Source organism: Acomys minous (assembly GCF_964271855.1).
Source record: "Acomys minous genome assembly, chromosome: 4".
Lineage (NCBI taxonomy): Eukaryota > Metazoa > Chordata > Mammalia > Rodentia > Muridae > Acomys > Acomys minous.
Window position 1 is genome coordinate 64,272,570 of NC_140486.1, and position 72,089 is coordinate 64,344,658.

Here is a 72,089-nt window from a genome sequence, read left to right on the forward strand (position 1 = left end):
AGTGCTAGGCTTGTTCTCCACATGGATGAGGTCCAGGCTTCCATCTCAAGCAAATACCTGGGAGGCTGTGGCTAGAACACGTTGCCCTCTGACCTTCAGACTCCCTCCGTCTCAGTTTATTTTGGGCACTACCAGAATCTAAGAGTCCTGATACTCTATCACCCCGAAAACTTTTCCCTGTTAGGGAGTGACTGTCACGTGCACAGGCACACTCGCACCATATTTCAAAGTAAAACACCCTTAAAAACAAATTATTTTTAAGTAAATGCTCTAGGATGACACTAACAAGCTAGCACTGTCCAGAACCAACCAAAAAATATGACTTTCTCTTGTGCTACCTGCCAGATGTTTCCATTTTGTACCCTGGAACTCACAGACTAACAAATATGACACTTAAAAAGAATTCACTCTGTTACTTTTACTTTTGGATAAATGTCTGTCATCCTTCTTGGTTCTCTCTGGTGGTGACTGTTCACTTTCCCACACTCCTGCAATTAGAGTTAATGCCACCTCACATTACCTTTGTCACTGGCCTTGAGCACCGTTGTTCCCTCCTCCTAATCTCATATCGCTCAGCTACACCATCCATCTTAACTTCTCTCAAACATCTATCTATATTGAGGTATTCCTCACTTATTAAATGGTGAATACATATAATGTGTTTGCGACATATACCAGCAGCTATGTTTTTACATGGGCTATCTGTCTGCTTCAATATGTGTCAGATTCCTTCAAAATCTAACTGTCTTTTGGGTAGCTCAATTCCAAAGACCTCTTTGTGTCATCCTTTTTTGATCCATTCTAGGGCTATACTTTTGATGACTTCAGCAAAATTTAAATTTCAAGTATAATTGTAAACACATGCTAAGTCCTCCAGTACCTTACTCCAGTGTTTCCAGCACAATAAAAACCAAACAAAACTAGGAAACAATTCCCAGTGTTTTCTTTATTACTTAGTTCAACTTTGTTCATTTGTTGCATAGTTTCTTGTCCCACACCCCTCAACTTTCCTTATCCTCTCTCTCCCTCTGAATCATTAAACAAAACCTTGTCTTTGGAGAAAACCCACATCATGACTTGTAATTGAATCCTGGAACAAAGACTCCTGGGAATTATAATTCTGTGTGTTTGTTTTGGTTCTTCCAGACAGGGTTTCTCTGTGTAGCCCTGGCTGCTCTGGAACTTTTTCTATATAGGAGGCTGTCCATGAACTCAGAGATCTGCTTGACTCTGCCTCTCTATTGTTGGGATTAAAGGTATGTTCCACCATCGCCCAAAGTTATAATGCTGTGCTTTTATCTGAATTCAATGCTCTTACAAATATTGAAGAACAAAACTTAACTTGAGAGAGGGCACTATCAATTATAAATATTTTTTAAAACGGAGAAAAAAAGTGCGTTATCGAGGTATAATAACCATTATTTATGAAGCCTTTATTGCAGATTATGCACATTAAACGACATACAGCAGTAGGATATTTATTTTCTTATTTATTTATTATTTGTAATACTAAGGATCAAATCCAGTGCCTTGTGCATTGTAGACAAATGTTCAATGGCTGAGTCACATGCCCATCTTTGGAAATTTTGTTTTCAAGTAGCAATTCCAAGACTGATCTTGTCAATCATTTACTTCACATCTAGTCTGTCTTGAAATCTGTATCCCACCTTCTTCAAGTCACATTTAACCTCAATCGTGAACCGGAAGCAGAAGCAACTCCTCCACCATCCCACAGTGGTCTCCGCAGCACCGGCCAGCATCCCTCTATATATGCTGTATAAACGACCTCTCTTTGCATCCTTTCATACAGTGCCTCACTTACTACACTGGCTTCCCATGGCCTTTGCTTCCTCGAGAACTCTGTTCCTCAAACTTCTGCCTCTTATATTGCCATGTATTCACTCTTGCCTGTGTAGTTTCTAACAATAAACAGAAGTGATTAGTTAAAAAGTACACCTCAAGTACAGAGCAGCTAACTTGAATCATATCCTGTTGTAGAAATGTCATGACTGTTAATTCTCTTTGCCTGGATAAGGAATTACTATTGCCATTTTATTTTTTCTGCCAAAACTCTTAGGTGAGATGGAGGTGCATTCTTTCCTATTTGAGCCTCTAGAAGAAACTCAACCTATTCAAAAGCTCAAAAGCATCCCAATGAGATGCTAATGCAGGTGACCTAGTGAATTCAGTCTTCTCACAGGAAACTGTGACTATCAGTGTGTGTCAGTTTAAGCTGTGAGCTTGGAGGTACTTGATACTTATTTTAAGATGATGCCTGTCCGAAGTGCATTCCATCTATTGCTTCAAAGAATTTATTAGTTCTTTTCCTCATTGCTGTGGCCCAATACTTGAGAAAAATCAAGTCAAAGGAGTCAAGATGGTCTTTGTCTCATGATATAGGAGGCTAGTTTATCACAGTAACAAGAGGATGGAGCTGATGGGCACATCTGGGAAGATGAGATAGACCAAGGGAATTTCCAGTGCTCAACTGGCTTTCTCCTTCCTCACTTTATATTCAGCCCAAGACCTCAGTCCTTGAGAAGGCCAACACCTTCAGAGTGTGCCCGTCTTCTTTCACCTAATCCTCTCTGGATACACACCCTTGTAGTCATGCCCAATAGCGTGTCTAATCAATTATCCCTCATTAGGTGTTTTTTTCTTCCAATGAAGCTGAAAATCAAAAGTAAGGGTTGAGGAGTAACCAAAACTGGGGAGGTTAACTCCCCTGCACTGATCACCTCAGGAACACACCCTGTATTAACTAACACCAATGTTTTCTCTTTCGCTCCCTCTGGGTTTACCTCTAGACAGACTAGTTTCTCTCACATCCGCGTTTATCTTTCATTCTTCAGGAGAGCCAATGGGACAAAAGGAGCAGTGACCTGAAAAAAAAAATCAGCTCTGTCTCTACTTCCTCATCGCCTCATTTGGTCTGTCTTTGAGTCACGGCTGTTATGCTTCCACCATCACCAGACCAATGCAGCTGCCTTTCTCATCACCAGGGATTAATCTATGTTCAATCCAACAGTTGATTATTTTATCCCTAATCGTCCTTGACTTCTCAGATGCCATTCCAGTGCTTAGCGCCTTCCTTCTGGTTGACCATCCGTCCTCTCTGGCTTATGGAAGATGCATTCATAGACTGGTCCTCCTAGGGTTTTGTCTAGAAGAAGCCATTGCCTCTTTTTCTCCTGAGTCTGGGAACTGGGTTTTTATCTCTGCTTATATTTTAGAAATTCTTTCTTGGGGGGTCAAAGTTTTTAAAAGACATTTAACTTGTACATACGGCAGACATTTCAAATGCCACAGTCCTATAAGTGTCTTCGATACTTTAGTTCAAACTGCTTTCTCTCCCTGTCCTTACCATTTCTTTATTCAAGCCAAACTCTTGCATAGCCCAAATCCCTGTTAAGCATTCTTGTGACTTCTCTCTCTGTCATGCCCTGTCTCTACTCTGTAAATGAGTATTGTGAGATCTAGCTTCGAGTTATCACAAATCCAAAGTACTGCTTTATTACCTTTCTTCTTGCGGCAATTTTTAATCAAATATTTTAAAAATGCAAATCCAACCATGTTCCTTATTTTCCAGCAAGAGTCGTTCGTCTTCAATAGCTTTTTGTGACTGGAGTTAAAGCCTTCACCCCTTGGGCACAAGTTGTAAGACCATTGGTATATCATCCCTATGTCTTTTAAGTCCTCCAAGTCTTTTACTTCTTGTCACCATTATACGGCGCCTGACAACTCAGTCCTCTCTGTGCCCCGAGCAAGCCAAACTTGTCCTGACTCAGGATTCAACATCCACAGATCTCCCAAACTGAAATGTATTTCTTCACAGTCGCTGGCCACATCTGAAACCTGAGTGATGACTTCAATTTCACATGTCAGTCTTATGGGAGACATCTCTAAAACACATCAACCCTTTCTTTTTAAACTAGTCCGGGTTCAGAGATGCTGAGCCTTCCTAAAAGACACGGCAGAAAGTTGTGGTTTCGAGAATCACGCTGCTATTACTGTCAGAGGTCTGTCACCTGAGAGATCTTACTGTTTTAGTTCAGAGTTAGAGGGAGACATGAAAGGTAGGAAGAACAAGAGGTAAATGAAGAGATTAAGACAAAATTCATGCTCTCTAGGCGGAGATGAAAGCTATTTCAAAGAGAAGCAAGGTTAGCTTTCAGAACTACCGTAAGCCCTTGTTTGGTGAGATATTGTACTTAGGTAGTTAGCAGAAAGGCAGTGGAACCATATGCCTTTGTCCTGTGTTTATTTATCTCCAGATGCTGAAAGCATTCTATGAGCAAGAAGGAACACAATGCTGAAATAATGTGGGAATTTTTTTAATGGCTTCTGACATCAAAGTGAGTTGTAAACATCATGTCTATTGTTAGTGGAGTTGATTTTGAAGGGAATAATATAAAACAGTCAGCCCTGAAAGTTAGAATAGACATTTCTCCCCAAAGATTGAACGACTGGGGACTTTGCAGCGGTAGGTGTTTCTCCAAGGATAGGAAACATTTGGATTTGAATGACTGTGAGATACAGCTGTGTACTAAAGTTTCCTTAAATTAAAAGAGAGATGTTGAAAGTAAGATTAAGAGAATGCAGATAAAGGAAGGGCAGAGATGATAGCATGTTCAGTCTCATCGTCATGATAGGATCTGTTCCTTTGTGAAAAAATACTTAGACTGTCTTATAAAACCACAGAGTAGATGGGTAGTACAGGTTCTGTACAGAGGGCTGAGGCTTGGAGACTCTACTTTGGATTCAAAATAAAACTTATTTTAAAAAAGAGCTTTGGAGAGCTTACCTCCTCCTACTCCATATGGTTCACGAGGGAAGTGAAAGCAGCAGATTCCTCCAATCACTTCCTGAGTTCTGGGTCTCTATTGTTCTAGGTCTAGGTAAGCAACGGGGCGTGTCTTGCTTTCCTATCGAGGTTACTGAGGAAGGGACCATAGTTTGAGGAGTGTGTATCTAAAAGGAGAGGCATACCTTCCATCTGCACAGTAGAGCACCTTGGGAAGCTTTCAAATAGCACAAAACAATTCAAAATTCAAGCCGCTTTTCAAGGTGCTCATGTAATCAGTCTGAGGTGGAGGTTTGAGGTGTGGTTAGGTGTCAGTGTTTATTAACCCCTGCCCCCAGAGACATCTACACTCACTCCGTGCTCAGAACTACCTTTCTTGGTCATGGTACCTATAGCTTCCATTGTAGAAAGAACAGACTGTTGTGCTGGCCCAGCCACAGCCCCAATTCTCACATGTTCAGAACTGAGACCCTTCTGTGTTATACGTTTCATCTAGGTAGGTAAAAGAGTTCTAAATTTTTTATTTGCATTTTTGCTGAATTATTATGAGACATAACTGCTTTTTTCATCCCAGGGCATATCCTTCCTTGGCCCAGTCTCCTCCTCTGGTGCAGGAGCCCCATGCCTCCTCAGGATCATCTCAGCATGATGTCAGTTAACTCACATATGGACTAATCTATCCATGAGCTCTGGAGCCCTGTGACAGGCCATGGGTTCTTTGTTTGCTTTGTTCAATGGCCAGAAAATCTGTGTCAAAACTGTTAAGTTCATGCTGCTCTGCATTTTCCAGTGGACATACCAAGAACTAAGCACTTTTATTTGTCCTACCAACTCTGCTGCCCCATCCCAGTGTGATGTTCGGAATACGTAGCAGCTCTTCCAGGGCAGTGCCAGCACGATCCTCAGTCACTCTTCAGTACTTGGTGGCTTTTGATACATGTGCCCTCAATGGCTTGATCTACTTCACAGGTGTTCTTGAAGTGAACAAGACTTGAATATCTTGACTTTTCATGGCTTTCTGAGAACTCCTGTGTCAAGAGAACAGTGGGCCATCTTCACAGATCAGCTCAGTCTGATCACAGGAAGAAGGATGAGCAGAAGAGGTGTGTGTGTGTGTGTGTGTGTGTGTGTGTGTGTGTGTGTGTGTGTATGTGTGTGTGTGTGTGTGGCTGTGGCTGTGTTTATGTGCATGTATGATGTATGTGTTTGCGTAAGTGGAGGTCACAGGTCAAAATATCTTCCAGCTTTGGTTATTTTTTGTTTTGTCTTGTTTTGTTTGAGCCACGGACTCTAATTTTTATCTGGAACTTACTAATTTATTTATATTGGCTGACTCCTGTGTCCTGGGAACCCAGCTGTCTCCACTTCCTTAGCACTGGAATTATAAACATGTGCCACCAGGCCAACTTTATTAGATGAGTTTGTAGATTGAACTCAGGTCTTGATGCTTTCACAGTAAGACAAATGAGCTATATCCCTAGCCTCTATCCAAAGAGAGACTTCAAAATGGTTTTTTTGTCTCAAAATTCTTTTGCCTTCATCTTCCTACCACAAATTCAACTATAGAGTAACACCAACAACAAAAAGAGCAATTCCTCTAGAAAGGAAGATAAAGAAGTAATTGGGTTAAGTTTACAGCAAATAAAAGAGAACTCTAGTCAAAGTGTACAAAATTTAGTTTTTTAATTAAGTGCTTAAATATTTGATGTCATTATTATGTGTTGTACATGATTATGTGTTAGGTAATATTTACCAAATATTAACATTATAAAACATTAATACACTGAAAAGCAAGCCTATTGAACTTACTACTGATAAACAAGCTCATGAGAAACTGCTCACCAAGGTTAGTCATTATGGCAATGCAAACACAAGCACAAAGAAGAAGACTTCATCAGAAGAATGCAGCTTAAATCACAAGATGCTGGTGGCCAAAACTCTCAGTTCACCAGAACAGCGCTGAGGAAGACAGAGAATAGCTGGGTTCACTGATATTGATGAGGCAGCATTGTTTCTAATGACTTCCAATGTAGTGTCTGCCCTGTGGCTGGGTAATTCCTATAGTAGAAACATAAAAATAAAAAACAAATAAAACTTAACACACAGAGAAAGAAATGTACATAGTGTTCATGGCTTGACACAACACAAAAGGAAATAATTTAACATCTTTTAACAAATTCATAAAATATAACTCTTCGGGATGAGAGGAAGAGGGAGCTGCTGACAATGGGTCTAAAGCATGTTGCCTGAGCAAGAACATCTGACCACTCAGGCCATGTGGTAGGCAGCAAGCCTTTTAGATGATGCTCAGTGGTTTCTTCTCCCTGGGATTCATGGCGTTGTGTGACAATGGAGCTCCCATGCCTTCGTAGATGAAGGCTTGCCTAATGACTTGCTTCTAGTTAATATAAGTCATAAAAATGGCCATCACGTTAGGTGTTGGTGGTGCATGCCTTTAATCCCAGCACTTGGGAGGCAGAGGCAGGTGGATTGCTGTGAGTTCAAGGACAGCTTGGTTTACAAATCAAGTCCAGGACAGCCAAGGCTACACAGAGAAACCTTGTCTTGAAATCTCCCCCCCCTCCCCTCCCCCCCCCACCAAAGATACTGAGTAACTTCTGTTTGAGGTATCTCCTCTGACTTGCTTTTTCCATACGAGCCATGTAGACATACTCTTTGCTGCCTCAGAATGGTTCCTCATAAGTCATACATGGTGATGACACCCTTCATCCCACCACTCAAGAAGCAGAAGCCGGAAGCAAAACAGAAAGATGAGTTTGAGACCAGCTTCAGCTACTTCGGGAGGTCCTGTCTCAAGCAAAGAGACAAACCCCAAGTCTGTCGTGTCTCTCACTGAAGATCATCAGGAATTTGAGGCCCACTGCCTGACACGCTATTGAGCTTCAAGCCAGGATTACATTAAACCTTGAATTAAAAGCATCTCCAGCTAAATACCGTGACTAAATACTGCTGAAAGTCCCCACGTAGAGACAGATTGTTAAGCCACACACTGGTTTCCTAGGATCTATTAGGGGGAGAAGGTGCGATTGAGGCTCTAAACAGTGAGAAGTGATTCCCAGCAGATGAGAAGGGGCGCGTGACTAGATGACAGCTGCAGACTAGGGATCCCTTCATGAGAAACTCGGGAGCGCAGAGCTCCTATAGGCTCGGGAAGAAAAACAAGCAGTGTTACCCCATGCTAGGGTCAGCATTGATGAGAGTGAAGGAAACGTCCTACATGTTGTTGTGAATGGTGACTCAAGTGTCTACAATTGGTCAAAATGGATTGAACCCTACATCAGAGTTTTATTATATTCATTACAACTCCCGAAGAAAAATGAACGGTGAGGCGTGTCCTTCTCTTATCAACTGGCTGAAAAAACTTTGAATCTATTTAAGTGTGTTTATGACAATATGATAGCATTAAATGGCAAAGAAAAGAAGAATCTTTTCCAGAGTCCTTTGCTCTTGTAAGATGAAGCAGTGAGAGTTTTGGGGGGAAAATTGAGCCTAGCTTAAGGCTACTGTGCCAAGTGAGTCAACAGATGATTTAAAACTTCATTAAAGTATTTAAGCAGATGAGACTTGGCAAGCCTCGAAGTCCAGGAGCCAAGGATCTTTAGCATTCGAGAGGCATTTTCATTTTCCAGCACTATGTGCTTTCTAAAACAGTACTTTTAATTTTGTCCCAATGATAATCCAGCATACAAAGGTACTGAGAACTAAAGAACGTTGTTCCCATTTGCTCAACATTAAGAGGTATCCAGGGAGGAATGAGCCAGAATCCTTGGCTCATCTCAGGGAAGAAACCTGCTACCCATCTGGTTAACCGCATTAACATAATGTTTGCTCTCATGAACAGAAGTGTTTGGGAAGTTATCGGTGGGTCAGCCAGAGGGCTGCTCTCATAGGATGGCATTCTAGGAAATTATTTACGTGATAGGAAGGGAATATGCAGGAAAAAGATACCTTTAACTTGTCTGTGTACTAAGGACCACCATGCCCCTACCCTTTATCATCAACCGCTGAGCAATCTCCCACTTTAAATGTTCATATAGGACAACTGAGTTGGATTTATGAGGGAGTGGGACTATGAAGTTGGGAGCAGGATGTAAGGAAGGTTCCTGGAGAGTTAGAGAGGAAGAGTAGGATGCAGTTATGACCTAAACACATTGTATTCATTCTAAAATTGTCAGGCTATATTAAAAAGGCTTTACAATCTCATCCAGGCTCTGTGCTACACACTTGAAATCCCAGTATTTGGGGAGAGCAAGGCAACAGAATCAGTGTGAGTTCAGTCCTGGGATAAGTAGTGAGTTCCAGACCAGCCTGGATTACCTAGAAAGACCCTGCCTCAGAAAGACTCTGCCACGTAAACAAAAATCCCAGAACAAATAGCACAGAAAAAAAAAAAAAGGAATACACACAAAAAAGGCTTTAAAATATCATGGGTTTAAAAATAAACTTATGTACAATTTTTAATAAATGTATACATGATTTATTTTAAAATAAAACTTATGCACAATTGTTACTAAAGCAAAGAATAAAGGAACAGATGATAAATAAGAGCATGTACTTCACATAGGGAACTGGTGGGAATCTCCCTTTGTACTCCTGGCCTAGGTGACAAGCCTCTGAGCTGAGGACTGTGCCACTTCCTAGGCAGATGCTGAGGGATGGTCCTCAGCTTCTGGGAAAAGAGAAGGCTGGTGGGGCAGTGATTCAAGTGTGATGCCAGGACAATGACACATGAGATCTGGAAGTCAGCCCACCCACACCTTAGCTTTCATGCTTGGGCAATGCGCTGTGCACAGACAGAAGCTTCGGGTGAGCAAAATGTCCAGGAAAAACTGTAATCTCAGCCAGTGGGAAGAGATTCTTCCCTCTGAAAGAAACACAGTTGGAGACTTACAGCACATTTCAAGTGGTGTTTTAAATCCATGATGAGAGCTGAAAAGATGGCTCAGCCAGTAAAAGCACTTGCTGTGCAAACACCAGAACCTGAGTTCAAGTCTCCAGAAGTCATATAAAAATCCAGATGTGGTCTCCCACTTGCACCTCTAGCACCTATTGTGTGTGTGTGTGGAGGGGAGGGGTGGTGGGCTGTGACCGGATGATGGCTTTGCTTTAGTGGTCACCAGTCAGGTTCAGTGAGAGATCCTGTCTCTAGGGGATAAGGAAGAGAGTGTGGTAGAGCAGGACATCCGGCATCTATCTACGTCTGATCTTCACCATGCACAGCGGTGTGCACATTTCCAAACAACACACACACACACACACACACACACACACACACACACTCATAAACACACACATTCACACATATACATGACCACACTCACACAGAACACACAACTCACACATATACACATCACACACACACTCACACACATATACACACACCACACACATACACTCATGCACACAGACACACTCACACACATACACGCACATATACTCATACACACACAAACTCACATATACATGCACAGACACTCATACAAACACACCCACACACCACATACACACGCACCACACACATGTACACACACTCACATAAACACACATATATACATGCACACACACTCACGTACACTTACACACCACACATATATACACTCATGTACATACTCATACATATACATGCATACACACACACATTACACACACATACTCAGACACATACGTGTACACATAAGCACCCAGACAAACACACACACACACACACACACACACACACACACACACATACACATACTCACAAGCCATAAGCACTTCCTCTGAATCTGAGCTTTTGTTCGTGACTGTAAGACGTCATGACTGACACAATGGGCTTTTTGTTTGTGTGGAGATGATCATTCTTACCAGAGCAGTGGGAAGCCGCTGGGGCACTACCCTGCCTCCTTAAAAGGACTGTTTGCTGAAGAGGCTACTTGTGAGGATCCTCTAGACTCCAGTGGAAGGAGAGAGAAGAGCCCTTGTAATGTTCTTGACTCACGTATTAGTAAAGGGAGGCTGACAGATGTTCAAGCTTGGCACACCCTGCATGAGTTGGACTTACTGTCGTCATTTCGGAGACTGCACGGTGGTGAATCTGAGCAATGAATAAAGACAGACTTTTGTGTGATGGTCGCTCATACTATAGAATGCCAATACTCAATAGAAGAGTTTTGTGTGGATAACAGTGGACAATGCTACTGTTAATCATCCTGGGGAAAGATGAATTCTAGGATGACAACTGAGACTTGAAGGAACCAATAGCAGAGCTGGATGAAGGAGAAGCATTCTTTTTCTTAGGAGCTACGATCATTTTGCTCTGTCTCTGAGGTTCCCCTGGCTCCCCTGGAACATTTCTGTGGTGTGGCAGAATAAAAAAGCTGGGAAGAGGTTGTTTGGAAAAATATGAAAGAAGTCAGACAGGGACCTGTGCATGGCTCCTGCACTGGGTAGAAGTTCTGGAAAAATGGCTTCATTTATTATCAGCTTCTAGCAGCCTTTTGAGATGATTCCCAAGTCAGGCTTGTTCTTGATTTGGTCTCCTGGGTGATCCGCAGAGAGTCTCTGGTGACCAAATAGCATCGTTATCCCAAATAGCTTCCTGAAAGTCGTTGAAAGGTAAGATCCCACAGTGGGATTCATTTATTTTGTGTCACTGGGATGACTATTCAAGTCTGCTTTTTTTCTTCACCAAAACTGTGTTTCAATTTTGATTGGCAGGCTCGTTTTAGGCATCACGCGGTTCTGGCCCAGTATGACAGAAGTGTTTCAGGTGACCCACACTTGCTCCATCTCCGACCACAGATACAGAGGTGAGTGGGTGTGCTAGACTGGTTGGTTGCACAAGGTAGGCTGGACCAGTGGGTCAGGGGTCGCGTTGCCAGAGGCTGCTCCGGGTTCAGCCATATCACCCTGTCCCTCTGCTTCTTCTCCCTCCTCCTCCTCTTTTTTTTATTTGTGCTTTTATCTTGAGATGATAGGCTTTGGCTAGACAGCAGGAACTCCCTGCACAGCCCATGGCAGCCTCAAAGCCACAGTACTCCTTCCGAGTGCTGAGAATACACACGTAAGCACAGTCCAAAAACTCTCTCCGATTGTAGCAGGTCCGTTTTCTGCTGACTATATTCTAATTCATCTGGATTGCTACAGTTTGCGTGTTCATCTCAACCCTTTTCCCATTTATGATTCTTATTTGTTACTGTTTTACCTTTAAACCTAATACCAGAATGGACATCAGTAATTTATTTTTCCCACCTTGTTCATTATGGTTTTGACAGTGATTTCCCAGTGACTTTCTATTTTGGAGGTTAGAATATTAAGAGACATACTGTAAAAGTCTTTTTTTCTTTTGCACTTTTTGAGACAGGGTTTCTCTGTGTAGCCCTGGCTGTCCTGGGCTTACTTTGTAGAGCAGTCTGGCCTTGAACTCACAGTGATCTGCCTGCCTCTCCCTCCCTGAGCACAGGGATTAAAGGTGTGCACCACTGCCATCTCATGATGATTTAAATCTGATTTTTATTACAGATAACTCCCAACTCTACATTCAAGCCCAAACTCACATTTTAAACAAACTTTGCAAATATGTTTTAAAATGTAACTCATGTAAAGGTCTATGCAATTGAATGTGTCTCCAGCGTGTTCTATGTTGCTCTTCTAAGTGATGGAAGGATGCTTCCCTAAATTACAAATGCACATTGTTTTCTTGGAGGAGTTAGACTGCTGAATGCACAGAATGGAGAACACCAAGCCATTTGCTATTGCTACCTCCAGCCATCTTAATCTACTGAATATTGCACCTACATTTTTATAACGCAAGTTGAGCTATGGCTCACATGATTTCTTAGTGTTTATGGGATAGATTTGAACCAGTGATAATTTTTTAGGAGGAAACTAAAAGCAATTGTCATTTCAGTAAGCTTATCAATACTGCGCATCAGACAGCACAGCCCACGCAACCAATGGGACAGCCTTGCTGAAGTTTTAACTGCTTGGAAGACAGCCTCAAGGTCAGACTCCAGTTAATTTAAAGATCTTGTTAAGGCCATTGAACCTTTAGGATCCTTTAGAATAGAGCAGAATGCATTAAAAACATCTATCTGTCTATCTGTCTATCTATCTATCTATCTATCTATCTATCTATCTGTCTATCTATGTGCATGTATGTATAGAGACACACATATTCCATATTCCATAGTGATCAAGGGACAATCATATGAAAGAATAGTCTCTTGATTAATGGATCTGACAGCTCCTTACAAGCCCTTAGTGATCCCTTTCCTCACTGAAGTTGAATTGGTTGTCATTTCTTCCAGGCCAAGCTCTGGCTCTTGGTCTGGCTTGTCACAAGCCAGTCCTGCTAGCCTGACTCTCAGCCACAGGCATTTGCATCCGGCTGCTCTGACCCAACAGCCCTTTAGGCCCCCACCATGTCAGTGCTGCCCCAAGTCTCTCCAGTGCCTCTCAGGCCTACCTGGCCTGCTGTGCTGCTGTGGCCTTTACTGGAACACCCCTAAGCTTCTTCCTTTCTCTGTTCTTATCTTAAGCATCTTCTCTTCTTGAGAAATGTAACTCTTTAAAGCCTTCACTAGGAGGAGGGATCCTGGATGGGAGAGCTCAGTGCTGGCCTGTCCTTCCTTGTACAGTAGAAAAGACAGCTCCACTCCAGATCCCAAACACTGAGGTTGTGAAAGAAAGCACAGCTTTCCCTGGAGTCAAGGCAAAAGGGGTTGGGAGAACAGGAGGTGTTCTATCTCCCTCCCTCCTTCCCTCCCTCCCTGCCTCTCTCCCTCCCTCCCTCCCTTCTCTCTCTCTTCTCTCTCTCTCTCCCTCCCTCTGTCTCTCTGTCTCTGTCTCTGTCTCTGTCTCTGTCTCTGTCTCTGTCTCTGTCTCTGTCTCTCTGTCTCTCTGTCTCTCTGTCTTTCTGTCTCTCTGTCTCTCTGTCTCTCTGTCTCTCTCTCTTTCTCCCCTTCTTATAGGCCACAAATATTGCCAGTATTGAAAGCACAAAGGCAGTCTTTGGGGATGTGGATAAATGGTCAGGAAAGCACTTCTTTTCTCTGATTTTAATATCTGGCACTGATAATCTAGGACATTCTAGACAATTTTCCTTAGTGGTTATTTTTTTTCATGTTAATGAGGTTTGAAGAGACTACCTGGGTCTTGTTTCAACGTGTGAAGAGATTGCCCAGATTTTGCATGGCAGTGGACTGGATGGGAGGATCCTATGATCCCATCAGGTGTGTGTGTTCCTGGCACCCAGAGTGGAGTCAGAACAGGCAGATCTGGCTTGGTAGTAGGGATGGATGCTCAGAGCAGTGTCAGCGAAGGGGACGCGGTGGGTAAGGTTGGGCGGCAACCCCTTCGGGGCAGATGAGGGGTGTGGGAGAGCTGGCAGAGGATGGGCCCAGACCGCTTTCCTGGGGAGTGAGCTCCCTGGCGGCTGCAGAGAGCTCAGGGCAGGCTCAGGCAGCTCTAAGGCGGCCCGGAGGTGATAAAACTTGAGAAATAACTAGGAGGGGCCACCCAGCGTCTGCTTGGTCCAATCCAGTTTCAGGCGAGAACAGGCTCCTGGGCAAAGACGCTTGAGAGAGACCAGAAGGACTTCTAGACAAGCTGCTGCGGAAAAAATCTCCTGTGCCCTGGCTCCCAGAGTCCCCGCTTGGAGTTCTCCTGAGGCTGCACCGAGCAATGGCGATCCCTGGGCTCCGAAGCCTGCCTTACAGGGCTCCAGGCACACAGCTGCTGCTGACCCTCTGGGTGAGCCACCTGTGGGTGCAATCAGATGGGGACCTAGATGGGGAAGGGAAAAAGGTGGATCCTCTCTGGTCACTGGGGGGCGGCGGGGGTGGGGGGAGCTCAATAGGGAAAAAGTGATGCTTTGATTGTCTCAGTTTATTTCTTAATCTGGTTCAAGTTCTTATCTGGAGGGGTGACAGGCGAAAAGTTATTCGCAGCTCAGATTTGTGTTTTGGGCTGCTGTAGGCGATTTCTGAGTTAGGAGTCGTCCTTTGGCTTTTCCGCTCTTCTGTGTGCTGGTATCTTCGTCAAAGGTGGGCAGCAGATGCGGTTTGCTCCCTGTTGGCAGCTCCCAAGTTGGGGTGATGATTGGGACTAAAAAGAATTGAGTGAAAACGGAGGAGGACAGTGTGTGTGTGTGTGTGTGTGTGTGTGTGTGTGTGTGTGTGTGTGTGTGTGTGTGTGTGTGTGTGTTGGATTTAGGACCCATGACTTAGCAAAAGGCAGATGTGATGACACTCCAGGGACTTCCTTGTCCTGGACATGTACTGAGCCCCAGGTGGGGACTTTAGCGCAGGGCCAAAACTGTCCCTGGATGCTGCCCTGGGGATGTCTCTGAGAAAGGTGTTCTCAGCTCTGCGTCCCAAAGACCGTTCATAGAGCTGGCCCAACCTGTTTCCCTGAAGCCTGCTTGCTCGCCTGAGCCCTGTGTGCTAGAGATCCAGGTGTGGGACGGCTGCTAAAAGGTTGCTCTGGAGGTCCCTGGGAGCAACAATGGCGATTGGTGTCTTTAGGTTGGCTCAGAAGAGTCACTGTTCCTGTGTAGAGCATATACTGGAATCTTCTGTGTCCTCAAGACCCAAGGCTGAGATTGTGGTCTTCCTGGAAAAGAAGTTAACGACAGTTTTCTAAAGCCAGGCAGAATTTGTGGGGAGAATTAGGAATTCTGACCATACGGTAACCTGTAAAACTTCAGGCTTGTCCTAGCTAGCGTTAATGACACACACACAGGAACGGAGGATGTTACTACCACTACTATGTTCTAAAGACAGGCAAGCGGACCCCATCTGAGTAGAGAGCTGGTCCACTGTGCTTTTCAGACCGTGTTTGTTTGTTTGTATGTAGTTAAGGATGGCCTTGGCCTCCTGATCCTCCCACCAACACCTTCACTGTGCTGGCATTACGGACACATACCACCTTATGCGGGTTTTTGCCTAATCCTGGATCCAAGTTGATGGCAGGTGGGCCCAAGTTTATTCCCTCTTTAAATCAAGGAGTTACAGATATCTGACTGGTATTCATGATCTGAAATACATTTATGAGCCAGAAAAAAATTACAAACAAGCCCATCAATTCACCTTGTAACTGTAAGAGTTGGAGTTTTAAGTGACTGTGAACAAGACCGCCCCCACCCTCGACCTTAACATGCTGTGTTATTCTGGGATCGATGTGCTGATGAATTTCCAACATTTCTGTTTAAAAGTGTGACTTCGCTGTTTTACATTTTCACTGAACAAGGAATTAGGAAACAAGAAAGGGCTGCATGTTTTCTGCTCTCAAGATCCAGGCTATTAGCTGGAGGGGAGGGCACAGAAGGGCAAGGCACTATTAGCCAGGGGACTGTGGATCAGAGTGCCGGTGTGTCCAGGCCAGAAGATGCAAGCGAGTCTAAACAGGTGAATCCACTCTGCTCCAGGGCTCACTCCTTCAGGGTCATTTGAAAAAGAATTGCAGTAGGTGTGGGGGCTGTCTTTGACTCTTTTGCCTGCTTTGGGACCCTCCTCTTTCCTCCTACTGATTGCTTGGTTCACTCTTGATATGAAGTACATGTCTAACCTTACTGTAACTTGTTAGGCTGTGTTTACTTGAGATCCTTGGAAGGCTGGCTCTTTTCTGAAGGGAAAGTGAGGAGGAGTGGATCTGGGGGCAGAGGCAAGGTGGGGAGGTGGGGCTAGGAGGAGACGAGGGAGGGGAAATGTGGTTGGGCTAGTAATGTATGAAAGAATAATACATACATGCATACATACATACATATATACATACATTCATACATACAGAAAAAAAGAAATTGCCCTGAGTTTACATTAAACGATGGACTCAGAAACTGTAGCACGCACACAGATTGCTCTTTTGTCTCATCAGTAGCCCCCAGTTTATAAAAATGTTGAATTTCATGACTGAATGCTTTTGTTTGTGTTGTTTCTTGACTCAGTGTCATTTGAGCATAATATAAGTGGGAACATTTGAGAAACACCTTTAATTCCGTAACAATTAATCATAGAACTCTAAAAACACTGGCCTGTCCTAAGGCTGGTTTTCTACACAAGTCTTTAGCCCAAATGAAAGACTCCCAATCAGACCTTTCACCCCACCCCATCACACCTACCACAGCCACCCACCATACCTTCCACCCCACCCCATCACGCCTTCCACACCCACCCTAATCACACCGTCTACCCCATCACACCTTCCACATCTTCCACCCCAGTTAAACCCTGATAGCTCATCACACCTTCCACACCCCATCACACTTTCTATACCCCATCATACCTTCCACCTCATCCTAATCACACCTTCCACACCCACCCCATCACACCTTCCACACCCACCCCATCACACCTTCCACACCTACCTCATCACAGCTTCCACACCCACACCATCACACCTTCCACACTCACCCCATCACACCTTCCACACCCACCTCATCACAGCTTCCACACCCACCCCATCACACCTTCCACACCCACCTCATCACACCTTCAACACCCACCCCATCACAGCTTCCACACCCACCTCATCACAGCTTCCACACCCACACCATCACACCTTCCACACCCACCCCATCACACCTTCCACACCCACCTCATCACAGCTTCCACACCCACCCCATCACACCTTCCACACCCACCTCATCACACCTTCCACACCCACCCCATCACACCTTCCACACCCACCTCATCACAGCTTCCACACCCACCCCATCACACCTTCCACACCAACCCCATCACACCTTCCACACTCACCCATCACTCCTTCCACACTCACCCCATCACACCTTCCACACTCACCCATCACTCCTTCCACACTCACCCATCACTCCTTCCACACTCACCCCATCACACCTTCCACACTCACCCCATCACACCTTCCACATCCCACCCCACCATCACATGTTCCACCCCATCCCACCTCTCCTGCTATTGGCAAGTGAAGGCATCTTTCCAATTGGCAGGTTTCTGCATCTCTTTCCTACCCTTACTCTGATCTGCCATAGAATACAGCTGGGGGAGGAGAAGGCCGACTAGGAAAACAAAACAATACAAAAACAATCAACTCACAATTAATGAAAGTTCTAAAGCATTATTTTAGAGTGTCTTCCCCGTTTAATGTGAGAACAAACTCTCAGGAGTGGGGAAATAATGTCGGGTTGGCTGTTCTCTGCTCTTCCCTGAGAACAGAATCACTAATGTTCATGTTTAGTGCTGTTCACATCAAGTCCCCCCTTGAGGTCTCATTAGCTTTTAGAATTGATAAGTGGGATGCGTTTTCCTAAAAGGGCTCCCTTTTCGATTCTCCCTTCCCCATTCTCTACTCTCCCTCCCTGGAGCATATAAACTCACCTGCAACTGATAAACATGCCTGCCATCTTTTTATGTTGCATATCATTAATTAACGAGGGACCCTTTACCAGGAAGACTTAGCTCTAGAGGACAGGTGAATGTACTTAGAGTAAAAGGAAATACAGAAATTTATATTGACTTTTATTAGTGAAAAAGGGTTGTGGCAAATAAATAAGTGAAGGAGAAGCAGATTTATTTCGAAGCCTCATTATAAGAAAGCCAGAGTTTAAGCCAAGGATAGTGCTGTGTGCCTTTAATCTCAGCACCCCAGAGGCAGAGTCAAGAAGATTGCTAGTCTCCTCAGCCTGGTCTACATAGCAAGCTTTAGGCTGTGAGGCTATGCAGTAGGATCCTACACCCCAATAAAAGAAAGAAAGAAAGTCAGAACTTTAACGTATGTAGGCTTATTCATTATCAGCTTAGCCTGTCCTACTCCCAATTTGGAAATCAGCACTTTTTAACAAGAGGTTTGTGATAGTATATTGAGATAACTAGGCCTCAGAGCAGTTTTTGATTATGGAATAAGTGCAAGGCTAGGTACATTTTTTGACCCTGTTGTAATCCTCATGCCCAGTGCCTTCCATATAAGGCACCTCTGGAGGCCTGTGATTAGTCACACTTCCCTCTGAACCAGAGTTCCATCCTGTAATGAGCTTGGCCAGAAGGATGTTTATTAGAATCATCTAACTGCTGAGACTACAGAGCGGCAGACCTTAACACTTATCCTGGAGGTGGTAAGAATCTGAGTGCTGATGTTTTCATTTTTGCAGAAGGTAAATGTCTACAGGAGAAAGGGAAGGTTTAAATTTTACTGTCAATCACTCTGCTCAGTCAAGGTACCCTTTGTACCTCAGGCAGGGCATCCATGGCATCAACTGTCATGATTCTTCTGTATCTTCTGTATCTCTGGCTGGTGAACCAGCCAGGGTTCAGGGCTGTGTCCATGCTGGGGACATGCTCTGCCACTGAGTCACACTCAACCCATTCTATAGCTACACAGGCTTTTTGGTGGAGAAAGGTGTACTGAGAAAGTCTCTTTTCTGTGTTGACCTCATAAAGTTGAACTGCTTAAAAATAAAACAATTGCAGATAGCATCTTTCATCTCTCACTCTTCATTTGGCGTTAGAGTTTTGAATCAGAACTGAATGGCATTTCTGAGTTTTTAATCACATCACTAGTAAAATTTATATAATGCTGTAAAATAAAACGTATCATATTTTAAAGCTATTTTAACATATTTTCCAAATCAGATATTTGAAGTTACTCTTTGGAGTTCTCCGTTTATAGGTTTTCTTAAAATTCAAATTGTCAATTCATCATTTTTTTTAAAAATAAAGTTTTTGTATGTTGTATCTTAAAATGTATTACATTTATCTATTTATTTGGGCGGAGGGCAACAATGGTACATGTGTGAAGGTCAGAGGGCAATTGAGGAAATAAGTTCTCTTCTTCTATCATATGGGTGCCAGAGTTAGAACCCACACTTGTATGAGGGAGTCTGAGAACAAAATGGAGAATTCAGTTCTGTCCTTCCACCATGTGGGTTCTAGAGATTGAACTCGGGTTGAGCAACTTGAAGGGAAGCCCAAACATTCTGTACTCCTTAAGATTCAGTAGCCCAGTCAAGAGCGAGTTCTCGCAGAACTATACAGAATGGCCACAGATCAGAGTGCTGAGAACAGAAATCAGCGGACTCTGCGTAGCTCACTTTATGAGGACTGAGCAAAGTTAGAAAGGTGTCTACTGTCACTGTGGACACCATATATGGGAAATGATGAGAGACATAGCAGCCAGCAAAACTCATGGCGTATCTAAACGTTAAGTCTTAAGGGTTGCCTCAGGAAAGGGGGAAAATCCGTTACTGGGTTTTAACATGATAATGATATGTTAGCAGAGCAAATCTGTAGTCATTTCAAAATAAGCAGACAATTTACAGGAAGGCGATGTAGGAACTGGGGCCTTCATCACGGGCAATAAGATTTGATACAAAGCTGTATTAAGTGGAACGATAGAACACTAATGTACGTGTACATGGATAGAGCCAGGCGGGAGGTCCAGAAGAGTTTGCACATGGGGCTACTACATATTATACATACTGTGGTGTAAGACCCTGAGCTAGGACAGGGAGGATGCTGTCAGTGTGCAGCAAGAGATAAGGATATACTGGAAATGAACAGAGGCCTAGAGGTTAGAAATGGCTTCACAATTCAAGAAGACAATACTGGATATACGCTTATAATAGGTTAGGGTCATTAACTCATTATAACCAAGCCGGAAGGAAGTATTAATACAATTGATTAAAAATACAAAAGAAATAACAAAGTTGTTTACTTTATAATTGTAACCACTTACAAAAGAATGCCACAAATTGTGCAAAATAGGAATCTTGCAACTAAGAAACCCTGCAATTAACAAAAAGTAAACTAAGCTGAGTATAGTAGAGCATGGCCTCAATTCCAGCATTACCGAGGCAGAGACAGGTGATCTCTGTGAGCTTGATGACAGCCTGGTCCATATGGTGAACTCCACGGCAGCCAGGGCTACACAGTGAACCCTGGTGAAGGAAGATGAGGGGAGGATGAATTGAATGCCCAAACAGAAGGTAAATGGCACGCAAGGTAAAAAAAAATATTTAAAGAAATTTAAAAATGCAAATGAGAGTCAACAGATTAATATTTTAAAAAAGAATCAAAACATTTGTAAGAGAGTATGAGAAATGTACATCTGTGTTCCAGCCACATGAATCATAAGATGTGGTAAACAATTTATTAATAACCAGTGAGGCTTAAGAGTACGGCAGGTATGTATTAAATACTTTAATTTATTGAACCTGCAAGGGATGCTCAGCTTATTATCTTATAATGGAAAAAACAAAAACAATATAAATATCTATTCATATAGAGGAATGATAAGATGATGTTGAGAATTTCAATTAATGTTAGGATATGTCAATGTTAGAGTAAGGCCCTGGATCTGTTATATCTACACGCACTATTAAGATACCACGAGTTAACCTCTTAAATCCTCGTCATGACCAAACATCAGAGCTAACGTCCTTCTTCATGGTTCTCACAGTGTTTTCCTGAGATTGTGTGTCTGAATTTGAAGATCTAAAAGAGACAGAGGTGGATGTCTAAAGGATCATATTCTTGTCAGTTATGTACCTTGTATTAATTTCAAACAGACTTGTTGAGGTCTTGTCTGAGAGCATTGCGTTCTCTGAGGCACACAAGTCAGTGGATTTCAGGAAACTCAGAGTGCACAATGATCGCCAGGGCATAGCTTTGGAGCTCTTCACAGCTTTCCCAAGAAGCCCTGAGCCCATTTCTAGTCACTTCTTTCTTTTCCCCAGTGGAGGCAACCAGCACTGTCTTCTGTCTGTTGGGGGAAACTGCTCAGAATAAAATCACATAGAAACACTGCCTCTATTGTGTCTGATGGTGTAATGTTGAAAGATTTATTAATGTTTTAGTGTGGATCAGTATTCTGAGTTTTTAAATAGCAGAATAGTATCCGATTGAGTGACTAGATCACATTATTTTTATTTATTTATTACAATTTTCATATTATATCCTATTGTTATCCCCTCATTCTTATATTCCTCTTCCCCCCTTCCTTTCCTTTTCCATCCTTTTGTGTTCTCCTAAACCTCTGACATGGGGGCCCTTCTTCCCCACCCTCTGACTACAGTCTATTAAGTCTCATCAGGGTAGCCTGCATCCCCTTCCTCTGTGTGCCTGCAAGATTTCTCTGCCAAGGGGAGGTGATCAGTTAGGGGGCACCAGAGTTCATGTCAGAGGCAGCCCCCACTCTCCTCACAACCATGGGGAATGAGCTGTCCATTGGCTCTATCTGAGCAGAGGGTCTAGGTTGTCTGCATGCATTGTCCTTGGTTGGTTGGTGCAACAGTTTGTGTAGGGCCCCTGGGTGCAGATCCACTAGTCTTGATGGTGTCCTTGTGGGGTTCCTGAACCCTCTGGGTCCTTCTATGGCCCCCATTCTTCTGTACCACTCTCAGCACTCTGCCAAGAGTCCAGCAGCAAGTCCCAGCATCAGTCTTGATCCCCTGCTGGGTGTGGTCCCTCTTTTGTTGAGCTCTTCACTAGCTTGTGGATGTGTTTGCACTTTTTGGTCCTTATCAAGAGTGCTGTGATGACTATACACATAGAAGTTGTTGTGGACACAGCTTTTAAACAGCTAGGTTTGCTGGATTATATCTTTATTTGATGTTTAATTCTCTTAGAAACTGTAACTATGTCTATATCACCTTCTCTTTCCATGGACAATACCAGAGGGTTCTAGTTTTCCCACATTCTCAATAGCAATTGTTATTTTCTTCCGTTTTAATTTTAGCTCTCCTAGCAGGTATTTCATGGTTTGAATGGGCATTTCCTTAGTGCCTCATGCTGTTGGGTAATTTTTTCATCTTCTTAAGCATGAAAACCCTCTATTAAAAAGGTTTTTTTTTTAATACTGATTTTCATTATTTACAGAAGTGAGGATTATTTCTAGGATGACATTTCTATTTCAGTATCTACACATTTATCTATGTTAACAGCACTTGGCTTTGGTGAGTGGAGCTTTGAGCTTCCCCATTCAAAACTGAATACTGTTAGTGATCCAACATCCTTCTTTTTGGAGTGCATCTCTTGCATTTCCTTAAGGATTGATGCACATGCACGTCCCTCCCTCCCTCCTCCCTCCCTCCTTCCTTTCCTCCTTCCCTCCCTCCCTTTGCCAGGCTGGCCTTGCACTCAGAGATCTGCTTGCCTCAGCCTCCTGAGTGCTGGGATTACAGGTGTGGACCACCTCATCTGGCTAAATGGCCAATTTTCTTAAAAATATATAAGATTCAATAGAGTTTGGTGGAGATGACATTTATTTGGGTCTTTTAAAACTTTGCTCACCCTATTTTATTGTTTTCAGTACTTTTCCCCTTCCAGTAAAGGTTTTAATAGTAGGAATCTGGGGGTTGTATGGGCCAAAGCCTCCTTCAACATTACCAACACCATAAAATTAGCAATTGTCAATATGACAGTGAAAGAGCTTGGATAGGTTTCTTCCAACTAGATCAGTGGTCCCCAGCCTTCCTGATGGTGCAACTCTTTAATACAGCTCTTCATGTTATGGTGATCCCCAGGCATAAAATTATTTGTATTGTTTCATAACTGTAGTTTTGTTATTGTTATGAATCATAATGTAAATATCTGTGTTTTCTGATGGTCTTAGGTGACCCCTGTGAAAGGCTTGTTTGACCCTCTAAAGGGGTCTGATTTTGTATGTCTTTGAAAAGTGTATTTCAAAATATTTCATCCTAAATGGAACTGCTTTAGTATCTCCCTTCCTCCCTCCCTCCCTCCTTCCCTCCATCCTTCCTTTCCCCTCCCTCTCTCCTTTCCTCCATCCTTCCTTTCCCCTCCCTTCATTCCATTATTTTCATTAGTTTACAGGAAAACAATCTATCACAATATTTGTGTGTGTGTGTGTGTGTGTGTGTGTGTGTGTGTGTGTGTGTATGTGTGTGTGCGTGGGTGCGTACGCACCCACCATGGTATGTTTGTGAAAGTCAAAGGAAATGATGGTGGGTTTTAGTTCTCTCCTGCCATCATGTGCTGTGGGTTCTGGGTATTGAACTCAGGTCCTCAGCCTTGGAGGCAGGCACTTTTACCCACTGAGTTGCCTCGGTGGCCCAAACAATCCACTTTTTAATGCATATCTTATTTCCTACAATCCTTCTGAACTCATTTATTTGTTTTGTTGCTCCCCCAAACATGGTGGAGTTCTTGTTATATGTATGATCTGAATATAATATTTATGATTAGAGAGTTTTATTTCTTCCTCTCCAATGCATTTGTTGGTTTACCTAGATCAGTTACTTTCTTGTGTAAGTGCCCTGATGAGACTCTCTAATACAATGTCACATAGAAGTGGTGGGAGTAGGAGTCATTGCCTTATTTCCAATAACGGAAGAAAGCATTTAGTCATTCTCACTTTAAGTATGAACTTAGCTGTCAGTTTAACACACACTCTCTTTGTTAAGCAGGTTTTAGTCTGCCACTAGAATGTTGAGGCTGTTATCATAAATGTCAGGTAGAGCTTGTCAATTGCTTGTTCTCCATTGACTGAGACAATCACATGGTTTGTTTCTTATTCTCTGATGAACTAATGTGTCATTTTATGATTTCTAGGTCTTCGGTTTTGTTGGTGAAGCTTGTAAAAAGGTGACGTTTCATGTACCGGTGACACTAGAGGCAGACCAGATAATCGGAAGAGGTGAGGACTTACTGAACAGTCTCTGTGACACTGATGGGTAGTGCCCTTAGTCTGTCAGCAGTATGGGGCGTCTCCTTTGCCCTCAGAGGTGGTCTACATTGACCTAGAAATTGAGACAATTGAACATTATTTCAAATATACATCATTGACCCTTTAGCTGTTGAATTTGGTGGTTAGTTATGGGGCTATTTTCCAATTAATATTTTTGTAATCATTAATCTTTTATCAGTTTAAAATATTACACTTTAAACACTCTGCGGTTTGAGCATTGCAGATGTATAAATAAGCATTGAAGAGGAATATAGCAGTATTCTTTTATTTTAAACTTAAATTTTATTTTATTTATTTTGTGTTTGCGTGTGTTTGTGCTAGTGTGTGTGTGTGTGTGTGTGTGTGTGTGTGTGTGTGTGTGTGTATGTGTGTAGATCAAAGGACAACTTGTGGGATTTTTTTTTCCTTCCATTCTGTGAGCACCATTCAGGGATCAAATTCAGAGTGTCAGGGCTGCCAGCAAACACCTTTTCCCTCTAAACCATCTTGACAGCCTTGGGGCCGTATTATACCTCAATTGAGAAGCATAACAAAATGTCCATTCCCCCTCATAACTGTACACAGTTGTCCTTTACAATGGAGACCCAAGGAGCTGAAGGAAGTTCAGTGTCTCCCAGCAGCTGGGCAGCTCTGCCCAAGTGATGTGTATGTGTGTGTAAAAAAAATCACTGTGATTTTTAAAAGAGAAATACATTTTCAAGAAATATGAAAATTACCTTTTTGACCAAGTGTTCACTTTTGAACTAAATTGTCTCAGCCAGTTTCATCAAATTAATATCCCTTTTCCTATGTGGGAAGAAAAAAGAAAGCTGTAAAGAGGGGTATGGTTTCTGCTGGGAGAATAAACCAGAAGGAATCACTTATCTAAAAATATAAGGATAAGAAGATATATTTTTAGTCCTCAAAACATCTACAACCTTTTGGTGAAACATCCATTCATATCAGGTTTGGGTTAAAGCAAAGATTCACATGAAGCAAAGTGGTCCTTAGGTAGGTAATTGTTTACGCACCATCAGTTTGGCTTCTGTAAAAGCAGATAAAGAATGGGATAGAAACAGTCGGGTTTTAATACTTAGATACCATTACCTATTAGTAGGAGGTAGAGTTCCCCAATAGGGAAGCTGGTGTTCCTATAGAGGGCCACGGAAAGCTGTGTCTGTGGGATGGAAGATTCAAAAAAAATTGCCATGAGCAATTCAAGAACCGGTTGGTTTTGTTTTTTAACTTGACTGTCAAGTTCATGTGTTTCTTATTCTATGTGTATCTGTGTGTATCTTTTGACTAAAGGCAGGTGCATCTTAAGCCACTCTCAGTGTATTGCTGAGGGAAATTTCACTGTGTTTATTCAGGTGTACATGAGGGCGTGTGGCTCGCCATTGTCATGAGAGTCATGTGTTCACCTATTTAGTGGAAGATCAGTTTCATAAGCCTCCTAGAAGCACATTAATGTTTAAAACATCTCATTCAATAGAAAAATATAGTCAGGAACCATCAGTTTTATTTAAAACAAAACTATCATGTGTAAGTATGAAAGAGGACTATTAAGGCTTCTACAAATGCAAACTGCTTGGTTTTCACCACCATGTTCACTACGTTAACATATATTTCCTTCACGCATGCATCTCCTCCTCACAACTGGAAACTTTCTCTTGGCAGTTAATTTGAAAGAGTGCCTCCGCTCTGCTGACAGCGTCAGGCCAAGCGATTCTGACTTCAGAGTTCTAGATGATGGGTCAGTGTATCCAACCAGAGCCGTTGTGCTGTCTGATGAGAAAAGATCATTTACCATTCAGCTTTCTGACTCAAAGACACAAACACAGAAAGAGATCACTGTAATCCTGGAACACAAGAAGAAGGTATGTAATACGCACTGGAAAATTTCAAGCATGGGGCTCTTCTTAATAAAATTCCTTTCTTAAAAATGGCTAAGAGGGCCAGTGGAGAAACACTGTCTTTGCTTTTCCCTCTTGTCCCCTCTGCCTTCTTTCTCTTTCTCCTCTTCTCTCCTGTGTTGCTCCTGATAGTTTCCATCTCTTTTCTCTCCATCCACTTGCTTCATTTTGCCTTTTGTTCCTAAACCTTTCTCCACACCAGTTAAATGCTGGCTTTGAACTTTCTGGTGTTCAGCCCCCTCCGTGAGGCTTTTGTGTATGTCTGATTTCTAGCTAATGACAGTTCTGTTCTAGAATCAGTCTGGTACCTCTTCTATCACAGAGCTTAGAGTTTCTTATTAGCCCAAACACTCATGAGGAGCAGCACTGTGAATGAAGTCAGAAAAAGATGGAAGATTTCAATTGCCCTATACCTAATACATGCCAATGAAGTGGTAATGCTAATTAAATGATTGCTTAGCACTTTATCAAATATTTAATAAGAAATTAATTGTTAATGATGGCCACGAAACCAAGTGTTTCACTTTGTTACAACATAAAATAAAATAGTCATTTCAAAAGCATCCGGTGGAACTTTCTAGAAATGTTCTAGAATGGTCTGTAACCTCTAGTATCTGGTACAGTGATCCAATGTTAATGGTTATTCAGTGCTTAGCGTACATGTGTGTAATGGAAGGATAGAGCTTTCCATTTAAATTAGTATTAGTTAACACAAACTACTATATGTCATGTGGCCAGTCGCTGCATATAGGACAGAGCATGTCAATGGAGCAGTGAAGGACATACATTTTGTTTCCACGGTTCACCTGACTGTGATGTTTCTGATGTCTATTTTCTCCTTTAAATTCAGGCACTGAAGAAGAAGCGACACACTAAGGAAACCTTCCTCAGGAGAGCCAAGAGAAGATGGGCACCCATTCCTTGTTCCATGCAAGAGAACTCATTGGGTCCCTTCCCGTTGTTTCTTCAACAGGTAGGTATTCATTGCTTCTAAGTGGAGAGTCTGCTTTACTCAGATTTAGTAAACATTGGAGCATTTTTAAAAAAGCAAACAAGACTGAAGTTGTTCATGAAATACAAGTGAATACAATAGGAAAATGACTGACGTGCTAATGGTGTAAGCCAACCTATAGCCTTTGCCTGTCTTATTCCTGTCCTCAAACGTGGAAATGCTTGCTTCACCTTCTCAAACACAGCCAGATCTCCAATGATATGCATCATTTTTTTACATAATCTGTTACATCATAATTGTTTTATACTATTATTTGTATTTTATTGTTCATATTATTTTCATGTATATCCCATTGACTTGACCTCATGTAGCCATATCTAACTACAAATGAGATGGGGCTCTACCCTTCTTTCAGTTTCTGTGGGTTCAGCTGTAAAGAAGATGGCAGAACAGGATGTGTAAGATGGCTCAGTAGTAAAGGTGTTGGTTAGCAAGCCTGACACCTGAGTCCTGTCCCTGGGACTCATGTTGTGAAAAGAGAGCATCGACTACTGTATTTTGTCCTCTGACTTCCATATGTGTGCCATGGTCTTGCCCTTACCACTTATAGGTTACATTGTTCTTTTCTACTAAAATGTTGTAAAGATAAAAATATATAACACACATGCATGTACATGCACACGCACGCACACACACACACACACACACACACACACACACACACACACACGGAAAACAAATTAACATTTAAACTTATTGCTAAGTGTGTACCTCTGTGTATTTTTCTTTCAGGTTCAGTCTGATGCAGCTCAGAACTACACCGTTTTATACTCAATAAGCGGACGTGGAGTTGACCAAGAACCACTGAATTTGTTTTTCATAGAGAGAGACACAGGGAATCTGTATTGTACTAAGCCTGTGGATCGAGAAGAATATGATGTTTTTGATGTAGGTGTTTGATTGATAAATGTGGCTCTATATTAATCTGCTGTCTCTCCTCTGAGTCCTTGTCTGCTTTTATTTCTTCCTGAGTTCTGCTCTTAGAGGATGTCTTAAAGTCAAAGAACAATAGCATGTGCTGTGTGTTGGGATGCTTGCTCAAACCTTTATCTCAGTTTTGGTTAGGCAATCCTGAAATGAAGCAAAGAGGTTTAATCATATTTGAGCACTAAACTCGAGTACAGTTTTAGGAGTTTGGCTTTAGCTTGCCAGACAATTTCTCTTGTCACTAGAACAGTTTCAATTCTCCAGGACAGAGCCATAGTCACCCTTTCTGCACTGTTCTGGTTACCTGTTTTTCCTTTCTACCATGTGTTACTTTCTGACCATGTCTGATGATGAGGTAAAAGAATAAATGTGGGAAACCAAGTCTAAACAGGTTAATAGTTCATCTTTCTGACACAACAGATACATGTACAGTCAGTGGGGGACTGACTTAGACAGTTTACAGTACAGAGATTGGTCATGAACCAACCCTGTGGTTCATCAAGAAGGCTCCCCCACTGCAAAGGAGGAGTCTGCTTCTAAAAGATGAGAGACGCTGAGGGACCAATCTGACCGATGTCCTCATGTGGCATTCTTTGCCTTTGGTTAGGAAATGTTCAACTTGATATAATTACACACTGAGGAGAAATACAACCTGTCTGATGTTACATTTCCTTGGACTAATGAGGAACAAGGGGATTAGCAAATGTGTTTTGCAATAAGAATTATTTAAAGGAACAGTCTATGAGGTATGCAGTAAGAGCCCAAGAAGGACAAAATTGGGATATTTTGCTTTATAGATTATGTAGAAGGATTTTCCCCCAATAGCCATGAATCAACCGTTCTCCCAGTGAAACTTACTCATGTCAGAGAGATTAAAGACTGTAATCTGGGTTACAAGTCCACCCAGTGCCTCCAAATAATGCATATGGAGACTCATCTCCAATGTTTCAACATTTTTTAACCCATTCATTATGTCCAGTAGAGCTGTTTCTCTCTGTGCTGAACGCCAGTTGCTTTAAGCATCTCAGTGTGGAGCATGGTACCTGGCAGGGAAGACTGCAGCGCATCTCATGTCTCCTGTGCTGTGCTGTGCTGTGTGGATGCTGATGTTGCCTTTCTCTCCCCCACAGTTGATTGCCTATGCATCCACTGCAGATGGGTATTCAGCAGATTTACCTCTCCCGCTGCCCATCAAAGTGGAGGATGAAAATGACAACTACCCTATTTTTACAGAAACAGTTTATAACTTCGAAGTTCCAGAAAGCAGTAGACTTGGTAAGGCTGGTTCTATGTTAAAAATGTTTGTGTATAGTTTTGAGACACTGGGATTTTTATTTTTTGTTGTTTATTCTCATTTGCATGAATGAGTGTGTTTGTAGAGTACAGCCTCCAATGTAATATTCAAGTCACAATTTACCTTGTGTTTTGAGAGAGTGTTCTCAGTGGCCTGGAGTTTTTCAAGTAGGCTAGCCTGGCTGGCCATTGAGCTCTAGAGATCTGTCTGTCTCTGACCTATCTGGTCTGAGATTCTGAGCACACCATCCTTACCAGTTTCCTTTAAAGTGTGGATTCTGGGGATTAAACTCATGTCCTTGTGTTCCCAAGACACTTTTTCAATACACCTATCTTCCCACAGAGGCACACGCCTGTAATCCCAGCACTCTGGAGGCAGAGGCAGGTGGATCTCTGTGAGTTCTAAGCCAGTCTGGTCTACCAAGTGAGTCTAGGACAGCCAAGGATACACAGAGAGACCCTGTCTCAAAAACCAACCCAACCCAACCCAAACAAAAACAAAAAGAAAATAAAACAAACAAAAAACCAAAAGCCCCTATCTTTCCATTGGGGTTTTTATATTCATAGCCATCAGGAGACAACACAGATGTAGGATCTACTTATCAGAAAACAGTAATCAACTGCCATCAATTCTAATCAACATGCCTCTTACCAGCAACTTAGAGGAATTTCCGCACTGCCAGTGTAGCACTAATTATCAATCATGGGATGTAGCTATAAGTTAGGCTTTGTGTGCTGCCTGTAAAATGAATTTTACTTTATCTCCTCATTGTGTGGTTTTGTCATGCCCTTTTTAAGAGAGGAATCAGAGGGTAGACTGAACAGTAAAAACAAGTGTAGTTTAGACATTTCAATGTGGAGAAGTATTAAATGATGGGGACTGAGGCTACAGATCTTATATTCTTTTTAAATGTCTGTTTCCTTGAACTACTTCACTACATGAAATTTAGAATAAACACTGGAATAATTTGAGGAAAAAAGATCACAGAGACTCCATCCTAAGTACTCACCTTCAGTGTAGAAAGCCAATTGTTTTATTTCTGTATCATTGGCATGCCTTGTTTCTGAGATTTCCCTTCTGAAGAATATATACCACTGTAAAGGTGAGATCAGGCACTATGGCACAATCACTAATATTTTATCCCAGTAGGATTTCTAGTGATTGCTTACATCTTACTGTAGCCTAGCTGCATTTCCTTTAAAGTCACTGAGAGAAGTCATGGCAGTCACTTCGCGTTCTTTAGCTTGTAAATATGCTTGTTCATGTCAGAGGAACTTCTATGTCCTCAGCTTCATGATACCATGGTGCTGCTGCATCTTTCCTGGTTTTCAGGAAGGGTTTTCCTTTGAAACCTTTCCCTGAAAACCAAGAGAAGCCCCTTCAATTTCCACTAGTCTGGGTTACTTGAAGCACAGCTTACCATTAGGTTCATAGCTACTGATGGTGTGAAACTCTTAAAGGAGAGTAGACAAAAGTAAAAGTAAGTGAAATCATAGCAGGCAGAGCAAGAAGATGAGCAAGAAAGGGACACAGGGAAATGTCTTCCAACGAGTAGGAGATGGCAGCAAAGCACGAACTAAACCCTGAAGGTTTATGATTTAGCTCAGCAGGTAAAGGAGCTTGCCACCAGACCTGATGCCCTGAGCTGATCCCCGGGACCCATCTGGTAGAAGAAGAGAACTGATTCCTGCAAATTGTCCTTTAGCCTCTACAAATGTGCTTTGGTGTGTCTCCCAATAAATGAATAAATTAAAATGAAAAAAATCTGACCATTTATATAACTATACTGAGTTTGCATTTAACCATTAATTAAAAGTATAATAAAACACTGAGTTATTTTAGGAGACATGGTTTATGCCTCTCACTGGCTTATTATTGTAATATATGGGAATGCATATTGAAATTCTTTTAGCCTTGTTTGTTTGTTTTTGAGTTAGGTCTTGCTATATAACCCAGGTTGATTCCAAATCCTAATCCTCCTGCCTCAGCGTTTTTAGTGTTGGGAATGCAAGCACTGCCCCATGCTCTGCTCTCAAATTACTTTCGGTTGACAGTTTACTTTTTATAATTTAAGATCAAATATTTTAATCTGTGCCTTTCAATGGCAGAATGTTTGGATTCCGCATTAGAAGTCTTTTTCCTGAGTCCTGTCTAAAAATTGTGACCCATTTGACAAGAATCACATTTTAAAATTAGGTTTCCACTGTCATTGTGACAAGTTGAAAAGTATAGACACCAAACACACTATGCCGTTCTGCAAGTTCACGTTTGCTTTTTAAACACATAGGTACTGTAGTGGGAACGGTCTGTGCCACGGATAGAGATGAACCTGACACGATGCATACACGCCTCAAGTACAGCATCATGGAGCAGAGCCCATCGTCACCTGGGCTCTTTTCTGTGCACCCTGACACTGGCGTCATCACCACTGTCTCTCACTACATGGACAGAGAGGTAGTATTCATACCGTGGAAAGTCTTTTCACTGTGGGTTTAACCCCTTCCAACTTACTAGAGCCCTCGCTATTCTATCTTCTCTTATTTGAGGTATAAGAGAAAGAGAATTCCTGCAACGTTTCCTGGTTTTTAAACATTATTTCTATTTCTGTATGTAAGAGAAATCCTAAGAAACAGAAATGCAGTTTGGTTGGTGTTTATAAGGAGGGGCACAGAGTGTTTCTTAAGAAAACTACTGGGTATTGATTTATCTCCTTTATTCTGTAATGCTAGTTTGTTCCTGAGCAGTGAAGTCTTCAGTAATCATGTAGGACAATAAGGTTTATCCTCTTTGTTGAGTGCAGTTCTATCCCAATCCTGTTTAGTCTAGTTGTGTATAGTTTTTTAAAAAAGTATTCATTGGAATAAAATTAAATTTATAAGTAATAGCATATAGTCATGTATGTGGTAATTGCATTCAACTTTATATAAACAAAACCTAATATTACATTTATTTACTCAATTGATTAGGAAGGTATAATAAATATCCAATCTAAATATGAGAAATATGACGGTTGGAGAAATGGATTGCCCAAGTCAAATTATTTTAAGAAGTCTTTAATCTTTTGTTATTATTTATCTGTTTGTTTGATTAGCCTATTTAACTCAGAGTCAAGCAATATTAACTGAAGAAGATTAATCACGTGTACAGTCTGACTTTATTGGGACACTTCTACTGTCCCCACGATAGCTGGAATAATGTACCTAGAATTATCACTATGACAAGGACAAATGTTATGAAAAAAATCAATGGAGTAAAATGCTAAAAGAAAGAGGAAAGAATGTGCGAACCTACAGAAAGGAATACAAATTATCACAAGGTTTTAGCTACCACCATTTAATTTTTTTGTAGCCTTGGTAAAACATGGAACAATAATAATTGTGCTAGCTGCTTTCCTGTTCTTGCCACAAAATACCTGACAGAAGGAATGAAGGAATGAAGGAATGAAGGGTTTATTTTGGCCTCGAGTTCACGGGTATAGTCCAAGGCAGGGAAGTCATGGTGGCCAAAACTTGAGGTAGCTATCACAATTGTGCTCATAGTGTAGAGAGGAAGACAAATTCTGATGTGTGGTTCATTTTCTCCTTACAATTCAGTCCTGTGGAGGTGTGCTGCCCACATTTAGGCTGCGTTTTCCCATTTGAGTTAATGCACACTAGTAACTCCCTCACAGACAGATGTACCTGGATGTTTGTCTCCATGGTGATTCTAAATCCCATCAGACTATGACATCAATCTTCATCTAAGGCAGACTTTTATAAGAAAAACTTTCAACAAGTAACAAAACCATAACCAGGCAACAGCCAACAAAACCATAACCAGGTAATAACCAGCTAACAAAACCACAAACAGGTAATAACCAGGGATCCAGTTGTAGGAAGCAACATTGCATCATTTTAACTAGCCAGACAAAGTGTTTCTAACTGACCTTTAATTTGGTTGGTTCTGTAGTTGGGGAACTTTACAGAGTATCCAGGTAAGAAAGTACACAAAGCTTGAGAAATGAAACCAAAGAGACATAATCATTGGAAGGCAGAGTCTGAAAACTTAAACTTAATTTCACCTTGTAATAAAACCAATATGGCTTCTGATATGCTAAGAGCAATAACTTGCCTTAGCAGAGGAACCACAGTTATGCTAGGAACTGAAGTAGGTGTCAAGGGAGGGGCTATAGAGTTTAGGCAGATTAAGCAGGTTACAAAAGTATGAAAACAGAAGATGAAGGATGAGAGGAAGACTCCAGAAGTGCCAGAACTCATAGTCCGAATTCTCCTTGCCTCTTCTGTAATGCTGATGCCCTTAGAGAACCATCTCATTCTGGATTTCCCATAATGCTTAGTAGTGGCATTTTTTACCTGCCTATGTAACTTGTCCCTGCATACCTGGCTCAACCATCTCCTTCTTTCTTAAGTGAGGAATTAGTTATCAATTCCTGCTCTACTTTCACTCCCCACTGCATTTCATTTCCCTTCCTTTGCTTCTGTTTCTACTGCCTTAGGTTTGGACCACCTGTCTAGTGTAAGGCTTTCTACCTGTCAACCATGATGCCAGGTTAGCTTACCCTAGACCAGCGGTTCTCAACCTGTGGGTTACAACCTCTTTGACAAACCTCTATCTCCAAAAAGGTTTACCGTATGATTTATAAGAGTAGCAAAGTCACAGTTATGGAGTAGCAATGAAAATACTTTTATGGTTGGGGTCACCACCAGGAAGAACTATATTAAAGGGTCACAGCAATATGAAGGCTGAGAACCACCACTCTAAACAATGCTTACATTTTCTCAAGAGTATTATAGAACCCAAATGTCATTACTCTGGACTCCGTCTCTGACTTTCCTGTTCTCTGTTAGGTCACACCTAAGTTCTCAGTATGTCTTTTTGTAAAGTTCCACATTTTCCAAATTACCTTTCTCTACCAAATGTTAAGGGTATAGCTGAGGATAGCTTGGACTCTGGAGCTTTCTGTGAACTCTGGTGGCCCTTGGTGGAGAGGCCCTGTGGGAACACAGAGGAATGGGGAGCAGGCTATCCAGATGAGACCAGATAGGCTGTGGTTAGACTGTGGGAGAGGAGGACCCCACTGGTCAGAGGTCTAGGGGAGGGGAATAGAGCTGAAGCGGGAGGGTGGGTAGGAACAGGAAGATAAGAACGAGGAGATTACAATTGAGATGTAATGTAAAGAAATTATAATAAAATAAATAAATTAATTAAAAAAGAGCATAGCTAAATGTGGAAATCAAACAAAAACAAGCAAAAGAATGAGCAAAACAGATTTCATTTATTAATCTAAACAAGTGTCTGAGTCGACTAAAAATTGTATTACTTTCAGGTTGTAGACAAATACAAACTGATAATGAAAGTCCAAGACATGAACGGCCAATTTTTTGGATTGATCAGCACATCGACTTGTATCATCACAGTGCAAGACTCCAACGACAACGCACCCACATTCAGACAAAGTGCAGTAAGTTCAGAACACCCGAGTCTATATATGTTTGGGCTATTTATGCTTATTAACTTGGGCTGATAATTTCTGGCATACTTTGAGGCGTGAGGTTACTTATGAGTAAAACTGCAGTTCAAAAATATAATATATGCATCTACCTATGGCCTCTGTTTCCCGATGTTAGTATTTATGTTATCTTCCTCTTGTTAAAGGACAAATTAGTCTACATTTGTAGGAAATACTGTTTATCTTACAATTTCATGAATAAATACTCTCTGTTTTCATGCTTCTAGGTCATCTATGTAAACATTGTGAAGCCTAGTTCTTTTGGAACTTAAGAAACGTTAGTTTTCTATTGCAAGTGAATATTAAAAATGACTTTCTTTTCTTCCAGTATGAAACTTCTGTGGAGGAAAATACATATAATGTTGATATTTTGCGCATACCTGTAGATGATAAGGACTTGAGTAACAGTCCCAACTGGAAGGCAAATTTCACCATCTTAAAAGGAAATGAAAATGGGCACTTCAAAATCACTACAGACCCAGCCACTAACGAGGGTGTCCTCTGTGTTGTGCAGGTAAATGGATCACCAGTAAGACCTTTGTGTTACTTCGTGGTTTCATCTGCTCGACGGTTTAGTCAGAACCCTATGGTAGCCAAGGTGGAAGAGAACTGGTTAGTCCATTCCCACGTGACTTCCATCATTTTTGTCTCCTAGAGTATGCCTGAATACTGCTAACCATACAGATCTCTGTATCTCCAGTGGCATCCCTCCCACACTTAGACACCTCCATTTAAGTTCTTAGTATAATTCCGCACAGGTCACTTTACAGCTTACAAGCCTGGGTCTGGTTTCTGTGTATATGATAAACTTTTTTTTTTTACCTTGTTGTGTTCATTGGAGACTTACCTTCTTGAGTGGATATTGCCAATGTGACTTAGAAGTCCCACAGCCTTCTCATTCTCTTCAGGCAATAAGCATGGCTGTATTTTATCCCTATTAGGCAATACCTACGGGGAATACAGGATTATACAGACAGCACCGAATAGACCTATTTTTTATTGTACACATTGCTGTTTGATTACACTCTATATACTTGCTCTCAAGTCATAAGGGCAGGAAGGCCTTTCTTGACAAGAACATTAGTTTCTCTATTTCTACCCTAGAGTGAAAAGATAACAGTGCCCTGTGGCAGGCATTATGCCTATTCACTGAGTAAGGGCTACTTACCTACTGATGGGGCTATGAGGTAGCCTTGCTGGTTTTACTTGCTTTCCCATGTGAGAGCTCAAAGGGATTTTATATCAACTCTGGGAAGTTCTGTCCAAATGTGAATAGTCAGATATGCAATCTCAGTATTAGATGTCTAGTCCAGCACATTCCTGCATTGTCCTTGGCTCATTTTTGCTGAATTTAAGATATACAGACTAGAAAGTTTTCTCCTCAGCAAACCTTGAAATGTACTTATTTCCATTATTTATAACATGACCATTAGCTAATATTTATCATTATGTATGCAAATTCATAGTTTTATACTTAACATAATGTATATTCCTACATATAGTGAACTCATTTAATATTTAAACATGAACAGTAGTTATGAACTGTGCACATTGTATGTTACAGTCAATGGATGAGACTGTATATGTTAACTCTAGATATCACTTCTCCTTAAGGATAAGGTAGCAATATTCTCAACTTATAGTAACAGTAATAGTAATAGATAATGATAATAATAAGCAAATTGATGGTGAGAAGGAAAACCAGCTCCTGCAAGGCAAATAGCCATTATCCAACCTGGGATGAATACCTGGCTTATAACATCCCCACGTTGGTGACTTTTCCATGACACCATGCCTCAGGGAACTCACTTGGCAGAGTGTATCCACATCCTGGTGACTGTTTGCAGTTACTGTCTTGTGTCCATCCCCTCTAGTAAGCCAGCACTGGCAGCAAACTGTTGTTTACTAAATGCCAGGCCTATTGAGCGCTTATCATGAGTTATCTCATTTATGGCATACATGAGGATAGGTTATTCATTACTTAATTTACAATCAATGAATATATTGTTTACTTTTGTTTGTTTTTAATAAGTAGACTCTTCATAGATTTATTTTACAGCTAAAAATAATTAGGGAAATTTCCTGCTTCTTCTTGAGGAATTCAGTTCTTCTATAAGAATCAGGAAGCATTTTCAGTTTCTCATTCGATGTTTCAAAGCTCTCTCTCTCTCTCTCTCTCTCTCTCTCTCTCTCTCTCTCTCTCTCTCTTTCTCTCTCTCTCTCTCTCTCTCTCTCTCTCTCTCTCTCACCCTCTCTCCCTCTCTCCCTCCCTCCCTGCCCTCTCTCTCTCACACACACATAGGGAATAACAGGCTGAAACTATGAACCTAGCTCAAAGGCTCATGGGATCTACTTTCAAAGGCTGAGTAGAGGCTCATGTGTTTGTAAAGTGAACTTTATATATTCAAAGAAGAAACTCAACTCTAGAGTGTCCGAGTGTAACACTAAAAAGTCTGATTTGAAGACTATAGACTGAATCTTAGAGGTATGCCATTTTAAGATTGTCCACAGTGCTTTAATATGCAGCCATATCGGGAAACCATTCATCTCAGTCATGTCCACCTTTGAACTACAGTAGTTTCCATGAGTTTTGTTTCTCTAATTTGTGTTAAGATTCATTATCAATTTGATCCTTGTTTTGTAAAAGTAATTTATAGGTGCTGCTGAGCTGGCTCAGTGAGTAAGATTGCTTGGTTTTCAAGCATGAAGACCTGAGTCTGGCTCTCCAACACCTATGTGTAAAGAAAGTATGCCAAGTATGCCTATACCACCAGCTGGGGAGAGCTTGCTGGGGAGCCAGCCTTGACAAAGTGAACTTTGGGTTCAGTAAGAGATCCTATCTCAAAACAATCATAAGATGAGAAGTGCCAGGGAAAGACTTCAGAAGCCCATCCTTCTCTGGTTTCCAAACCTATGTGTGTGTGTGTGTGTGTGTGTGTGTGTGTGTGTGTGTCTATGTGTGTGTGTGCATGCGTGTGTGCACGTGTATGCCTCTACATCTATGTAAATGCAACACACACAAACATAAGTAATTTATATTCCCCTTTCCTGTGCTTTAAAAGAGAGTAGAACAAAACAACACCATTGAATCCAAAGATTGATTTGACTTTCATAACTCTAGATAGTTATTTCTAATATTATTTCGAGTTTTTAAATAAGAGTTATAGAGAAGTACATGCTGTCACATTCATGAGTAGGATAGGTACCTTGCACCCGACATGCACTGGCTGCTGGATATGTACCCTTCAGATGGACCAGAAGCCTTGTCCACTGAGCCAGAGCGCTGTTGCGCATCCGTTCAAAGCAGGCCCCGTACTAGCCCACACTGCTCTCCCAGCATCATGTCCTTTGGCCATATTCTCTTCATTACAAATTTGACTTATATGACTTAATAAAGTATGTTTTTATTGACACAAAGGGGCCTTCTCTTATTGGGATTTTAATTAGCTTCTTTCTTCTTGAGTTCACTTTTAAAAACATCTTGTTTGTTAATATTATCTCCTTTATTCCAATTTTTTAATCAACATAATTTTTATCTGTCATGCCACATTCTCCCATATATATATATATATATATATATATATATAAATCTAAGAAACTGAATTCATCAAGGCATTCTCACAACAGCCAGCCCACATCTGGAAAGATGAGCCTTTTCTGAGAAAAGGCTTGTGCAGCTATACCCTGAGGTAACTTTGACCCTCAAGGAGAGGTCATTCTTTCATAAATGAAACACACAGTGCTTCTCAGCCTTTTGGCTAAGATCACATGTAGCATAAATCAAACACGCTGAACCCAGCATTTGGAATTTGCCTCAACCATGTCTCCAAATAGTGGCCTTCCTTCAATTAAGAAATATGTGTATTTTAACATTTATTTACTTATTTTGTGTATATGTGTGCCCTATCTGCACGTACACATGCAGGCCAGAAGACGGCATCAGATCCCATTATAGATGGTTGTGAGCCACCATGTGGTTGCTGACTATTGAACTCAGGACCTTTGGAAGAGCAAGCAGTGCTCTTAACCAGTAAGCCATCTCTCCAGCCCGAGCATCCTTTCTTAAACATTGAAGAACTAGAATTTTTGTTTGTTTGTTTGTTTTATTCTGGTTTGTTTTCTAAAGAGAATGAAAGGACATAGAATTGGACAGGCAGGGAGGTAGGGAAAACCTGGGAGGAGTTGAGGCATGGGAAACAGTGGCCATAATATATTGTATGCTAAAAACCATTATTTATTATGTATATAGTAATTACACACACAGAGGCCGGTACATAATTCTCCAATATTTTCAGGTTCATGATTATTTTTCCTTAAAAGAATGAAACAAACAAACAAACAGTTGAGGCATTTCTTTCCCACAGTTTTGCAAAGCCATTTGTGGAGGTTTTAGAGGTGAATTTTGGCAACGCTGGTTAGCACGGAATCACAATCCCAGCAGTGGCCAGATGTCACCGTTAGCAACACATGAATGTGAATTTATTATGTAGATGTGTCCATACTGATAAACGTGACCAGCTACTTGAAATAGCAAATATACGGCGTACTGAGCTGACATGCCTATCCTCTGTTTTAAAGCCGTTAGATTATGAAGAAAACCGCCAAGTGACCCTAGAGATTGGAGTTAACAACGAAGCTCCATTAATCAGAGACTTTTCAAGCAGGACGCCCACCATGAACCGGGCCATGATTACAGTTCATGTGGTGAATCAGGACGAGGGTCCTGAATGCAGCCCTCCTCAGCAATATGTGCGGATCAAAGAAAACTCAGCGATCGGGTCCAAGGTCAACGGCTATACGGCCTACGACCCTGAAACCAAGAGTAGCAACGGCTTAAGGTACACAGATCTCTGCAACCATGTGCCAATGCAGTTGTCATAATTGAAACAGCTAACTTATTTGGATGTGTGTTGTGATTCCAAGGACTTATAAAGTTTCATTTTACTAATAGGTACAAAAAACTGAAGGATCCTAATGACTGGATCAACATTGAAGAAGTCTCAGGGTTGCTCACCATAACAAAAGCCTTAGACAGAGAAGCCATGGCTCCACGGAATGACCTATACAACGTTACAGTCATGGCAATAGACCGAGGTAACAGAGTTTTAATTTAGTATTTTATAGCAGAATGGAAGAAGAAATTGTAATCATTCTTGTGCAGAAATAATATTATGGTAAATATTCACAATTCGTGAAAATGACTTCAAAGACCACTCTCTCCTTTGTTGTCCTTTGGTGAGAAGTTACCATTTATTTCTGGTTTTGTTTGTTTTGTTTGCGTAGCCGAAGCTGCTCTTGAATTCATTGTTTAGCCAAGGATGACTTTCATAATTCTTGATCCCTCTGCCTCCGCACATTGACGACTGCAGGCTTGCACACAACGTTCAGAACGGTGTTTTCGTTGCCGGTGTTAACATCATCTTACTCTGTAGCCCAAGATGACTCAAGTCCACTATGTAACTCAGGCTGGTCTTGAAGTTGTGTCAGTTCTCCTGCCGTAGCCTTCCCTGTGCTGAGTTTATAAGTGTGAGCCATCAAGGCCAGCTAAATAACACATATCTTTTTACTCCATGTGCAGGAACTTAGATCTTGCACTGCTTTGTGGTAAAGGACAATGGTGAGACAACCATAGACGATATGCCATGGTTGCCTCAGACTCTGCCAGGCATCTTGTGTCCCTTTACTTGGAGGCTTTTACTCATTCAGCTGATTCCTAAATGCCTCTACACTTGAATTCTGGCAGTAAATTTCCTCTGCTCATGGCTTTATATTAAACAGCAATAATTTCAATGTGTTATATTACTTTGTACTCACTGAATTAGAGTCCTTGGTTGTGGAGCCTGGATGTGATATATTAAAACCTCCCTATGGGTTTGAAGGCATCCTGGGACTAGAATACTATTTCTTAACTACTTCGTCATGGCTCATTAACATCTACAAGCCCAAGGAAAGATAGCATGCAATTCAGCGTTTATTTCAATCATTTATAGTAATTCTGGCAAAATGTTTGTTGAAACTGTATTTGATATTATCACCAACAGGAGCCATCTTAGACAATCTATAGCTTTCAGTCATTTATATATATGTATATATATTTGTTGTTTCTTTTCTCTTTGATTTATTTATTCACTTTAAATCCCAGTTGAAGCCCATCCCTTTACCCAGTCTAACGCTCATCCTTTTCATGCACTTAGGTTGGTAGTTTAGTCTCTGTGAGCCCCCATGGGCCTAGGTTAGTTGATTCTATTGGTCTTTTTTGTGGGCTTCTTGTTCCTTTTAGTTTCCTCTATCCTTCCCCCAACTCTTCCACAAGATTCCCAGATCTCTCCCTAATGCTTACCTGTGAGTTTCAGCATCATTTTTGATCTCCTACTGGGTGGAGCCTCTCAGGGAAAATTAGCTAGGCTCATGTCTACAAGCATTGCAGAGTGTTATTAATAGTTATAGGGGTTGGCCCTCTCTCTTTGGGGTGGGTCTCAAGTTGGACCAGTCATTGGTTGGACATTTCCTCAAACTCTGCTACATCTTTACCCCTCCCCATCTTGTAGACAGGGTTTGTTTTGGGTCAAAAATTTTGTGGGTGGGTTGGTGTCCCCCCATCTCCACAGGAAGTCTTGTCTAGTTGTAGGGGGTGACCACATCAATGTCCATATCCCCTGCTGCTGGGAGTCTCAGTTAAGGTCACTCCATATCCTCCCAGGACCCTACCCTGTCCCAGGTCTTCAGCTTGTCCCAGAGATTCCTATCTCTTTCCCAGCCCTACCCCCCTCCCCCTGCCCCACACCAGCTTTCCCCTACCTGGTCCCTTCCTTTGTCTCTCCCCAAACCCCATTCCTTTTATACATCTACTTACAATGTCTATTCTATTCCCCCTTCTGAGTGAGATTTAAGCCTCTTCCCTTGGGCTCTCATTAGCTTCTCTTGGGCTTACCTAGCTTCTTTGGATCTGTAGATTATGGTACTTACTATATGGCTAATATCCACTAATAAGTAAGCATAGACCATGTGTGTCTTTCTGGATCTGGCTGGGTCTCATTCAGGATGATCTTTTCTAGGTCTATCCATTTGCCTACAAATTTCATAATTTCCTTGGTTTTAAAATAGCTGTGTAGCATTCCATTGTATAAATGTATCATATTTTCTTTATCCATTCTTTGGTTGATATATATATATAGATTGTTTCCACGTTCCGGCTATTATGCATAAGGCTCCAATAAACATAGGTAAGCAAGAATCCTTGTGATATGATGGAGCATCTTTTGGGTATATGCCCAGGTGTGGTACAGCTGGGTCTTGAGTGAGATCTAGTCTCAATTTTCTAAGAAAGTGCCAAATAAATTTCCAAAGTGGTTGTACAAGTTTGCGCTCCCACTAGCAATGGAAGAATGTTCCCCTTTCTTCACATCCTTGCCAGCATGTGCTGGCCATGCTGCTTTTCTACGATCAAATCTCAGAGTCATTTGGATTTGCATTTTCCTGATAACTAAGGACATTGAGCATTTCTTCAGGTATTTCTCGGCCATTTGATGTTCCTCTCTTGAGAACTCTGTTTAGCTCTGTATCCCATTTTTAAAATGTATTATTTGGTTGGTGGCGTTTAATTTCCTGAATTCTTTATATATTTTGGAATTAGCCCTTTGTCAGATGTAGGGTTGGCGAAGATCTTTTTTTAAGTCTGTAGGCTGTCGCTTTGTTCTGTTGACAATGTCCTTTACCTTATAGAAGCTTTTCAGTTCCATGATGTCCCATTCTCTTAGAGCCTGAGCTATTGGTATTCTGCTCAGGAAGTTATCTATTGTGTCAATGAATTCAAGGCTCTTCCCCACATTTTATTCTAACAGATTTAATGTGTCTGGTTTCATGTTGTGGTCTTTAATCTACTTGGACTTTTGTGCAGGGTGAAATATGGATCTATTTGTATTTTTCTACATGTAGGCATTTTTTTCCATTGTATGGATTTGGCTTATTTGTCAAAAATCAAGTGTACATAGGTGTATGGGTTTATTTCTGGGTCTTTGATTGGATTCCAGTGATCAACTAGCCTATTTCTATGCTAGTACCATGGCATTTTTATTATTGTTGCTCTATAGTACAGCCTGAAATCAGGCATGGAACTTCCTCTGGAAGATCTTTTATTGTACAACATTGTTTTAGCTGTTCTGTTTTTTGTTTCGTTTTGTTTCTCCCATGAAGTTAGGAATTGATATTTCAAGGTCTATAAAGAATTGTGTAGGTATTTTGTTAAGAATTGCATTGACTTGGTAGACTGCTTTTGGTAAGATGGCCATTTTTACTATGTTGATCCTCTGGATCCATGAGCATCAAAGATCTTTCCATCTTTTGATATTTCCTCCAATTTCTTTCTTCAGAGACTCGAAGTTTTTTTTCTTTCATACAAGTTTTCACTTGCTTTGGTTAGCATTATACCAAGATACTTTATATTATTGTGCATAGTCTAAAGAGTGTATTTTCCCTAATTTCTTTCTCAGCCCTTTTGTATATAGGAGGGCTACTGATATTTGAATATATTGCCTTTATTATGTTTATTATGGGCCTTTTATCCCTGATTTCTCCAATACTTTTAACATGAAGGAGTGTTAGATTTTGTCAAAGGCTTTTCAGCATCTACTGAGATGATCATTTTTTTTTCTTTCAGTTTGTTTATATGATGGATTTCATTGAGGATTTTCGTATGTTGAACCATCCCTGCATTCCTGGGATGAAGCCTATTTTAATGGTGGATGATGTTTTTTATGTGTTTTTGAATTTTGTTTGCCAATATTTTATTAAGTATTTTTCCATCAATGTTCCTGAAGAATATTCGTCTAAAGCTCTCTTTCTTGGTTGAATCTTTGTGTGGTTTAGGTAACAGGGTGACTGTAGCTTCATAGAGTTTAGTAATGTTTTCTTCTGTTTCTATTTCTTCTGTTTCTAGTTTGAGGAATATTAGTATTAGCTCTTCTTTGAAGATCTTGAGGAACTCTGTCCTGGAACCATATGGCCCTAGGATATTTTTTGCTTGGGACTATTTTAATGACTTCTTCCATTTCCTTAGTGGTTTTATAGTTTCATGGAGTATAAGCTTTTGAGGAAAGATCCAATTATTCTTTAGATTTTCCTCTGTGTCTGTTGTTATGTGCTCTTTTTCATTTCTGATTTTGTTAATTTGAGTATTATCTCTTTGCTTTTTACTTAGTTTAGTTAGCGGTTTGTTTATCTTGTTACTTTTCGCAAAGAACCAGTTTAGTTTCATTGATTCCTTATATTTTTTCCTTGTTTCTAATGTATTTATTTCAGCCCTGATTTTAATTATTTCTTGCTGTATACTCTTCTTTTGTGTGTTTGTTTCTTTTGTTCCAGAGCTTTCTGGTATCATGTTTATTTGCTAGAATGAGTTCTCTTTAGCTTCTTTATGAAGGCATTTAATGCTATGACCTTTCCTCCTAGGATCATTTTCATTGTGTCCTATAAGTTTGGGTATGCTGTGCCTTCATTTTACTTGAGTTATAGAAAGACTTTGATTTCTTTCTTTATTTCTTCCCTGACTCAATTGTCATTGACTAGAGAGTTCTTTAGTTTCAGTGAGTTTGTAGACCTTCTGCTGTTTCTGTTGCAGTGTCTCAAATTTCCTGGATATTTTGTGTTAGAAATTTTTAGATTTAGCATTTTCTTTGATTGGTGTATCAATTTCTTTTATCTTATCTTCAATGCTTGAGATTCTTTCTTCCATGCCATTTAGTCTGTTGATGATGCTTGTTTCTATACTTCTTCTTCTCTTTCCTATGTTTTCCATCTCCAAGATTGCCTCACTTTGTGTTTTCTTTATTACTTCTTTTTCCACTTTCAGGTGTGGAACAGTTTTATCCATTCCCTTCCCCTGTTTGATTGTATTATTATTTTTTTCTTTAAGTGACCTATTAATTTCTTCACCTCTTTGATTCTATCTTTCCGTATTTCTTTGAGGGATTTATTTACCTCCCTTAAGGGCATTATCATTTTCATAACAACAAATATAATATTGTTTTCTTGTGCTTCAGGTATGATAAGATGTGCAGGGTTTGCTATTGTAGGATAGATGGGTTCTGATGGTTCATGTGGCCTTGGGTTTTGTTGCTGCTGTTCTTACACTGACCGCCAACTTCTGGTTGTCCCTTGTGTTGGCAGGCCTGGTGGTCCCTAATGGTAGTAGGCCTCGGGATTGCAGGTAGAACTGATGATACTGGATGGCAGCAATCCTCTAGTTTTCCTGGGTAGCAGCAGACCTCCTGGGATATAAGGAGAATTGGTAGTCCCCGGTGAATACTGATCTCTGGTGGTCCTTGATGGCTTGTGGTCCCTGGAATTCCAGTTAGAGATGGGGTCTGGAAAATGTGGCTCACCTGAGAGATTGAGCATAGAGCACAGGGCCTGGGGAAGGCTTCACTGCTGCTAAGTTTGTCTGGTTGGCTCCAGCAGGCCAGGGATTGGGGGAAAGTTTCCACTTCATGGTCACTTGTGGCTGCTGGTCTCTGGGTTAGGGTTAGGGTTAGGGGTTATGGTTATGGTTATGGTTATGGTTATGGTTAGGGGTTAGGGGTTAGGGTTAGGGTTAAAATAAGGGTTAGGAGTTAGGGTTAGGGTGAAATGGAGGGAGCACAGAGTGCCTGGTACAGGCTGTGCCACTCTCATTTATATTTTTATTCACCATTCCTTTAATAAAGATTATGTTTTCAGGAAATTCAGATTCTATCTGTACCACTTAGCAACTCATGAATTCATGTGATATGCTGCACTAGTCACATTGTCTGAGAAATAGAACCAGCTTAGATAGCCATCAAGGATAAATAAAGAAAACATGGTACATATATAACAGGGAACTTCATGTATCTGTAAAGAAAAAATGAAATGATATTTGCAGGAAGTTGACGCAAGTGGAATCATTATGTTAAGAGAAACAAAGACAACTAACACTTGTTTTCTCTCATGTGTAGGATCTAAATTTAATATTATATATTGTGTGTATATATAAAAATAGGAATTATAATTTATTTCCTGTTTGGAGACTCTAAGACAAGAATATGAGACCAGCACTGAACCTTTGTCTCTTTCTTCTCCCAGACGGTAAATCATGCATAGGAACACTTACAGTGAACATCGAGGACGTAAACGACAATGCACCAGAGATCATTCAAGACAGTCTTGTCATCTGCAAGCCAAAGATGGGCTATACAGACATTTCAGCTGTGGATCCCGATGAACTTGTCAATGGCCCTCCCTTTCAATTCAAGTTGGAGAACGCTTCTCTGGAACTCAACAGAATCTGGACCCTCAGTCCAGTTAATGGTATTGCAGAAAGATAACGATTCATGTTATTTGAAGCATTGGAGGGGCCACATAGCAATTTACACAAAACATGTTTCCTAAGTTTAGGATGTTAAATCAACCTTTTCCAGTGCATGCATCTGTGTGCACATATACAAGTACATGTACATGTGTAGTGTGTGTGTGTGTGTGTGTGTGTGTGTGTGTGTGTGTGTGTGTTTGTGTGTATGAGTGCACATTCATAGAGGCTAGAAAAGGGTGTTATATTCTTTGGAGCTGGAATTATAGGCTGTTTGAACTGTCCAATATAGGTGATGGGAACTAAACTCTGGCCCTCATGAAGAACAGTATGCCTTCCCAACAACAGGGCTATCTTTCCAGATCCCAATACTGTGTTTTATCATGCTACTATACTTTATATAATGCTGTTCATTCTGACTAGAAACATCACCCTTACTGTGTCTTAGTTTTATTACAAAATAAAATATATGCATTGCTTATTATTGGTCAAATAAGCTGCATACCCCAAGAATATACATAGAGAGGAGTCAGGAAGACACTCCCTCAGCTCAGATGCTCAGCCTCTGAGGACTCTTCCCAGGAATACATGGAGGGTCCTGTGACCTTTTGCATCATGTGTTATAACACCTCACACATTGTATGACTGCTGTTTACGAACTGCCGTTTCTCACAGCATTCTTCATTTTCCCACTTTTAGCACTGAACTCAGCACCTACCAGATAATGACTACTTTAAAAATGATTGCCTAATCAATGTTTTGGTTAAAGAATATCTGTTAAGAAGAAAACAAAAACAAAAACAAACAAAAAAATGACAATACGAAAACAAGAGATTGGGTAGCATCAGGATTTGAAGGTTTTCTCAGGAATGCTGAGTGTTTGGGTATAAGTGTTGGGTGGTGTGATGAGTCTATGTCCCCAGCTGAAGAGATGGAGCTTTGTATTGTTGGTGACAGTGGGGTGTGAATTGAGACGGTGGGAAGGAGGCCAGCTGCATCCAGATGTTTGTCTTACAGAGATGACAGTAGGGCCAGGAGATAACTGGAAGAAGGCAGAGTTGAATGACATAAAAAAAAAACCCAAGGTTGTTGAACTACTAGAAATATATGATATGGCTATAGCTATGGCTTAGTCAGTGGTCAAGGAAAAGGTCAGTGATTTGCACAATCTTTCCTTAGACACTGGTATTGTTGAAGTGTTCCAATATGATCCAAGTACCATTTATAGTCCTGTCGTAAGCTTGCAGGTGCAAGGTGTAGACAATACTCAACAGCTCTCACAGACATTTAAGCTGTAGAAAATTCCAGGCGATTTCCAGGCTCTACTTTATGCTGCTGTGACATCTTATTTGCTCTATTACAAAAGCCCAAGGATGTTATAATTGTCACTGAAAGTCTACAGAGCTTTGGTTAATTGATATTTAATATAATTCAAATAAGCTAACAAGATAATTGTGGGAGGTTGACTATCATAGCTGATAAAGCAAAGTATTATGATACAAACAGCCGTGTTTTTGTGTAATGGAAAGTAGTATAATTAGCTCTGGCATGGAGGTTATTTTTACATACAAGGCATTAATCATATAGGAAGTATTGTGCTTTCTGAAACATAGCCTTTTTTTGAAGGGATAATAGGCAGACAGTAGAAGAAAAATGGCTTAGAACAGGAAAACTGAGAATGTTCTTTGGGTGTGTGCAAGAACTGGTTTTTTAAGAGCACATAAGCTGGAATTAAAGAAAGAAAAACTGACCTCTACATCAAAGGCCAAGATAAAATTCTTATTCTGTATAGATAAGGCAAATGAGATATTGCTAAAATGCTACTAGGTCATTTCAATACTAGATAATAATAATAATAATAATAATAATAATAATAATAATAATAATAATAATTTAATTATTTAATTAATTAAATTTAATTATTTATTTAATTAATTAAATTAAATAATTATTTAATATTATTATTATTATTATTATTTTGGCTATTTGAAGTAGGGCCTCACTATGTATTTCAGGATAGCCTCAAATTCATTGTCTTTCTTCAGCCCCTTTAGTCTCAAGTGCTAGGAACTTATGTGTGCATTCTTTATCTGGATTCAAATGTATTCTTTATGAGTCTCTCTTTGGCCGAATTACAAGGAGGAAACATGTCTAAGGTAATATTAATTTCTGAAACTGTTGAAGGGATCAACAGCAGCCCCTTTGCCTTTTTCTAAATTTGGCTGGTGGTTATTTTTAACAGTAGGAGCAGTGGAATAGATTCCGAGGAAAGGATAGCAATCGGTATAAATAGTATCTATCAGGTTAGGGAGACAGCCCAGTCAGTAACTGTTGGCAGTGCAAGCATGCGGACTGACTTCAGAGCCTAGAACCCACAGAAAAATCAGGGCAGAACAGTGCCAGTTTGTAATCCTAATACTGGTGGTTGAGGAGGAGACTGACTGGTCACCTCGGCTTGGTGGCCAGCCAGACTAGCTTAATCTGCAAGCGCGAAGCAATGAAAACAAGGTGGTAGATCCTGGGGAATGATGCTTCGGGTTGTCATGGGCTCTCTATATTTGAGCCCACGCCTGTGTACACCTCTCCGCACAAAACCGACCAACCAAAATAAAATCGTTTTATTTTCTTAAAGACACAGCTGCCCGCCTATCCTATCGGAAAAATGCTGAAGTTCAAGAATACATCATTCCTGTTACTGTAAAAGACAGAGCAGGGAAATCTGCAACCAAACACTTGAGAGTCAACCTGTGTGACTGTAATCACCCCAGCGAATGCATGGTCAGATCGAGGAGGGCGGGGGTCGCCCTGGGGAAGTGGGCCATCCTTGCCATCTTGCTGGGCATCGCGCTTCTCTTTTGTAAGTACTTTTGTTCAGTGGAAGGTAAAATGCAAAATAACTGATCTGCAGATCAGAAAGGCTCTTGGGAAGTAAATATAGACAAGGTTCCCCCCATCGGGTGTGAGTTCCTTCTACAAGTTGCCTGTGCTCTGTGGCGGCAGAGTTCTGCTTGATTCAGCACTGTTTGAGGGAACATGATCCTTCCTGACACAGGTTTCACAAGACAGAATTCTTAAAAAGGCTTTAGCTTGATCAATTTTGCTTCCTTTTTCTTATTTATAGGGACAACAGTAGTAACCTGCACTGTGTGGGCACAATTAAGTTAATTTATGTGAAAATCTTAGACTAGTAAATACTACATTTCTAACACTCGTTTATTATTTTTCATCTACACAGCAAAATAAATATGTCCTTAATACCTACTAAATTTCAGAATACGGTTCTAAGTAGGATTTAGTGGAAAGCAAAATAGACAAAAACAAATAAAGAAGAACAAAATAGAACCACCCCCTAAACCCTTAATAATCACTAAAGAAAATGTAATTTTGACTAGAGGAAACCAGAATATGGTATGTAGACTCAACCATGCCATCATGTATGTGTAAGGTTATCGGTCTTGGTGGCCACTGATTTCAACAGGTGGTTAGATCATGAGGTCATGACTATGTGACATGATCTGAGGGATTCAGCTGTGTGGCGCACCCAGGGAGACGGGCTTTCAGTTGGAGGAGAAAGTCAAGTTCAAGACTCTATGGTAGGATTCTGTCCGGAGAAGACAAGCGATGGAGTGGAGACTCCTGTGTCTACATAGAAGTGGATGAAGGGAAGAAGGAGGACCAGGAAACACAGCTAGAAGGGGAGGGGAGGGGAGGCACAGCGATCCTTCAAGGGCCAGATGGTATATATCTCCGGGCCATTTGGATCAGCTGAAATCTGTGACAACTGTAAGAAGGCTGTTGTCACTGAGACTATCTTGAAATCTTCATGCTAAAATGTTAATTTCCTGCAATTTTATTCTTGGGTTTTGTTTTTTGTTTGGTTGGTTTTGTTGTTTTTGAGTCCTAAAACTCACTATTTGGACAAGATTATAAATTTCATATCATAAGTTATTCCTATTTTTGCCTTTTTTTTTCAACAATTTATAGGCGTAAAAAATCTTAGATTGTGGACCACAGGAAAACATGTGGTTGACAGGAATTGTAGCCATGGTTTGCAAGTGTGCTAGAGCGTCTTCTGGAACACTGAAATAGCTGTTATTACTGTTGATTTAGTGATCACATTATCATCATCTCCTATTGTTATGCTGTAGGATACAGTCTAAAGAGATAAGATACAAAATGTGCTTAATTATGTTTTTTCCCCTCCAATTGGAAAACTGATCTTTTGGGAATCAGTAAATATTTTTGCTGTTTGACTTAAATAAATGTTAGGAACTTTAAGAACTACAGTTGAACTCATGATTCGAAACACTTTCACATGAAGGTGAGAACTTCTTAGAAAAATTATCAAAACACACATATGATCAAAACACATTTCAAACTGTGCCTATGAGTTTGGAAAGACCAGGATTATGTAAAGGAAGCCACAATTCTTACTGTCCTGTGGCCCAAGGCATAAATAATAAAGGGAGACTGGTTTATTGTATGCTTGGTAAATTATGTTCTTTTCAAAATGTATTTCTTTATTGTATTGTTTGGTAAATTAAGTATGATATTTCAAAAATGTATTTCTTCTTATTTTTACTTAGCGGTACTGCTAACTTTAGTATGTGGAATTGTTACTTCCCAAAAAGGAAAACATTTTCCTGAAGATTTAGCACAGCAAAACTTAATTATATCAAATACAGAAGCACCTGGCGATGACAGGGTGGTAAGTAAATTCTTTAGTGAACAATTATCTATATGGTTTAAACTTCATCACTGTGAAGTTATTTAGGAGTTAATTTGTATTTGTAAATGGCTGGAATCTTGTAAATTTTAAGTCTTTGACCCGTCAGTGTTCCAGAGCTTTGTGAAGTGATGCTTAGTGAACTTCAGAAAACAAAATTACCTTTCTACTCTATTCTTTCCACTTTTTTGGTAGTACTAATTCAGACTTAGTCTTCTATGTTGTGTAACATTCTTTGACCCCACTTCTGTCTGTCTTATTATGATGTAGTGTTCTGCCAATGGATTCACTACCCAGACAGCCAACAACTCCAGCCAGGGCTTCTGCGGCACAATGGGTTCGGGGATGAGAAATGGTGGCCAGGAGACCATAGAGATGATGAAAGGGCACCAGACCCTGGACTCCTGCCGTGTGGCTGGGAACCACCACACCCTGGACTCCTGCAGGGGAGGACACATGGAGACGGACAACTGTAGATACACGTACTCAGAGTGGTACAATTTCACTCAGCCCCGACTTGGTGAAGTGAGTTCCCTTAGATATTTAAAAAAATTTTTTTATTAATTTACTCTTGTTACATCTCAATGGTTATCCCATCCCTTGTATCCTCCCATTCTTCCCTCCCTCCCATTTTCCCCTTATTCCCCTCCCCTATGACTGTTCCTGAGGGGGATTTCCTCCCCTTGTATATGCTCATAGAGAACGATAAGACACTGCTACTCATGCATGTTTCCAGAAACTTCTTTGCCAGTGTTTTATGTGCCTTCTCTTGTCAGTTTTGGTTATTTAAAAATGCTTTGATTTTGTTACAGTATTTAATTTTTAAGTATTTTGATTCCCCTGTCACATTCACCAGGTTTCTAGACTCTTTCAGGAACAAAAAGCTTCTAATATCTGCCCCTACAGATTACGTTTTATGTGTGCATCTATCTTATAAACTCCTTTGATAAGAAAAGAATGTGAAGAAAAATTCTAGTTCCTCAGAAATATCATTTCCCATATCAAATTTGTATTTTGCTATGAAAACATAAGCCTCTGAATGCAGTTTTCATTAACACACTTTCCTTAAGGTATACATTAATTTGTTTTCTTATTTTGATCATTTACTCTATTTCTGGTGAGTGATCGTATGCCTTTGCTTTATTCTGGAAGAGTCCTATTCCACTAAAGCATGTGCATGCGTGCCAAATCTTGTACGTGTGTTTTGTATGTCAGGCCAGGGTAAGGGGTCCTGTTTAAATATTCTTGCTGTTACTACTTCCATGTCTGAATCAGAGGAGACTGGTGTGATTGTGTCGAACACTGCACCCAACACCTTGAGTTCTCTGATGAGCAGAACATAACTGTGAATATTCTACAGGAAGGCTTTTACTTCATGATGACCATATCTTTTTTTTTGTCATATTCAAGTGCTTATATGTTTTATCTTTGAAGATGGCATTCATGGGAGATCATGATACAAAGCTCCAGACCCTTGCTTAAAAACACCCTGTAGTGCTGGTAAAGGGAGGAGATGGCAGCAAGGTGAAGGGTTAGACACTTAGTAGCAGCTAGCCACCAGCTGAGGGGTAGGGGAGGACAGATCTGCACAGAGGACCTTGATGATTGGAAGACAGGCCGGTGGGAAGATCACTGAGGGGAAGCATGGGTGGTCAAAGGCTTGGCCACTTCAGAACAAAAGTGTAGTTTCTGCTGTATGAGTTAAGCCGATGCTTTTGATGTCAGTGATTTCCTGGGGATGTATCCCTGGCTGTTGGGTAGTTTGGAATCCCGTGGCTTTTTTTTTAAAATGTACTTCATCATTGCATGTGATGGAAGTTTATTTTCTATTCATTGTATCATTACCTCTCGATGGGCATGAGAAAAATGCCTTCATACACTGGTATTTCCATCATTAGTTCCCTGAAATAGCAAAGTGGTATTGGAGGAGTGTGCAACTAAATGTAGCTCAAGTCAGTAAACTAGAGTTACTTCAGACTAGGACCATTTCATGTCCATGTACAGATTCCAAGTGCTGGGCATATTGTCTTCATTTTGTGAATTGACCTCAACTACAGACATAACATTTGGGGATGCATATTTCATCATGACTTAAATGTACTTCAATAGAAATTTCTAGACCTACTTTTTATTTTTATGCATTACTAAAATGCAAACTATACTGATTCATGATATGGCTGTAATATAGACCAATCATGTGCAATTTTTGTGTGTAGGACTTCATTAGAGGACACACTGGTTAAAAATTAAACATAAAAGGTAAATAAAATAAAATTTCTGTTCACGTGTTGAAGTTGTTTTAAAAATAATACAATCCTCTTTTTTGGACCTTACAGAAACTGCATGTGTGTAATCAGAACGAAGACCACATCCCATCCCAAGATTACGTCCTCACCTACAACTACGAAGGCAGGGGGTCTCCAGCGGGCTCTGTGGGCTGCTGCAGTGGAAAGCAGGAAGAAGAGGCACTCGACTTTTTAAACAACTTGGAACCCAAATTCCTTACATTGGCAGAGACATGCACAAAGAGATAATTCCACTGGGCTACAATTAGACATGGCCTTAGCGGACATTCTAGAAGTCTGAAACAATGATACTGTAAAACCGAGTCATTACTGAAACCAATGGTCTTGAGTTATTCTGGCTTGACTTGTGATACGCTGATTTTAGTCTAGTGCGAAATTGACCCATTATGCGGAGAAACTGTTCCGGGCTGGCTGTGTGCTGTGTGTGACTCTCCTGTGATGCTGAGCAGGGCAGTAAGCTGCATCTACTAGTCTGTCAGTGAGTGGGTCAGGACCCTTGCAATATGCAGCGCATATATCTCCACTGAGTGCTACTAAGATACAATCACATGGTGAGTCAAGGAGGGTGTGCTCATGTGATGAGCTTCTCTACATTTTACAGGCGGCCTCCTGCCAATTTGTATTTTTAAAGCCACTTGATGCTGACCGCTTTTCAAAATGCACAAGTGTTAAAACAGAAGTATAAAAGCTCAAGCTGCCGTGCTAGAGTTAGGTACGGTCTTTAAGAGGCCTGCCCCACCCGGCAGATCTTTTCCTAACAAATAAATTGTGTAAAATATTAGTCTAAAAATAGTTAAGGTGTATCAGCATCCCATCACTACACAGCCCTTCTAAGGATGGTTTAGGAAACAAACAAAGCATTAAGGAAGAAATGTTTCAGGACAGAAATAATGAGTGCTGAATTACATTCAAGCTTTTGCAAAGGTGAAGATCCAGGACCTGCCTCCTTCCGACTGCGCTATCAAATACTTTATTGTGCTTTGGTAACAAAATTTGGTAAGCTAGCCTATTGAGTAGCAATTTCCTATTCCAGCACAGCCTGAAACCTTTGTTTCACATCAGAGCTGTGTTTAAAGTACAATGGGGGGTGGAGGGAGGCGAGAAAAGAGGAAAATAGCAACAACATTGAAAATTAGGCTGCCTGCAGTTTAACTTACAACAGGAAATTGGGGTCTTAAAGGGGCAGACTTCCTCCAGCGCGGTTCCTGTGGGCTGTGTGACACCTGAAGGTGTCAGCTCATGTTTGCTTGTGTAACTTGTTTAAATTTAGAAACATATATTCTAGCTTTCGTGGGAAAGAATGAGACAGCCACAGGGAAGAGTGCATTCACTTGGCAGGACACGTAAAGATTTGTACATCCAAACACTAGACTCCAACTACGGGATCCGCCCCTCTACCCTCTACACTGCTTCCTAGTGGGCAGTTTACGGAAGTGAAGTGGGTTTTTTGGGATGTAGTGTTGACTGCCACTGAAGTTACATCCTCCACCACCTTTTTCCCCCTACTTTTCTCTCTCTTTTCCTCTTCTTTTATTTTTATTATTACTTTTTTTTTTAATAACAGGGGCGGGTTATCTCTATATATTGGTTTGCGTCAAACTTATAATCCTCCTGCCGTAGCCTCTGAATTCTAGAATTAGAGGGAGCTGCCACACTCTGTTTGATGCAGGCTTTGGGCTTTAAGTTGGATCCCTCATGGTGCTGGGACAAAGTGTTGCCACCCTCAGAGGCACACAATCATGGCCTCTTACCCGCACTCCAACCATAGCTGTAGCTTTCGTTTCCAGCACCCACGCACACACTATACGAAAAGAGCTCCATTGAGATGTAATAAGAATAAATTAATAAAAGAAAAAAAAAAAGAAAAAAAAACCGAAAAGAGCTCCCGCACCATTTTAGAACCCCACCCCGCCTCGATTCCTTTTCCCATCTCTCACAGCTGCTTGAAAGGCCCCGAGCAGATTCACCCAGGTAGCAAGTCTTCCAGAAACCTCATCATCTTTCAGTGTAATTTAATTTTTCTAAAAACACCAGTTTGCTCTGTTGGGGGGAATTCATCATGAAAGAAGAAATGGGAATTTCGGATCTTTGAAAGAAAGAGATCAAACTGTTCTTTAGGGAGGTCAAGACGATGGAACGCTTTTGGGTCTTCGGAGACAAACAAGCAGACCCTTCTAGAAAGTCAAGGAGTGAAGCCAACAGGGCTGTGAGCCTCGGAGAAGGCCATGTGATATGCTGTTTGCATTTTTTTACTCTTTGTTCTTGCTTTTAAGCCACTACACCTGCCCTTTAGTTTGGTGAAGTATTGGGTAGGATATTTTTAAGATCTCTTGTTATTTGGAATATTTTGAAACCAGGAAAGAGGGCAGAGATGGGAGACTCAGCTTAGTCAGCAGAATGTTTGGCTGGTATGAGCAAAGCCCAGGCTTTGATTGCAAGCACTGCATAAAACAGGCATCGTGGCACATGCCGTCTTCCCAGCCGGGGCTGGAGGATTGAGGGAGTTCTAGGTTCTTTATTGCTTGAGGCTAGCTTGGGCTACATGTGGTGAGTCTGAGGACAGGCAGAACTGTTATGCTGAACAAACATGGTCTCTACAAGAAAGCTCCTCTCCTTTCTCCGTTGATGTGATGGTCTTCAGCTACATGTGTATCTAAGATTCTGATTTGCTTTTGCGTTTTTCATGTTTACATTTTTATTTTCTTGGTAGAATTTTGAAATTGTCATTTTTTTTTTGTTCACAACATCATATAATATTCTTTTCTCAAATGTATGAGGTGAAGATTGTGCTATTTTAGTATGTAAGAAAAACAGCTCTCTCTCTCTCTCTTTTTTTAACACTTTTATTCCTTCCCACCCAAGCCCAGGTTTTCATGTAAATGTACATACCATTTTTCTTACATTTATAAGGAAGCAGTTAACTGTCTAAAGAATAGTTGGAGTTTATTTTTCAATATCTTAAACAACTTTAATGTGACAGTTAAATTGCTTCTGAAACTTGTCAAATAAATAAGCATTGAATGTGTAAAATAATGCTTCCTGATAAAGAATGCAATAAATTGATGCTAAGCTGGCTTCCTGTCTTTGCTGAGTGTGGAGACTAAAGGATCAAAGGTGATGACACAGCAACTGTGAAACACTGAGTTTCCGACTAGCAAGAAGATTAAGACTCCGCAGCACCTTTCTTGCACAGTGGAGATTATTCTATAGAACGGGTCACTGGCCAACTGTCAACATCATCAGTACATACCAGGGACCAAGATGCATTTTTGAGGCAGACCTGTCCAGAGGAGTTCATCTGGAAAAATTCATAATGTGGCTGTGATTGCAGTGATGACAAGATATATTAGATACTGACTTACATTCACAATTTTAGATGCACCAAGATAGGAAAGATGTTTTCTTCAAGGCTGCTAAATACAAATAGCCAAAACACTAAGACTGTAACATTTATATAATTCCTGACTGTTTCGTGGTTCTTGTAGTTTAATTGTATATATGTGTAATAATATAAATGTATATGTAAAATTTTTTTTAAGCTTAGCTCTAAACGAAGTCAAGTAGGATACATTTTTCGAATATTTAGTTGCTTGTGTTAGCTACATTTTCCCCTACAGATTCTACACAGCTCACCCCCCTTTCCACAGGGAATGGTCTCTGTCTACAGTAGTGTGTACGGGAGTGTGGGAGTGTGGTGCCAGGTCATTGTGCAGCACAGCCTGATTCCTGACTCCTGCTTGGCACAAAAGAAGCTTGAAAGCTGGTGGATACTTTGTATGTAACTGTTACCAGTTACATGGATACATACTTTCTTAAAGGTCATTGGGTATGATTTTTAAGTGTTAAGTGAAATACACTTCACCATATTCAAATTAAACATTAATAGAGATGTAAAAAATTTTTTTCTAAATGATTAAAAAAAAAAAGAACTTGAAACTGGGGACCAGTGATTGGTCTTAATGGCTGAGCCATAGCACGAGCCTCCTTTATCTTTTGGTATAGATGTTTAGTAAAGGAGAGTAAAGGGGTATATTTCTGTGACATACACAGAACACACTGACATTCATTTGACCCCGCACAAAGAAGCCATTATAAACTAGGAATGTGAGAGGCAAGCTGTTTCCCCGTACATTTTTTTGGTTTGGTTTCTGGTGAGGTGAGTTCCTCTTGAGTCCTCCAGGCAGGAGGGGCTGGGGCGCTGTCTTTACATGTGCCTCCCTCTTTCCACAGTTTCTTTTCAAGTATCTGCAAGGCAGTGTGGGGCACGCCCTTAAGTGACTCAGACCTTTCCTGTTCTCAAGAACCAGACAGGAAGAGCACACTACTGGGGCTACGCAGCAGAAACTTCATCTACTTCGGGACCCCAGATGCTGAACTTCAGCAGAGAAACCTGCAACCTCCCTCATTTACCATCATTGTCTCCTGTGGGGAGAAAGTATCTTTGTCTAAGATATTCTCTCTCTCTCTCTCTCTCTCTCTCTCTCTCTCTCTCTCTCTCTCTCCCCCCCCCCCCCGCCCTCTCTCTCTCTCTCTTTCTCTCTCTCTCTCTCTCTCTCTCTCTCTCTCTCTCTCTCTCTCTCTCTCTCTCTGTGTGTGTGTGTGTGTGTGTGTGTGTGTACCCAGACATCAGGTTCCTGGGGCTGGAGTGGGTTGTGAGGTGGGTATGCCCATCTGTCAGTTCTCTTAGGCACTATTTTCACCAGCCTATACAGATAGATACAATATGATCCTATGAGGAATATCTTGCTCTTTATGTAGATGTTTTACTACTTTTCTTCCATAATGCTTTATATTAAATGTGCCGTGTGCTATAAATATATGCACATTATTAGTTCTGTTAAAATATTGATTTCAACTTTATCCTTAATGATTCATATTCTTTTATGTGATCTTGACTTACTGGTTAGAGACTTACATTATAGTGGAAATTATGCTTGTGAACCATGCAGGCTCCTGTGATATCATGTGCTGTGCTGGAAGCCTAGGGCAATCTTATGAACTATTCCAGTTACTCAGAATTTGTTTTTTTTTTTCATATGAATCATCATAGAGAAGTTAAAGCAGACATACAATAACATAAGCTTATTTGAGGAAATGCCAAACGAAAATGGCCCAAGCATACCAGACCCACCTAGCAAGAGAAAGCACAGGAAGGAAACAAGGATGCATTTTTTTTTGCATCAGTCTGGTTTAGTAACATTCTTGCCCTGTGATTATAACTTAGTGAAGAGCACAGTGCATCTAAGCCACAGTCAGATTCACATTTTAGAGTTGAGAGTGAATATACCTAATTCACTCTTTTCTTTTTTAAGATACATAAAGTATCAGCCATTTATTTTCCTTCTAATCCTTAGCTCAGTACATAGATGGCTTTTCTCCACCCTTTGGGATGAAGGTTTTCTCTAGGTTGCCACTGCGGATATGGTAAAGCTCAGCATAGAAGGCTCTCAGGTCCAGCACCATGGTCCTGAGCTCTCCATCGGCTGCTTCATCTCACTCATGCATGAAGTCCCAGGTTACCATTACATGGGTCTCCTTGGAGGCCTTGGCCACAGCATCCCCATGTTCTGAGAAGTGTCTGGAAATGGTTGTTTGGAAAGCTTCTACTCTGGTCTTGACAGCATTCACTCTCCCCAGAACCTTCTTCTGAAAATCATTTCTCTCCTCAATCTTGGGGGTCAGGTGCTGGATCTACGCGGTTACCAGAATGCACTGCTCTCTGAGACTCTGGACTTCTGTCTTAACCAAAGCAAGCAGGGCCAGCAGCTTCTCATGCCTGGGAAGAAAGCCACGTTTAGGGACTTCCTTCTTCTCCTGCTTGTCTGTTTCCATCTCATCATCCTTGGGTGGAGGATCTGGGTTGGGGATGTCCAGAGGAGGCCGGAGAGAGGAGAGGTCAGGCACACTGGGGGAATCCTCCTTCAAGAGCTGACTCGAGAATGTGCAGAGGAAGTCATCAGTCTCCTGGAAAAGATTTTGTCTGAAGACATTGCATGCTTATGGGCTTCTCTACTCAGGCAAACCCATAAGGCGTGGCCATGCTTCTCCAGTTGTTAACTCTGGAGTCACCCCATGGTACTCTTCAAATGTAAACCATGCTCATCTGGCCACAGCCAACCCGAAAGGTCTTGTCACTCAGAAGGTCTTGGTTTTATCTTATTTGTTTAGAAAATATTTGAATTTATCTTATCTGTATATGAGCCTGCATGTATGTCTGTGTGCCACATGCATGTGGGGGCCCATGGAGACCAGAAGAGGACATCAGATTCCAGGAAACAGGAGTTCTAGATGGTTCTGAACTGCCATGAGGGTGCTGGGAATGGAATTGGGGTCGTCTGCAAGAGCAGTGAATGCTATTGGCCATTGAGCTACCTCTCAGCTTCAGGGTCTGGATATGTTGATCTGGGCTTCAACTCCTGGCACCAGTGACAAACCATGAGGTAAAAATCTTTATTTTACTCATAATTTAATGTGTCTTTATATTAAAAATATTTAGGCAAAAGGGAAATAGAAACCCAATTCCATTACAATAAATTGGCATTCTTATATTTTGTGAGTATACACTTCTCCACAAAACTGGATAAACTTATTTCTGAGACCATCATTTGAGTACTTTACCCAGTTTTGAAACTTCCCTCATTTTACAAACACTTAAAAGTTGTATCTGCATTCTATCTGTATTTTTTTTAAAGAATACAATTAAAACAATGATTAATTTTACCTGTTGATTGGATTAACTTCCTATCTATATACTTCCAGTCTATATATGAGCCTGCATAGCAGTCGTGGACCAATGGGTTAAGACAGCTGTCCACAAGTGAGGATAAGGCAGCACAAGTATAAAGACCCAGAGACAGGGCCAAGAAAAAACAAACACACAAACATACCTGTAGGGGGCTGGAGAGACAGCACAGTGGTTAAGAGCCCTTGCTGCTCTTACAGAGGGCCTGAGTTCAGGTCCCTGACCCCATCTGAGCCCCTCACTATTGTCTGTACATCTGATTCAGGGCATTTTATGCATTCTTCTCTATGACACAGGCATCTGCAGATACATGATATATATATATGTATATATATATACATACATACATACATACATACATACATACATATATATGACACACAAGTAAAAAATAAAATAAATCTTAACACATATACACACCTGTGTGTGTGTGTTTGTGGTTTTTTTTTGTTTTTTTCGAGTTTCTTTTTTTTATTATTAATTTATTCTTGTTACATCTAAATGGTTATCCCATCCCTTGTATTCTCCCATTCTTCCTCCCATTTTCCCCTTATTCCCCTCCCCTATGACTGTTCCTGAGGGGGATTACCTCCCCCTGTATATGTTCATAGGATATCAAGTCTCTTCTTGGTAGCCTGCTGTCCTTCCTCTGAGTGCCACCAGGTCTCCCCCTCCAGGGGACATGGTCAAATATGAGGCACCAGAGTATGTGAGAAAGTAATATCCCACTCTCCACTCTACTGTGGAGACTGTTCTGACCATTGGCTAGATCTGGGTAGGGGTTTAAGGTTTACCGCCTGTATTGTCCTTGGCTGGTGCCTTAGTTTGAACGGGACCCCTGGGCCCAAATCTGCCTATCATAATGTTCTTCTTGTAGGTTTCTAGGACCCTTTGGATCCTTCTACTTTGTTGTTTGTGTGTATTTGTGTGCATGTATGTGTGAGCAATACTTAGGTCAAGCCAAGAACAAGGTTCAAATTTGAGTTCAAATAATGCTCTGATGTTTTGCCTTAATGTGTGGAAATATTCAGTAATTTGCATAGTAGCCTATGTAAGTACTACATCTATCTATGCTCTTTAAAACATGATTCTTAATTTAGGTATTCATTCAGTTAATGGTAGTTTTTGGTCCCTTATCATATGCTTAGCATAGTTTTAAATGATAAAGATACAGGCGTAGGGAGAGTAGCTGAAAACTGTGTTTCCTGTAACTCCATTCCTGGAAGGGAGAGGAAACACTTTGCTTGGTATGTTCCTGTTCCTAAAGGCAGCATACGTGAACTTGAGTGGGGTGGGGCATCCCAGTGGGATGTCAAAGCTTGTGTCCTGTGGCCACACAGTGTTCTGGGATCTTAGTTTGGTAAGATAAAAGATTACTGGTTTCTTCCTTGTATCTTCTTCCATTCTTTCTTTTCCTCCTCCTCCTTTCCCTCTTCTCACTGTCTTCTTTTTATTCCCCTGGCTCAATCCATTTCTTCTGCTTCTCTGCTGCCTCTCTCATCTTTCTTCCTCGGCTTCCTTGAACTGGAGCTGAGCTTGCGGCTGAGCTTTGATGGCTGCCAGAGGTTTTTATTTGCGCGTCACGCGGAGGCTCCTTTGTGACTGACTACAGAAGGAAACGTGCACCAGCAAGTGTGTTAGAGAACCTCACTGCCAACACCAGCGTTCAGCTTCTAACTTGTCCTTCAGCGAGTCTCTACGGCCTGCTTCTGCAGAGCTGTTCGCCGTCCAGCTGGCCTCAGTGTTTTGTCTCCACCCTGAGCCAGTCTCAGACACCGCCCCTGGAAGCAACGGCCACCGCTTTATTCTCATTTTGTACTCTAGAAGGCTGCCCTCCTCTGAGTCAATAGTTCTACACACTTGTCTTGTGGTAAGAGATGGAACTATTTGTGCTTGCAGGAATTTGCCAACCACATACATTAACACCATGATTCCAAGGAGGCAGAATCTTGCAGCTTATGAGACTGCAAATAAAAGTCCTCAGAGCTGTGCTGCTCTCATTCATGATGAAGAGTGATGAGGATGTTTGTCAGTTGTTTTTTTTTTTTTTTTTAATTAGCAAACATGGTCAGAATATAATGAGATTATCAGTTTAGTTTCTCTGTTAATTACATCAGCTGCTCCTTACTGCAGAGTTAATATGGTTACCCCTTCTTTCCTAACCAAATGCTTTGCTCACATACTATGAAATCTCAGTGTAATTTACATGTGATAGATGCTTCCTCACACCTGCACTCTTTTAGTTCTACACAGCAAATGTGAGCTTTCCCTGAAGGAAAATGGCATTGTTGTCACATTCTGAGGTCTCCCTCTGGCCTTTCCATCTTTCCTCTTCTTTGTCACTTTATCATTTCTCTTTAAATTTCCTTGCATAAATTTTGTTATCTGAGGAGGAACCCTGTGTAACCCTTTTCTATTGATATCTTACAAATGACCATGAACTTTATGGATTTCAGTAGGTCAGGTTGATAATCTGGATTCTATTATTTAAAATTGCAGCCTGTCCCTTTGCTAGGGAGCCCAGGAAGCTGCTGTATGGGGGTGGGGTGAGGTGGGGTGCTTGGGGGATCAACTTCGCTGCACTCTCGCCCGGAGGCCTGAAGGTGAAAGATCACACCCAAACTCACTCAGGTTGCTAGCAGAATGCGTTTCCTCAGAACTGTAGACCTGAGGGTTCTTGAGACATGGTCCCAGCATGTGGTCCAGGCTGGCCTTAAGCTTTTGATCCTCCTCTTTCAGCATCCCACATGCTGGGATCACAGATGCCCTAACCACACGGGGTGAGCCCTGGCTTTTGTTGACTGCAGTCTCTGTGGGCTGCTCTCAGGGCTCACAAACCATGTCTCTACATGCTTTGACATGTGAGTTTCCTCAGAATAACTACTGATTGGTCTCTGCTCTGTCACATGGTCTTACATAATATAACAGTCAAAGGCGAGCCATCCCATCAACATACTTTAATATATATATATATATATATATATATATGGCATTTTATTATTATTGTTGCTGTTGTTGTTGCTATTATTTTTGGTGTGTGTGTGTGTGTGTGTGTGTGTGTGTGTGTGTGTGTGTGTGTGTGTGATGCATGAGTGAGGGCATGTGTGTCACTAGGGTGTATGGAGGGCAGAGGACAGCTCTGCAGACTGGGTTCTCACCTTCCACCTGCAGGGATGCATTCCAGCTGTCAGGCTTGCATTTCAGGCATTTTACTGATCTTGCCAACTCTCTCCTCCATGGTTCAAGAGTTCAAGGCAAACTGCAGGTCCTGCTTGAGTCTGGGAACAGTTGGATAGCAAGCCATGCACAGAAAGTTGAGATGTCACTAGGGTGCGCTTAGGCTCTGCCACCACAGCCTCTTCCCCTATCTCACTGAACATGGGGCTTTAAGGTATTGTTTTGCCTTATGCTCAGGTTGAATCCATGGTTACCTGTGTGCTACAGAGGTTGTTCCACCACTAAGCTGCATGCCCATCCCTACCTTGTTCAGTTTATTTATTCTACTGCTGTAATTTGCAGGAGAGAAAATAAAGTCTAACCTTTCATACGTAAAATCCATTGGTAGAAATTTGAACAATTTACTGAGACAGCGACTCTTTCTGCTGTATAATACATTTATGCTGTGAGTTTGTCATGCTCTTATTCTAATTGCTTTATGTAAGGGGAATTTCAGATAAAAACAGAGTCTGCATTGCTTAGAACATGAAAGGCAGAGGGAAGGTAACATTATTGGGTATACTTTGGATAGTTAATTATTTTTGCTGTCTGTATTTATTTTGTAGATTAAAATGGCTCCTTAGAGGCAAGGAGTGGGCACATTTTGACAAGCAGTGAGGGTGGTTGGGGCAGAAGAAATCCCATATTGTGTCTCACAATCTGCCTCCCTAGAAAATGTCTTCCATTTTGATCATAGTATTTCTGTTCAACGAATAGCAGTTCCCGTTTGTCAATAAGTAATGAGTATATAATGCCTCCAAATCACTGTGGTTAAGAGCAACTGTAATAACTGCACATTCTGAAGTTGCTCTAAGAAGTAGTTTTACACAAACCCCCACATTCAATTTGGCTAATTAAGTCGTTCAAATATTAGGCCTTCTTGCCACATATATTTTGCTCCTATCCCAAATCAGTGCAGAGAAAGAAAAGCCACAATAGCACAAAATCCTGCCATCTGCTGATGGAATTGGAGGTTGCTGTGTTGAGTGGAACAGGTCAGGCTGGTGCTCTCACTGAATTATAGAAACCAAGAAATCCAACCTGTGGAGAAACAGAACACTGGTTCCAGCGCCTGGGGTGGGCAGGAGGTCAGAAGGAAGGGCACCCAACAGTGCGGGAGGAATCGCCTTCAGCTCTTGCTTAGCAGAAGCAGTCGATGCTGGGGTGTTCTCAGCTGACTAGAAAGAAGAGCACCCCTTCTCCCCAACATGCCAGCATGCCTGGTGGAGAGCAGCAGATGTGCTTAGCAGCGTCCTCTGATTGCTGCAAAGTATGTTCCTGTGCTGAGTCAATAAGTGAATAAGCAACAGATTAAAATAAAAAACCGTGTAGTGATTATGAATTTGCCATCTTCCATTTTTGAAAATTTCATACTAATGTGAAGCTTTCCTGCCTTTGTTATTTTTTTTTTTAAAACCTGGGTTTTGTTCTATTGTATTGAACTGACTATGTGATTTCTCTAGTCTCACCTGTTCTTTGTTTCTTCACTCCCCACTGCTCATTTGCATCCATCCACACAAGAACATTTTATTATTTATCTTGGAGTGTGGTTCTAACATTTGTGCATAGATGAATGTGTATGTGTAACAGGCACAAGGACACTTATCTATGTGTAATGTATAAGAGACGTGTTTCACTACGGTCACAAGACAGTACAGCTATCTCTACAGTCAAGTTTACGGCACTTTAATTTATGCCCAAAGAAAATTCATGCCCATTTGTTACAAGTCCCTTTACTGACTGCAGCCAGCTAACTTTACGCTAAGATGCATTCGTCCATTCTGAACATCCGTGTAGTGTGCATTCTTCTGTGACTGGTTGTTCTGTGACTCTCTTTAAGTGTAACACTTTGTAAGCTTATTAATGGCGTAACAGATGCTGGTCCACTCATCACCTGTCCTTCCTTTCTCTCTTTTTCCCATTCATTCTTCATTATTTCTATGTAGACACTTATGGTTTATACTCCTGATTCCCCTGCCTCCACCGTCCAAATTCTTCATTCATTTTGTGAGCATTTGTATATACCTTTCATGTGGAGGCAAGTGACATAGAAAATCTGTTTATTGTCTGAGGAACTCTTAAAGTGCCTACCAGGACAAATCTTTCACCTTTGTAGAGTTTTTTCTTCTTTTTTATAAGATGAGTTCAAAAAGTCATTTTCAGATTGTTAACTGAAAGTATGTATGACTACAGTGTCTTGTGTTTATCAGTCTTGTTTTCCTTGTTTAGTATAATTTTGTCTTTGTTTTTTTTACTTATTTATTTATTAGCTCTTTTATTTAATAAAGTTTTCGTGTGTGTGTGTGTGTGTGTGTGTGTGTGTGTGTGTGTGTGTGTGTATGTGTGTGTCGGAGGTCAGAGGACAATTTGTGGAAATTGGTTTTCTTCTTCTACCACATGGACATCAATTTTGGTGGCAAGCACCTTTATTCATGGGTCCATCTCTCCTATCCCAAGCTCTTAATTTTGAGCATATTGAGGTAGAGAATATTTGGTGTTCACAGACAAACAAAAGGTGAGGTCTCTACAGTGGGAATAACTTGCTCCTAGTGGATGCTCACAAACTTACAAATAATGCACCTAAATGCTCCAACTTTAATTAAGAGCTGCATTAGGTGTGTTAGACTTTACCATCACAAAGTATTACAGATTTTGTGGCTAAAACAACTGATAATACTTTTTCTCATGGCTTTGCAGGCCAGAAGTCCAAGATCATGGTCCCAACAAGATGGATTTCTAGTGAGGCCTTTTCTGTGGCTTATTCCATGGCCCTTGCAAATTTTATAGGGTTAAGATTCTACACTTAAGATGAGAGTTAATGATACTTATCTCTGTAAACTCCTTGTTTTTAAACACAGATACTTGGGGAGTCAAAGCTTCAACAGATACATACCAGAGTGGGTGGAGCCAGAGTTCAGCTCACGTCAACAATGGCATTATTAAGTTAAGATGTCAATAGTCAAGCAAGGAAAGAAAGATCATACCCTCAGCTTAAAAAATTCAATTAATCAGTCTTTAGGTTCTTTTTGTTTTCTCTTTTGACTGAGCTCCCCCAATTGAACTTTCTAATGAATTTTTTATTTCACTTGTAGTTTTAGGTTCTAAAAATTGTGCTACTCAAAAATATCTTTTGTTTGTTGATATTCTAGATTAATTTGGATATCATTTTCTCAAAATTTGGTTTAACTATTAGTTCATTTATTCTCTGTATTGTGAGTATATTAGGTCAATCTCTTAGAAGTCTTTGATGACTTTGATGTGGGCACATTTTATTCTTTTGTGTGTGTGTGTGTGTGTGTGTGTGTGTGTGTGTGTGTGTGTCTGAGTGGGTTCCCGTTCTTTACATAGCTTGTGGGTTTTGTTGTTGTTGTTGTAAATTGATTATTTGGTAATCAAAATGTGGTTATGTTGAAAATCTTTCCCTGCTCTGGGACCTTTTGTTGTTAAAAGCCATAAGTACTAGAACAGCTGTTTTGAGACTTCTCAACTTATGAGGTACTTATTGCTTTTGTATGCATTTATTACTGTCTGCTGCTGTAATTAATTTCCTTTTTGCTGCTGTGATAAACACTTCATAAAAACAACTCAAGACAGAAAGGATGCATTTTGGCTTACAGTATCAAACTAATAGAGTTTATGATGGTAGGGAAGTCATGACAAAAAGCAGGAAAGGCATGGCAGGTGAAAAAAGAGGCTGGTGGCTCACACTGAACCCTCGCCCAGGAGGCAGACAGCAAACAGCAAGTCAAGCCAGGCTATAGAATCTCAAAATCCTCAGACTTCCTCTGTTACCTCTCCAAACATCGCCCACAGTTGGGGACTGAACATCCAAACACAGGAGTCTATGGGGACATTTTATTCTCAAACCACAACAGTAGCTTCAGCTCACATTAACCAATGTTTGGACAGAGATTTTCTTGATGGCCAGGGAATCAGATAGACAGGCACGCGCGCGCGCGCGCACACACACACACACACACACACACACACACACCTTTCGAGTGAGTTAATTGCATTCATCAACTTTTCTTACTACTGTGAACAAATACCAACAGAACAATTTAAAGGAGGTGATTATCTATTTTGTCTCATATGCTTTCTGAAGACTCAGCTCATGGTTGCTCACCGCCATGATCTTGGACAGAGCTTTGCTTTAGTGGAACCATGTTGAGAAGTTATTTACCTCACAGCCCACGTGAAAGAGTGAGAAGTGAAAAAAGAGAAGGGTGACACAGAGATTGGGGTTAACCTTCCAAGGAGTGTTTGCAGTAAGTTACTTCTTCCAGCTGAGTCCCATTGTAGAAGTTTGCACCACTTTCCCAAAATAGCACCTCCAGCCTGGAGGCCACAAGTTCGATACAAGAGCCTGCAAAGAGCCATTGATGTTCAAACTACAAGCGTGGTGTGTTTTGCTCTCTTTTTTACCTACAGGATGAAGGAAACTAGGCTGCCATTGTCGAAGGCCAAGAAGGCAACTGGGTGGGGCAGAGCTTGAAGAAAGTTAAACACTGCCCAGCTCTACTACCATTTTGGAGATAACTCCTTCTTCATTTGGGGTTTGCTTGGCTGCTGCTGTAAATCTTTGTTTTCGAAGCTCACAGAGAAATGTTGAGAAGCATCTGTCTTCTCAGTGTCTCGGGAGGAGGGGCAGTTTTCAGGTCTGTAGTTTATCACGTTGCTGATGGATTCCACAGAGTTCTTAACTACTCAAACTGTTATTTTTTTCAAGTTTTTACCCATCTTCTGGAATTTTATGTTAGAAAAGATATGCTAGGCAATAAAAAAGTTAAGTGTATGCATTCTTTAACCCAAAAGTCTGGTTTGTTTTCTTTGAGTCACAGGTAAGATTAAATCCTAAAGATTCAGGCTCAGTGGTAGCATTTGCTTTTTAGAAATTCTTTATACTATGCTTTCTGCTTACAGCAATATATATGTAGAAATTCTTACAATGCTAGACTTGATTTTCCTGAAGAACCCGTAAATACCTTTGTACTTCTAAATCTCTACCCAATATCTCATGTGTCACTTGATTTCCTTCAAGGCAAAAACCTTATTTGCTTTCAATTTAGAGTACAGTGCTCTTGCTTCTGTTTCTGATAAAAGTGCAAAAATAATTTGTTTTCATGTTTTAAAAAATGTTAAAGTGATTTTAGGGATTTCCGGTAGTTTTCTTTGAAAAGAAATGACATCTTTTCTTCTGAGAAACTACAATGAGTGGACATTGGAGAAGGTAATTTTCAAAATCATGTTGATTTAATCAACTCAATTAATGTTGTAATTATAAAGTATCTTCACAAATAGGCTTAGAAGGTTGGGCTTTGCTTCCAATTACCTTTTCAATTAGCTAAGAAATGCTTTGTGGATAAAAATTTGTCCTAATAGGACTGCTGAGAATAAAAGTGTCATTTTGAGAGAACATCAAGCCTACATTTTAAAGAGAGTTTTAAAAAAATAATGGAACAAGGTTAACTATTAGAGACAAATGCACTTCTTCTGGTGTCAACTACCTGGAAGAATGTTCCAGAATGTCAAATCCGATTTCATCTTCAATAAAATGACATCATTAGGCATGTATTTCATAAATATTTAGACTTCTGAATATATGTTGATGTCATTGTAATAAAATACCTGCTTACTATTAAGTATATAATGTAGAAAAGGTATAAAGGACAAAATGCTCAGCAATCTCTAGTGCTGAGAGCAGGGATCTTTTCGTTCTTGAGAGTGCAGTTTCATGCTATGCTTAGCTTAGTGCTGGGGAAGGTCAAAGGCTCTGTTTGCTCTTCTTCCTCAGGCTGAACTACATGACCTTGGACTCTCAATGGTTATCTTATTCTCAGAATCTTCTCCCTTGTCCAGGCCCTTGTATACATGTCAGCTGATTTCTGAACTGAAGGGCATTGGTAGGACTCAGAACTCTCAGAACCCTAAAGATAACTTTATTCTTGGCTCAGTGGTAGTCCCTTTTCAGATAGGACAGAGGTCAGAAGTTTTATTACATTGAAAGATGTACATTTTTGATCCTTTGCAATTTATTTTCTATTTAAAGTAGTTTTTTTGTTTTGCTTAAAAGTGTGTGTGTGTGTGTGTGTTGGCATCTCCACATGATCCAAGATGCCTTTGGAAGCCAGAAGTAGTGTCAAAGCTCCTGGAGTTGGCCTCGCAGCCAGTTGTGAGTGTCAGAGCTCCTGGAGTTGGCCTTGCAGGCAGTTGTGAGTGTCAGAGCTCCTGGAGTTGGCCTTGCAGGCAGTTGTGAGTGTCAGAGCTCCTGGAGTTGGCCTTGCAGCCAGTTGTGAGCTGCCTGGGATGGGTGCTGGGAAACAAACATGGGTTTCTGTAAGAGCAGTACATGCTTTCAACTGCAGGGCTATCTTTCCAGTCCTAGTAATTACTATTTTTCCAAGATTTGGGGACATATGGTTAAGTTTCATCCTTCGTTAGGTTAACCTTTTTTTTAATTAGAAGTTTTATTTTAAATTTAATTTATTTATTTTCTTTCTTTTTTAAATTTAAATTTAATTTTATTAATTTATTCAGATTACAACTGAATTGTTATCCCATCACTTGTATCCTCCTGTTCCTCCCTCCCTCCCACTTTCACTCTATTCCCCTCCCCTAGGTCTATGACCGAGGGGGACCTCCTCCCCCACTATATGGTCATAGGCTATCAAGTCTCATCTTGGTAGCCTATTATTCTTTCTTTGAGTGCCATCAGGCTTCTTTAAATTATTGCATTTAGAATTTTAATTTAAATTAAATTTTATTTTAAAATTTGTATTTTGTAGTTGAATATATTTCAGGTGCTTTAGTGCTAACTATACTGAGCCAAAGTGTTTTTTGAGAGGAAACCATTAGAAACATAACTAGATAGAACACTCAGCTGTCACATTCTAGCAATATTTGCAATTATTAGATTTTGTTTGGGTCGCAGGAATTGAGGAGATGGCTCAAAGGTAAACTGCTTATTGTGCAAGCATTAAAATGCAAGTTCAGATCCCTGACACCCCGGTAAAAATGCATCAAACCAGACAGACAGGAGGATGTGTCATCTTGCTGGCCAGCCAGTCTAATTAATCAGCAATCCTCAGTTCCTGTGAGAGATCTCGTCTCGAGCACATCAACCCCTGGATTACACATACCAGCACCATCAGCACCACCTCCATCACTACCAACAGTAGCAACAACAGCATCAACATTTACTGATACTGTGCCAAGATTTTAACTATTTTCTTTTTCTTTTAAGATTTATGTATTTATTTATTCATTCATTTATTCATTTATTTATTTATAATGTATACAGTATTCCGCCTGCATGTACATCCGCATGCCAGAAGAGGACACCAAATCACATTATAGATGGTTGGGGAGCCACCATGTGGTTTCTAGGAATTGAACTCATGACTTCTGGAAAAGCAGTCAGTGCTCTTAACTTCTGACCCATCTCTCCAGCTCCTAGCTATTTTCTATAATAAGCTTTTGATATGATCAGCCCTAAGTCCCTGGAAACAATGTGTTTGAAAAAAAGGAACCAACAAATGAACAACAAAACATTAAAACAGGTGAGAAGTGTTTATTCTCCCAAACTTCTTTGAATAAGTTATCAGGTGCTTCTTGACTTGGCTTATCTTCACACTCACTTGTTCTGTGTTACTTGTGTCCTAGTTGGGAGAATCACAACAAACTCGGTCTTTTCAAACTTTGAAAACATAGTGAAAATGTTTTAAAACATGGAAGTATTAAACTCATGTTCCTTCCAAACTGAAGGAAACTTTAGACAGGACTCACGGAAACTTTAGACAGTGGTTCTCTTCTCATCCTTCCTGATGCTGGGCCCCTTCAATACAGTTCCTCATGGTATGCTTACCCTCTAACAATACAATTATTTTTTGTTTCTACTTCATAATTGTAATGTTGCCAGTTATGAATCATAATATAAGTATATTTGGAGGTAGAGGGTGGCCAAAATGGTCACAGCCCACATCTTAAGAACCACTGATATATACATAGGTGGTTTTCTTTAAACTGTGTTCCCTGGAACAGGTTCTAGTAGCGTAAATAACTGCAAACGGTTCTCAGCTATATTACAAGATTTGTCGTGTTGTCTGGGAATGCCAACTTCCTCAAATGTGTGGATTTTTAATTTGTATGTGAGAATGCTGAGGAGGGAAAGCTCATTTAATCTGTTGTGTAGAAAACTCTAGCATCACATGCTTTTTAGATGTATATTATAGATATTTCTTATTCATTATTTCTAAAAAGGCCCCAGGACTTAGTAGGCCTCCAGGCCTTAACTCAGCTTCATGGTGGAAAGTACCATTCACCTGCCAAAACAAAACCAAAACCCTAATGCATCAAAGTTCTGGCAATCATTATATGTCCTAATCCTGCTTTTTGTAGTTTCACTTCTGTCTAACTGTTCTAGTTAACTGAAGTATGTAGACCTAGAACATATATTTTTGTGCTTAAAAGCTCACCCTGAGAAAGGTTCAGTGCTACACTGGGCTCCCAAACACCCACTATATATCACTGGCCAGGTAATAGAAACTTCCTATTGGCTTAAACTCAACTCTGAGCAGTCATCTTTGGTGAAGCACTCCACAACATTTCTGGAGGTCCCATCAAGATCCCTGATGCCAGACCTCAAAACACCAGGGATCTGTGAGC

General features: G+C 40.8%; 1 protein-coding gene and 1 pseudogene across 2 annotated transcripts; one reads left to right on the top strand and one right to left on the bottom strand.

The window, feature by feature from the left end:
- The first annotated feature begins 14,117 nt into the window (after positions 1-14,117).
- DSC3 (desmocollin 3) lies at positions 14,118-56,542 on the top strand. Its single transcript, XM_084780087.1, has 16 exons — positions 14,118-14,557; positions 24,346-24,430; positions 26,138-26,337; positions 27,224-27,346; positions 28,118-28,273; positions 29,443-29,587; positions 31,894-32,060; positions 34,933-35,067; positions 35,444-35,629; positions 39,694-39,953; positions 40,067-40,209; positions 46,213-46,437; positions 49,068-49,292; positions 51,022-51,143; positions 51,432-51,686; positions 53,498-56,542. Exons 1-16 carry the CDS (start codon positions 14,489-14,491, stop codon positions 53,693-53,695), a joined length of 2,694 nt encoding a protein of 897 aa, XP_084636213.1. The 5' UTR covers positions 14,118-14,488; the 3' UTR covers positions 53,696-56,542.
- A 2,223-nt stretch (positions 56,543-58,765) lies between these two features.
- LOC311596267 (proteasome activator complex subunit 2-like) lies at positions 58,766-62,951 on the bottom strand (annotated as a pseudogene). The gene is made up of 2 exons: positions 62,837-62,951; positions 58,766-59,463 (listed from the first exon to the last, which is right to left on the bottom strand). The product of its transcript is annotated as a proteasome activator complex subunit 2-like (transcript).
- Between the last annotated feature and the right edge of the window lie 9,138 nt (positions 62,952-72,089).

Coding starts and splice junctions, on each gene's coding strand:
- DSC3 (XM_084780087.1), top strand. CDS start 14,489: ATGGCGATCCCTGGGCTCCGAAGCCTGCCTTACAGGGCTCCAGGCACA. Junction 26,338..27,223: donor TCCTGGAACACAAGAAGAAG/GTATGTAATACG, acceptor CTTTAAATTCAG/GCACTGAAGAAGAAGCGACA. Junction 51,144..51,431: donor CACCTGGCGATGACAGGGTG/GTAAGTAAATTC, acceptor ATTATGATGTAG/TGTTCTGCCAATGGATTCAC.